This window comes from Eptatretus burgeri, chromosome 3 (genome assembly GCF_056783735.1).
Source record: "Eptatretus burgeri isolate ZD-2024b chromosome 3, Ebu_testis_v1, whole genome shotgun sequence".
Classification (NCBI taxonomy): Eukaryota; Metazoa; Chordata; class Myxini; order Myxiniformes; family Myxinidae; genus Eptatretus; species Eptatretus burgeri.
In genome coordinates, this window is record NC_140963.1 from 47,556,615 (window position 1) to 47,628,703 (window position 72,089).

General features: G+C 42.6%; 1 protein-coding gene across 1 annotated transcript; it reads right to left on the reverse strand.

The window, feature by feature from the left end:
• Positions 1-26,044: 26,044 nt before the first annotated feature.
• Positions 26,045-29,258, reverse strand: LOC147029811 (neurexophilin-1-like). The gene is made up of 2 exons (XM_085873158.1): positions 28,975-29,258; positions 26,045-28,220 (listed from the first exon to the last, which is right to left on the reverse strand). Exons 1-2 carry the CDS (start codon positions 29,020-29,022, stop codon positions 27,510-27,512), a joined length of 759 nt encoding a protein of 252 aa, XP_085729284.1. The 5' UTR covers positions 29,023-29,258; the 3' UTR covers positions 26,045-27,509.
• Positions 29,259-72,089: the final 42,831 nt, after the last annotated feature.

Here is a 72,089-nt window from a genome sequence, read left to right on the forward strand (position 1 = left end):
TTAGATAAATATGTTTTCTCTAATTCCGTTTAATTTTAAAGTATAAAATTGTTGTGAAACATCATTGCAAAAGATTCGTTTATCTCGTTGACTGACTTTTTAAATATTACTGATCTTCCCACGTGTAAAAATGCAATTTTTATTTCTCTTTAAAGAACTTTTAAACCCCTTGATTCAGAACCGTTCATACTTTTTCTTCCTCTGCTTTCATCGGAGACATCAGCGGATACACACTTTCATCTGTTCCCTCTCCGTGATTAACTCGGTAATGATGCGATGCTTGAACTTTTCTTCAAAATGAGATTTCTCTTCCGTCTTTATCAGCATTTATTCTGCTTTGACTCACGTGACCTGTAGCACTCTGCCCTTTTGCTTGGTGTTTGTGAATTTGACTTTTTGAGATCTTTCGTTTTGTTTGAAGCCGGTTCTGTTTGGTTCATTTTCCATTCGAGTATTTAATCACTTCGTAGTTCTTAATCATATGCAACTTGAGGCTGGTGAATTAATGTCCTTTTATCTATAATTATTATGTCTTCGCTTGTCTTTATACATCCCTTCTGTAATTGTCTTTTTATATCTGTCTCTCTATACAAAAGCATTTTTGTTTGCCTAGTTCTTAATATTTCAGTGCTTCCCAGGAGAAGCACTGGATCGATTTGCATTAATCATCGTCGTTACCCTTTTTTTTGGTCCACTTCAGGAGGAAGTTGTCCCTCAAGTTACTCGATACTTGGCACGTTTGGTAAGTACCGTTTTGCCGAGAGACTTGGAGCAGGAATTTGTAATTTGTTCAGGATGCTGCCGATAACACCTACTCTACACAAAAGATACTCCACGATCTTCAACATCCACCAAGTGCTGGCAGATGGGTCCTTCGGCTTAACGTCCACCCGAGAGGGTGGCACATATATACATACATTGATACCACTCCCTACATGTGAAACACCAGGGTGAGAGTTTATAGCTGGTTCGATAATCAAACCCATGCTGGACGGGTCAAAGGGAAGTGCACATACCTAAAAACTATCCTGTCAGCCCATTGATTGGCATTAATCTTCTAAGTCGTCATTGTATTAACCAAAATTAGGCACGCAACACTCGTGTTCCTATAAGATCCTCGCGCACTTCTTTTTGTACTGGTAGTTCTTCCCACCATGACCTTTGAAAAATAATGCTATACTTTATATTCTGCTGCTGTTTTCCAACAGGAGATTTTACAACTTGCTTCACAACTCTCTTGCTCAAAATATGCGAAGTCAGAAACATGTGAACAAGACTGATGCTTAAAATTCTGAGCTTTCCTAACTCTCCATATTGATAACAAAAGATAGTGGATTTTTTTTTCTTTTTTCATAATCTCTTGCAAGTAAATGTGATGTGTAATTTTATCTATTATCTTGATGTTCAGAAACTCAAATGGTAGCTCTGGTCGTTGGTAGATGTTAAATATCCAACTGTCTTTCACCAAAAGTTGGCGAGTTATCGCGAGAACACGGAACGAGCCAGAGAAGAAAAGTTACTTATCACTTTTAATTTGTACGAAGTTAGCTCAGGCGTTGCATCACTGGGTGCCACCATTTTATCGGAATCTCAATGTTCCCCGCTCTGAGAGCATGAGCGGCAAATTTGATTGGTCAAGACGACGTAAATTTTTGACAAACTACTGTTAAGATGAAGGTTTTTGGAAGTACAAACAAGAGAATGTGGGTTCTACAGTGTTCAAAATATATAATTCAATTGAAATAAAAGATAAGTTTTAAAGGCTGGAAAAAAAAAAGTGTTCAATCGGAAGTTTACCGTCGTTGATGCATTTGCGACACACCGTCTTTTACACCACCGTATTTAACACCTTAAATGAGTTATTCATGCCTGTTGTTTGTGTCCTTTATAAGGTCCCTAAAAACAGGAAGTTTCCTGTTTGGAATAATTTTCTGTTTTTTTTTGACTGCCAGACATACAGACAGATTAAAACAATTACTTTACCCTGCTGTGCACATGCACTCACGGGATGAGACGCTGTTCCAATTTTGCCAAATTCAGAGCCAAAGTACTGCTAAACTACAGGTTTTTGGAAGGGCAAATAAGCCGCTTCATCTTGGACAGTGTTCAAAATATGAAAATCAATTGCAAAAATGAAGCAGTTCCTTGAGGATCATACACTGACAGACACACAGAAAGAGTGAACTAAATGCTTTCCCCTGCTTTGAACTATTCGTGTAGGGCAGTTACAAGTTCTTCCCACCTTAAATCAAACGTCAGGCCTGCCAGGCAGTTCATGCACGACTTAGGCCAAAAACGTTCCCAGCTGACCCCACAACAAAGTAGGAATAATTGCGGCCACTAAAGAAGTTGCGATAGTAGCTGTATATCTTCATGTTCATAAAGTGTGCTGGTTAGTCTCGTGGAAAAATTATATAATATGATATATGGAAATATTTCTCCTTTGAAAACACACACACAAACACACAAAAAAACCTTTATTGGATGGGAGCTTTGCCCCCCAGATCTCCACCAGGATTATCTCCCTGGATTCCACTGCTGCTCTCAATATCTACAGGAATATTTAATCATGACCCCATTGAGTTGGTAATACCAAATCATCTCGTATCACGGAGCACTGAATGGGTGGCATATAGCCACACCCCAACAATGATGATGCAGCTTTCAGATTCTCTGCATGCAAATGACTGATTCAACCCATTACTGGTTTGTTAAATTCAGTGGATACCTTGGTATCATTGACTGATTATACTTTTGTGGAGCAAAACAAGATTTTTAAAAAATCTCTTGACGGGGAATAAAAATATAAGCACACCCGGCTCTAACAGAAATTATAGACCAATAAAATTCCTGATGAAGCAACGTTATATGAACTGAACAATTGGAAAAAAAAATCAGGAAATTTTGAATTTGGCCAAATTATACAAGATAGATCATTTTGTCAATGGCTATTGTGCTGACTACCTCTGTAATTCGAAGGGTGATACTAATTTTGAGAGACCAGACTCGGTAAGGCAATGGTTAGAATGTCCGCTCTGAGTATCGGAGGTCAGGGGTTCAAACCCCAGCCGCGTCATACAAAAGACTTTAAAGATGGTATGTGCTGCTTCCTTGCTTGATGCTCAGCATTTAAACAGGATAGAAAATGGGCAAACAATGCTGGGAAGGCATTGGCAAACCACCCAGTACAACCCTTGCCAAGAAACTGTTTTGGCAGTGTCAACACGATGTAAAGATTATGGTACATCAGAAACTAATTATTTGCTGGAGAGATGCACCACACGTCAGCGTTCATTTTGTGTTCATCTGGAAACGTATGTGAATAGCAGGAGCAATTGATAGGAGAAACTGCTTTAAGGTTTTGTTCAGGAAACACTGGCAGTTGCTGTGAATTCCTTTCTTTCATGACCTCTTGCATATATACATTTTGAGCTGAGATCCAATTACGAATTTGTCCCTCTGGTTCATTATGGCACAGCCATGCTGATGATTTTGGGCCCTTGCACATTTGCAATTTGTCTACTTGGAAATGCACGATATTGGAATTTGTCTTGGGCACCAGCACAGACGATGCTATGCCCAGGATGCCGGATTACTCTTCAAAAAAAAGGCACCAAGGGATGTTTAACATCTACAGCTGAGTACGAGCAGAAGGGACACCCGGTTTAACATCCGCCCAAAGGCACATCATTGATGCAACACCCTTCTGCGAACGAAGCAACGGTATGACCGGTTCTAGTTGTGTAGGGAATTGAATCAAACATAAACAGCTGAAATGTGGGGTTGTCAGGGTGGCCTAGAGGTCTGTACACTCATCTCTAAGCTGTCGAGCCTGGGTTCGAATCTCGTCCTGGCTATAAACTGTCATCCCAGTGTTTCCCAGGCAGGGTAATTCATTAATGTGTGTGCCGTCGCTCATGTTAAAATGGATGTTAAAATGGGCATCCCATCTGCCAGCATTAGTTGGGGGATGTTAAAGAACCCACGGCATCCTTTGTGAAGAGTAGACAAGATATCGCCAGCACCCTGAACAAATCTAAACATTCTTGCCCTAAAGTACAGAGGGCATTGCATCAGTACAGTGGCTCAGCCAATGATACAACTCACAGTCTTGTGCTGCATATGAAAGAAGAAGCCAAAATGTGTGTCACTTCTGAGTTCTTCTGCCAGCCCCTCCTCTTTAACAAAGGTGTATGCTCATGAAAAGTGCTTTTTGGGGGCTTATTTACTGAGAAACAGATTTTAAACGTTTTAAACTACATGTGATAGTTGTACTTTGGTTTATTATAGAATGTTTTACTTGTATTTCAAGAATCCTCATCTCTGTTTTTTTCTGCCTTCTTGGGCAATCTTTATTTTGTATACATATTTATGTATTTTACATACATAAAGTGCTGGAATTTGAACTATGACCGCATACCTTCTCTACTTCTCAGAGATTCTTATTTCTCCTCCCTTTCACTCTTTACGAATCCCTTTCTCTCTTTCGTCATCACTTTCTGCTTTCTCCTCCTTCCCACCTCTCCTACTTTGTCCTCCATTCATGGTTTACCTCATTATGACAATATGGTTTTCATGGATTTCACGTAATGGTATGTTATTGCCAGATCAGATCTCTGACTTGCTACAGGTAGCATGTAAAACTGTACAAACCTGTTTCAGGGTCGGGTTGTCGGTGACTAAACAATCTCCCTCACCAGGTTTCCTGATGAGGAGAGTGTATGGATATGGACACCGAGGAGGAGTAAAAACAAAACCTGTCAAAGGGCGGAAGAGCGCTACGTGAGCCAATGCCCATCAAATCTGGTGTCCAACTGTGTCCGCTGACATCCTCCTGCAGTTGGGTTACCCATTTCTAGAGGGTTGGTTGCGGGATTTGCACTCCGGCCACCGTAAAAACACTTCATTCTGCAACATACACAAAAAACAAATGGAACAAAGAGAAACCTGCTCCATGGGACTACTGAATGTGTAGCTGCCCTTCGCATGGCAACTCAATGGATGATGGGAATGGGGCAAAGCCTTCACGACCCCCATTTTTTGATGATAGGAAGGACACCACTGGGCAAACCTGCTGGGTCGGGTTGTGGTGGTGTGTGTCGGGGTGGTGCTGAGGTGTTGTCCACCTGATGGCGGTCTCCTCGGGTTATCCTGAGGCGGTTACTTTGGGTGGGTGCCTGGAAAGTCCTCACTCTAAATGAGGATGATCACCTGTCTCTGCTATCATCTGAGCTCCAGCATCTGAACATCATTATTGCAGCACTCTGAGGTTTGGAGACTGGTTAGTTGTGAGATCATGGTGGTTGGCTACAGCTACGACTGGTCTGGTCACTGTGAAAGTTACCATTCCCAACGACTTGCTGCAGCTGTGTCCAATAAGCTGACTCCCATGATAATTGAGGTAACACCGGTCAATGAGCGTGTTATGAGACTGAGGATTTGCTACTCTCTGTATATGCTCCGACTGAGTGAGTGATCTCACTGTGAAGGAGGCCTTTGATGCCGCACTCGAGTCTGTAGTTGATCAGTGCCCCAGGTGAGATACTCTTCTCGTCTTGGGGGATTTCAATGCATCAACTGGCACTGATAGGGATGGTTATGAGACATGTATTCATCCCCATGGTTCTGGAACTGTGAACCAGCATAGCACTAAGTTCCTTGACTTTGCAAGAAGTCATGGACCTATGGTGGCTGGTTCATAATTTCAGTGTCCACAGGCTCATTGCTGGACTTAGTATTCCAACTCTGGTTGTGTGGCAAAGGAGATTGACCATGTGCTTGTTGATGGTTGCTGGAGGATGATTCAGAACTGCAGGATCTCCCGGAATGCTCAGTTCCACATTAACGACCACCGGCTTGTGGTAGCAACTCTGAAGTTGCAGCTTATATCTGGGAGAATGGTACCATCCCAGCCGAGGCTGAATGTTGGCAAGCTCAAGCATGAGAGGGTAGCTGAGGAGTTTGTGAACAGGCTGAGTGGGGATTTGGAGGGTCTTGGTGTTTGGTGGGATCCTGAAGAGTTGTGGGGTGCCTTCAAGACTACCATCCTTGATGTTGCTGGTGGTTTTTTGAAACCCACCATCATGTGAAGAAGAACTTTGGCTCGCAAGAGACACTGGGAACCATTGACCTGAGTCACAGGACCAGGTTTAATGGCAGAGCTGAGTTGTTCAGGGAGCTGAGGCATAAAACTGTATGCTTGCTGAGGGTGGACACGGAAGCCTATGCGCAAGAAATCTGTGAAGGGGTAGAGCATCACCTATGGTCAAGTTATTCTTGTTCTGCTTACAGAGGAATTTGTGCATTGCGTTCCTCAAGCCCGTCTCTCAGTGTACTGCAGTTAGAGTGAAGGGTAGTGAGCTCTTGACAGAGGAGTCTGAAATGAATTCCCGCTGGGCCGGTTACTTTGAGCCGCTTTACCATACTGACCCACCAGCTGTTGAGTTGGATTGCAAGGGTGGTACTATCCCTATTGCTGATCCTCCAATCAACTGTGAACTACCTTCATTTGTGAAAACACAGGCTGCGGTGAACCGGTTGAAAGGGGTAAATCTGGGAACTGTGGCATCCATGTTGAACTTCTAAAGGCTGATGGAAATGCTGTACTCATGTCGTTGCATGCAGCTCTGTGCTCTGTTTGGAGCAGAGGCATCATCCCAACTTACTGGACGAGGAGCCTTGTTATCCCTCTCCGGACAGGGAATGAGGGAATGGTGATCGCCAGGAATGCAACAACTACCGAGAGATGATGCTGCTCTCAATGTTGGGAAAGGTCTTTTCTCGGATAATTCTAGATGATGTTCGGCACCATCTGCTTGAGCACCACCATCCATAGCAGTTGGGCTTTACACCAAAGAGCTCAACCATTGACCGTATCCTTGCTCATCGGGTCCTCACCAAATGCAGGGGGAGAGTTGCAACAGGTGCTGCTTGCAGCCTTTGTTTATCTCGGCAAAGCATTCAATCTAGTGAACCGCGATGCCCTCTGGAGGATTCTTGATCTTCGTGGGGTGCCACCAAAACTGATCAATCTGATTTCTGAAATATATTCTGGTATGGAGAGTGCTGTAAGGTGTCAAGGTTCCATCTCTGACTTATTTCCAGTTGTTGCTGGAGTTTGTCAGTGGTGTGTACTCGCTCCCTCACTTTTCAGCCCTTGTATCAACTGGATCATGGAGGTTATGTCAGAGAGATCAAGCAGCGGTGCATGGTTTTGCAATGTCAGTAACTCTGACCTTGATTTTGCAGATGATGCAGTTACCTTTCCAAAGACGCTGGATATCATTCCGGGGGCCCTCCTGGCGCTGAATTAGGAGTCAGAGCCACTGGCATGATGGATTTCCTGGGTCAACATGAACATCTCGACTTTCAATGACATATTGGATGCTGCTATCTTGTACGTTCCTGTTTATGATGAGGATGTTGGGACCACAGAGAGATTCTTTTACCTTTGCAGTGATATTCATGTCTCCACATGTAGTGAGCCAGAGGTCGATAGATGTCTGGGTCAGGCCTGGGAACTCATGGATTCACTGGATCATGGGGTGTGGTGCTGTCAGTACCTATACAGGAGGACAAAATTCCGAGTTTTTAAGTCCTTGGTGCTTCCAGTCTTGCTCTACGGATGTGAGACTTGGACTGTGACCAAGGGTCTGAGATGGAGGCTTAACTGCTTTGGTACCAGGTCTCTTCGGAGAATATTTGCCTATCACTGGTCAGAAATTGTGTCGAACGAGCATTTGCTGAGAGAGACTCAGATGAGATTTGTTGACAGTATCATCCGTGAACATCAGTTGCCCCTGTATGGATATGTGGCTCATTTTCCTGATGCTGATTCTGCTCACCAGATTCTCTCAGCAAGTGAGCCTCGTGGGTGGGAGAGGCCAATAGACCGAACATGTGCCACGTGGTTGCAGGAGGTTGATCGGCATTTAAAGGAGATCGGGATGGGCCAGGCACGGAGGTCCCTGGAGTTCCGCAGCAACACGCTGCTCCAGCACATCATTCCAAACCTCACCCGATTAGGTTTTGATCTGGATTCGAAAATCACTTTTTAGCTTTTGGCAACTAAATCAATGGGTGATCATCGCATGATTAGTGATCCCACCTGTGTCTAACTCTTAAATGCCTTTCGTAAATCCAGCCTGAAATGTTCCTTCTAATTTTTTTGCAGCCTTGTTGTTCGCTTGATAACACTATTTGCTTTAATATAACACTCACATACGAATGGGGAACATCCGAAGCAAAAGCCGAAAGAAATAAAAGTGAAAAATGCGAAACCAACTAAGATACCGTGCCTATCGAATGGCTACACCCCCTTTCAAAATGTTCACCTTTTGTTACCTTATAGCCTGGAATTAAATTGCATTAAATCAGACTTTTTCCTCCTTTATTTACACATCGTAACTCATAACTTCCAAGTGAAAGACAAATTCTACAAATTTCAGAAAATTAATTAAAAATACAAAACCAGAATATCTTGGTTGGATAAGTGTCCACTCCTCCCCCCCCCCCCCCGCGAGTTAATACTTGGTGGAAGCATGGGGTAGGTCTCCACCAACTTTGCACACCTTGATTGTGCAATATTTGCCCATTCTTCTGAACAAAATTGTTCAAGTTCAGTCAAGTTATGTGGGGAGCATTGATGGACAGCAATCTTCAAGTCATGTCACAGATTTTTGCTAGGATTTAGTTCGGAGCTCTGACTGGGCCACCAAAAGGACATTTCTCTTTTTGTTCCTTAGCCACTCCAGTGTAGCTTTGGCTGTGGGCTTCAGGTCGTTGTCATGCTGAAAAGTGAACTTCCATCCCAATGTCAGCTTTCTTGCAGAGGGCGTCAGGTTTTCGTCTCGGATTTTTCAGCATTTTGCTCCATTCATTTTCCCTTCTATCATGACAAGTGCCCCAGTCCCTGTTGATGAGAAACATCCCCATAACATGATGCTGCCAGCACCATGCTTCACAGGAGGGATGGTGTTCTTTGGGTTGTGTGCTGTCTTGGGTTTGCGCCAAATGTAACGTTTTGCATTTCAGCCAAAAAGTTCTATCTTGGTTTTGTCAGACAACAAAACTGTGTGCCACATGGCTTCAGAATCCCCAGATTGTTTTTGTGCATACCTCAAACGGGACTCCAGGTGGGCTTTTTTGAGTAACGGCTTCCTTCCTTCTTGCCACCCTACTGTACAGGCCAAACTTGTGGAATGCTTGGGATATTGTTGTCACATGCACACCGTGACCAGTCTTTGTCATAAAGGCATGTAGCTCTTGTAAAGTTGCCACTGGTATCTTGGTATCCTCTCCAATCGGTCTCCTCCTTGCTTGGTCACCCAGTTTGGAGGGACGGCCTGATCTAGGCAGGGTCTTGGTGGTGCCATACACCTTCCACTTCTTAATGATTGTCTTGACTGTGCTCCAAGGGAAATTCAAGGCCTTTGAAATATTTTTATACCCAGCCCCTGACCTGTGCATATCCTCAACTTTATCCCAGAGGTGTTTTGAAAGCTCCTTGGTTCTCATAGTTGAGTGTTTGCTGTGAAATGCACTGCCCTGCAGAGGAAACCGACACGAACAGCTGATTTTATTCTGACATAATCAGAATCAGTACAATTTAACACAGGTGGAGGCCAATTAACTTGGTGTGTGATTTGAAGGTGATTGGTTTCACCTGAGCTAATTTACAATTGCTATTATAATGGGGGTGGACACTTATCCAACCAAGATATTCTAGTTTTGTATTTTTAATTAATTTTCTGAAATTTGTAGAATTTGTTTTGCACTTGGAAGTTGTGGGTTACAATGTGTAAATAAAGATGGAAAAGTCTGATTAAATACAATTTAATTCTCGGCTACAAGGCAACAAAAGGTGAAAATTTTGAAAGGGGGTGTGGACTTCCCATAGGTAACTGTATGGTCTTCCAAGGAAAACTCAAATTATGATGGATATACTGTAAGTCCTGAAAGAGCCTGTTCTTACTCTAAACATCCAACTTTTGAGATTACCAGCAACGATGGAAGGAGTATAATGGCATGTAATGACAAAATGGTTTAAGTGGTGCAAAGAACATCTTTCAGTCGGCAGATAAATTGTCCATTGGAAGAAACCTTGGGATGGTGCGGCGTTAGAATAGGACAAGGATGAGGCAGAGATGTCTCGTCAAGGTTTGATTCCCGACCCAACTATAAACTGTCTGGTTCATGCTTCACATAACATATGGTGTTCCATCATAAGGTAGCGCACTTACCTTTCAGATGTTGAGTCGAGGTTCTAGTCCCGGCCCGATGATAAACTGTCGGCTTGGTGCTTCACATGATGTGGGGCATTCCATCACAAGGCAGCGCACTTACCTTTTAGATGTCTAGTCGAGGTTCGATTCCCCACCCGAGTCTAAACTGTCGGCTTTGTGTTTCACATGACGTATGGCGTTCCATCACAAAGTGCGCCGTCCATTTGATGGACATAAAGTTTGGTGTCCCTTCTGCTAGCAACAGCCATTATCTGATGGACGATAAATATCTCACGGTGTCTTTAATGACGAGTGGGTGAATTATCACCAGCACCATAAACAAATTACAAATACCTGCACAAATCTGCTCCAGTCGGCTGTCAGGTCCTGCCAGTCAGTCCATGAAATACCTGGACCAAACTATATTTTACGGTCGACCCCACACAAAGGTGGAATTAATTGTGGCCCATAAAGAAGTAGTAGTAGTAGATGATGACCCACTCATTCATTCAGCGAAAGTTCAAACACCTGAATCGCCCGGATAAGAAGGGAATATTTGGAGAAGAAGTGTCAAACATTAACTATTTCTTGGAAAAACCATTCACGTTCAAGGTCAAAACAGATGTCTGTTTATGAGCAATCCAAACCAACGAAACCGTCGATAAGGAGGTCGTCATGATCCTTAGGTATGGCTCTGACCCTTTAAACCTGTGGTTCAACAAAATGGATGAGGTTGCTACAAAGGAAATAATTATGTGTATAGTACCTGTTCCAGGTGAATTATGTGTCCAAGCTGAAATGCCCGTCTCTGACGCATCCTCGTAAATACCAAAAATATTCTCTTTCAGCTCATATAACCATGGTTTGTGATAGTTGCATTATTTAATTAGTTTCAAATTAATTTATTTTGTGTGTGCCTTTATCTTTACAATTAAATTCCAGCTTAAGTTTCCTCAAAAAAAGTCATGTAGTCGCTTTAATTCATGGGAATTGCAATCCCTGGAGTTTTGGATACATACATACATACATACGCTATAGCTCCATCACAGTTATGATAGCTGTACCTGTTTCAGGTGGATTATGTGTATAGTCGGCCTGATGTTGACTTAACGATAAAGGCGGCTGGCTTAAGATCCTCGAGTCTTGAGTTCAAACCCCTGTGAGGTCGTTAAAGTAACATCAGGCGAGTTAATTCGGCCTGTCATCCTTCCAAGGTTGGAAAAATGAGTACCAGCTTGCTGGTAACAGGGGGCATTGCATCAGCGGCACAGCTGTGCCCCCAGAAAATGATGCAGCCAAGCAGCCATAGGCTGCATGCGCAGAAATAAGTAAAATGTGAATAGCATCTGTTCCGCGTGGATTAGGTGTTTAGTGCATGTTCCAGGTGCAGTGAGACAGTGCCTTATATACACCTTTCTACACCAGTCATTGCAGCTCAGGTATCTACCAACATATTACGATCTTAAAACTAATCTGCAAAGGGACACACGACATGTCTTGACACAAAACAAGCCCAGAAGTCGTTACAGTGATGTGGCCTACCATGGGCAGGATATAAACTATCTTTTTCCTTCATACATCATGATTCATTCATCTCCCGGCCCTTGATTGTGCGTCCCACCGGGGAAGGCAGTGACGAACGATTACCTGCATGGTATACCAATCCCCCTTGACTGATTACCCTCACACTGGAGCTTGACTGCATAAACCGCCCTTGACTGGACAATTTTAAACGAAGGACGATGCCGCTCCCTCCATGTTCTCATACATTCAATCCAATAATCCTCTCGTGATTACCTATTTGGAAACACGTTCAGGTGCGTGTCCTTTCCGATCGCAAATCAAGGTGTTACTGTATTGATCTAAGACCATATATGTCAAATATAAACGGCCATTTTGATTGTTTTTTTTTTAACCATTTCTTTGATTTGTTCATGCTCTTTGATGAGGTGAAAGAAACTCTTTTGAGATGGGGGAGATGGAGATGGTGCAATGGGGGAAGCAAATAGTTTTCACCACTTTCGTTGGGGTCAATGACTCTTTGTCTTCATCCATATCTACCAACGGAAGACTTTCCTTTGTTGGTTGATTTTTCACGCATTATCCCTCGCAATATAGCATAAAGGGTGGTTAAGCAATTGGTTCACTCTGTCTCACCATCAGTCTATTTCTCTGATCGAGGAACCACTCGATTTCAGTTGAATTATATATTTTGAACATCGGAGAACACGGATAGAATCATGACTCAAAACACGAACCTGCAGTTTAGCAGTACTTTGGCTGTGAATTTGGCAAGTTGTACGGCGTCTCGTCCTGAATGCGCACGGTAAAGCAATTACTTCAATGTGTCTGTCTGATAGTCAAACAAAATTGAAAACCATTCCAAACAGGAAAAGTACTGTTTTTAGGGATGTCATAAAGGACACAAACAACAGGCATGAAAAACTAATTTAAAGTATTAAATAAGGTGGTGTAAAAATGGTTGCATCAGCATTGATAAACTTACAATTCAATGCTTTGTTTGTTTGTTTTTCTACAATCTTGAAAACTTATTTACGTCAGGTTTAATTATGTATTTGAACACTGTAGAACCCAAGTCGCCTTGTTTTGCACTTCCAAAAACCTCCAGTTTAGCAGTACTTGGGCAAAATTATACGCCATCTCGACCAATCAACTTTGCCGCACGCTCTGAGGGCGGAGTCACAACGAGATTCAGCCAAAATGGTGGTGCCTATCGATGCAACGACAGAGCTAACTTCATCCAAAAGATCTGTTTGTTTAGTGCATCTTTTTCTCAAAGATTTTTGTTTAGTGTATCTTTTTACCAAAATCGTCAGTTTCTCCAAGAAGAGTTGGCAGCAGGTTCAGCCCTTGACAGTTCCATTAGACCAGTCAGCTTTGTATGGTTGCCATCACACCTGTTATTCAAAGTTTATGAACAAAGTTCATTGAGATCGTGCTATGAAATGCAAAGCAAGAATTGAAAAGACCCTTTCCATGTCCCTTTTCTCAAGACGGCATGGGGTACGTTGTTGTATGAACTCTCTAGTTTTGTTGTTGTTAAGTTGAATCAATTACGTTAAAATATGACACATCTTCTGAAAAACACCTACTGTTTAAAAATATATACATATGTTTTGTCTGGATTTCTTTATTACTTTTGGAGTTGACGTCGTCCCATACTTAAACTTCATAAACTTATTGGAACGATATACAGGGTGTCCTCCACAAATCACCATTTCAAATTCAAACTGCAAAATAAAAATAATTTAATGGGATACAACGATGTGGTTTATGTTTCGTGTTGGCTTAATGGTTCGGGTGGTAGGCTTGGGATCCTAGGATCCTGAGTTCAAATCCTGCTTGGCTGTTGAATTAACACCAGGTGGGGTTGACTCTGCCTGTCATCCTTCCAAGGTTGGCAAAATGAGTACCAGCTTGCTGGTATCCTGCGTTGGAGTGGTGACCTGTCCAGGATTGTGCCCAATTGCTTAGGAGACTGCTTTGGCAACACCAATGCTCTGCACAGAGTACGGTCCCGATGGATGGATGGAATGATGCGGTTTGCCGCATCTGATAGAACATTTCTCAAAGTTTTATTGTAAAGATTTCAACATCATCCGAATTTGAATGGACTTGTGGGGACTGCGCTCGAACAACTCAAAAATGTGTTCAACATTCTCAACACTTGTGCTTGGCCAGCCTGCCTCCATTCTCAGCAGGCTGCTACCAGTCTCGATAAACTTTTTGTGACACTCACATATCGTTTTTCTCGATGGTGGCTGCCTTCCCAAGGTTGTCCTGAAGCTTGGTTGAACCTGTATAGCTTATTTGAGCTCTATAAACCAGGCAACACGCTGTGCCTTTTCTTGTTGGGATGCCATTCACGATAAGTGTGATGTCTCGTTTCACAGGAGACTCCTGGAAATGAAAAAAAAGTAAATAAACTTTGAGAAATATTATTTCACATGTTGGAAAATGCGTCGTTGTATCCCATTTCATTATTTTTTTAAATTAAAGTTGAAGTTAGAAACGGTAATTTGTGGACACGCTGTACTTGAACATTCGTTCGGTGGGGAACGGAACGCCTGGATTTACATCCATTGTAAATGACATCATGCTCCATGATGCAGCAAATCAACCTGTGTGCCACAAGGATGGCAATTACTGTTCATTTGTATGGAATTTCGGTGTGCCAATAATATTCTTGCATTTATTTTTAACAACAGTTTTGGATGCAGATTTCAAATCGAATTGATGCCACTCTGTAACCCTTGAGCAATGTAAGATACTTGCCCTTAAAGTGGTGGCCATCTTGGATTGATGTTAAAATTCATAACTTGGCACTCCCTTGATGAAATGGGTCAAACTTATTTTTTGAATGCACTGTATTAATTTTTAATGACAAAGCTGTTGGTTCATGTCTAAAAACGGTAAAGTTATTTTTATCATGGATTCTGGTGACCATCTTGAATTTATGTTAGAATTGATAACTCGGCACTCGGTTAATGAAACTTAAGAAACTTTTTTTTTGTATTGCTTTTTATGACAAATAAGTTGGTTTGTTTTTGAAAGCTGGACAGTATCTTCATTTGCACCTCATCAGATTATATTGATAAATAAAAACAACAATCGTGATACAAGCAAGGAAAACTCCTAATAATGCATTTGCATTAATTTTAATTGATATACCTTACAACAAGCAATTAAATCAAGAAACTCTGCCTAAACCATTAAAAGCAAATAAAATACATTCCATAACTAACAATAACAATTTCCTCAACATCACCTTTCAATCGATCCCATACATTAGAAATTCAAGAAAGTTACATGTGAAGCTGTAACAACATGTTGTCCTGAGCAGGTATTCAATGCTGAACATCCAATGATGAAAGTTTATTGTGACTATTCAGTTTAACCACTTGTATTATTTCTGCTTTAGGTACCATCTTCATCCTCTCCATCTTTATCTTCATCGTTATCATCAGATAATGATAAAATCTCCTGTGTGTGCCGACTGTAGCATGCATCGAGTTTCCCTTGGCAGTTACAAATCAGGGTACATGCTAATTTTATTTCTGAACAGCTATGTAACACATGGTTGATCTGATCAACAAGAACACTTGATCATTTCCAAAATTTTACGTGGAGCAGCTGAAACGTTGGATCGTACTCCCACAGGAATCAATGATTTCGTTTTCTCATCACTCAACCTTTTTACCAATTAATTGGCATCTATGTATTCCAAAGTGGACTCATTTTCCTGAGTTATAATCAAAGCTATGCTGTTTGTTTGTTTGTTTGTTTGTGTGAGACTATTGGGAAATGAGATATTGGCATCCAAATTGTCACCAACAGCCTGCACAAGTTTTCCCCCAGACACCAGACATTTTCGTTTTCCACTCTTGGTGGCATCAGCAGCATCAGCAGCATCAGAAGTCTTCAATTTCCCTAACTCCTCATATGTAGCTGTACTGTAATACCAAAATGATGCAGTTCTGTCATTAACTTTTTGCGCTGCAGAAAGTTACTAATTGCGAGCTGTGTTGGTGACTTGCTCATGAAACTAGTTACAATGCTGGTTACTAAAGTGAATGGTAAATCTGGAAATTTCTTGTTCTTCAAGGAGCTCCAGTAGCGTTGAACCAACTCCATCTTGTAAATATTTTCAAGTATTTATTAATGTGTTTGTTTGTGCTTTTGGGCATGATTCTTTCACGGCCAAACCGTAGCAACTAGAGGCCCCAAATTTTAGTTGTAGATACTTCAGAATCATGGTAAAGTTCTAAGCTACCTCCCATTGGCCTTGACATCCGTTATGAGGCCACCAAAGGCCGCTATAAAGTGTATATTGGGATGTGGGTTAGGCAGTGCTGCTGCTGGCCAAAAAGCCCACACCATGAGACCAATAACTCCATAATAACTCGATTGCTTTTGAATGTCCAACACGTCCTGAAACCACTGCCGGTAAAAGATCTGCACACAGCCGATCAGCGCTGGGTAGTCCCTGAGAGTTGTTGATGTTTTCTTTATTGAGTCTCACATTCTACACAAAATAGAGTAAGAATTGGACAAACAATGGTGTAGAGTGTAATGAGGTGGACAGGATGGATATAGAAAGAAACTTCGTCCTACCCCCCCCCTCTAATCCTCCCTATCACCCTCCTCTCCCCCCTCTCTCTCCCTTCCTCTTTCCCCTCCTGTCTCTCCCTCCCCTCTCTGCCCTCCTTCTCCACTCCCCCATTCTATCTCTTTCCCACTTCCCTGTCCACCCCACCCCTTCTCCTTCTCTCTTCCAGATCGGAAAAAATCACAGAACGATCGGACAACATTAATAAAAAATATACAAAAAATATATATTATTAGATTTTTTTAATGGAGGTGAGCGACCCGAGACGTGTGTGTGTGTGTGTGTGTGTGTGTGTGTGTGTGTGTGTGTGTGTGTGTGTGTGTGTGTGTGTGTGTGTGTGTGTGTGTGTGTGTGTGTGTTTCCTCCATAACTCACTCCAAAACTAAAACCTAGCAGCCTGAAACTTTGCTTGCATACTAAAAAAAACTCCAAGGAAGTGCAACAGTGAAAATTGGGTGTTTGGGTTAATTAAAACACCCCTTCAAAGATAATTAACGGCATTATTTAATTGTGTCCTTCATCAGGCGATCTTCAGCCACCTCACTGTCTGGGGTCTTAAAGCATTTCCTGGGTAACCTCCCTGGGGGTCTGAAGCCGCCATGTTGTTTGGCCTGCTCAACCATGCTTTGATTTGGAACAGCCCGTAACGATTTCTTCACGATGAAGTTTTTTTTCACTTTCCTCACTCATATCGAATACCCGTTCATCATAGCTACGAAACACTGGGTATATTGCAGTGCTTATAAACACCTGGAGACACCAGCGTTCGTGGCTTTATTTCACTTGTACACGTGAATAACCAAGAGAATCTCTTAAACTAACCAGAATTACAAATTGTAAGCTCCAGATATGAAAGTATCAGCAGTTTTGACTCCCCCAAACAGTGTCGATTTGTTCAATTCAGACGTTGCACGGGCGTTTCCTGGTGCATAGTTGTATCGAAGGTAATTGGTAATCGGTTGCCAGGCCAGGCGTTCCGTTTGAGTTGAGTGCTTAAGCCACTTACTGAGCTGCACAGTCAACAGTTACTTCAAGGTCAAGGTACGTTTACAACACTCATGGACGTGGCACATATGGGTAGATTTTGATCTGGACAGACTCTCCGTGGGTGTGTAGACATGCCATGCCTGTTAAGGGCGCCATGATGGCAAAGTTTCATCCCGTATCTTATGGAGGTTCGTTCAGGTTTTCCTTTGTCCTCCCGCCTTTTTCTAAAGCATTTTGTTATTGGATTTGCTTTACAAAGGTTGCATGGTTTCTCTTTGTGGGTTTCAAAGCAAAATATATTTGATAACGCCCAATTTCTGAGCCGTTTGCCGTATTAACGTATTTTCTAAATTACCGAGCCAATTTTTTTTTCCACCTTTCACACGCAGCTGTTTATATAGAATAATGTTTGTGAACATCTCCCTGAAACGTCTGTATAAATGTAACATTGTTCTTCGGTGAAAGCTACTCAAGGTTTTTGGGTTGTATACAGTACGTACTATAGTCAGTAATCACACTGACTCCAACCTGTCGATTCCTGAAAAATTGCCGATATCGGCCAAGTGTGTTGTGTGGTGTGGTGTGGTGTGTGTGTGGGTGTTGTGTGTGTGTGTGTGTTAAATATTGCAAGGCCCAAACATTTACTCCGCGGTAGCTGCAGCAGCATAACCATTTGCCTCTGCAGCTCCTAACAATAACGACTTCATCTCTAACCATCGCAGAGAACATCATGGCCGACCTGATCGATGGCTATTGCCGTCTTGCACATGATACCATCACCTCCTCCACACACACACACACACACACACACACACACACACACACACACACACACACACACACACACACACACACACACACACACACACACACACACACACACTATGTGTGTATGTTGTTGATTGGTATCTACATATGTGGGTTTCAGAATGTGGAATGGAGTCCTCTCAGGGTGGGCTCAAAGCATCCACCTTCATTTCAGTAAGGGGTCCCGATTCATGGACCAAGCTGTGAAGTTTTCTGTTCTCAAAGTGCCGAGGGCTCTCTTCAGGATCGTCGCTGAGCCCCGAACAGCTTCCAACTGTAGTTTGCTTGTTGTAATATTCCCAGGGATGGTTTGTAGCTCACCTGTAAAGTAGTAACGGGGAGCTTATGGGATGGTGTGTCGTCCGTCCGTCCACAAATACTTGCAACTTCTTCTCAGAAACTAAACATACGATTTCAAAGAAATTCGACCACAATTTTCATCACCCGTGATGTCATGAAAAAAGGGGTCTGAAGGGGTCCACAGAGGGAGTTTATGGGGAGGGGGATTGGGTTGCTTCCCCAAATAAGTATTTGATTTCTTCTCAAATGGTAAACACAATTCCGATGAAACTTCAGGACAACCTTCATCACCCATGACATACCAAAGTTTGTTCATGACATTAGAAAAACCTGGCTCTAATGGGGGTTTCCCCCCAAAATATATATTTGCTTTCTTCTCGAAAACTACATGTACAATTCCGATGAAACTTGACCACCACCTTCACCACCTGCATTGTACCAAAGTTAGTTCATGACATGAAAAATAATTGGGGTCTAAGGGGTCCTATTGGGGGTGGTTTGCCCCCCCAAAATATGTATTTGCTTTCTTTTCTGAAACCACACACACAATTTCGATGAAACTTGACCACAACCTTTATCACCCATCATATATCAAGGTTTGTTCATGGCATTAAAAAAAATCCATAGGTATTTACTTTCTTCTCAATTATATATTTTGTGGGTCATCCAAGCTTTCCAGTGGTTGCCAGGTTATCTTATCCAGCCACTACCAGGTGAGCACCCAGGGGTACTGCCCTTATGTTTAACATCTCTGTGAGGTTCTTTGTCATCATTCCTGTAGGTCCAGGTATCACTGGTACAACTTTGGCATTCTTCAGCTTCCAGGATCTTCTCACTTCATTCTTGAGGTCTTGGTGTTTAGTCATTTTCTTGATTTCTCCATCGTTTAGTCCAAAATCACTGGTTTAACACCTCAATAAGCAATGCCTTTTTGTACCTCAGTATGATATCTGGTCACAACACTTTGTTTTTCGATGTTCATGCTTGATGGGATCATTAGGTCGTACGTGAGCGGTTCCCCCTTCCAAAGCTCCCCGGAACTTCCATGTTTTCAGTGATTACTTTTGGTTCATGTTCCCACAAATTTTCTGGAACTGGGACATCAAAGTTTTGCAAATGTGCCAGTGGATTACATTATAAACTCTGTTGTGTTGTTGTGTGTACAGCGGTTCTGCCATGAGTTTGTTGTGTGTGTGTGTGTGTGTGTGTGTGTGTGTGTGTGTGTGTGTGTGTGTGTGTGTGTGTGTGTGTGTGTGTGTGTGTGTGTGTGTGTGTGTTTTCGGTCATGAAGCATAACATATGATTCTCTTTACTAACCCCACCTCCACCCCTCACCTTTCTCTCTTCTCTTTTTTTTTTCATACCTCTCTCTCTCTGTCTCTGTCTCTGTCTCTGTGTCTCTGTCTCTCACCCCCTCATCGCATCCCTCCCTCCCGCAGTACAGCAACGTTTGGTGAGGCATAGCTAGATTCACCTCCACCCCCACCCCCACTTCTCTTCCTAGCTTCCCCTCCCTCCTGCCTCCTCTCTCTCCCTCTCCTACCTGCTCTTTCAACCCCCCTGCTTCATACCCCCGTCAGTGAAGCGGCGGTGTGTGTGTGTGTGTGTGTGTGTGTGTGTGTGTGTGTGTGTGTGTGTGTGTGTGTGTGTGTGTGTGTGTGTGTGTGTGTGTGTGTGTGTGTGTGTGTGTGTGTGTGTGTGCGCGTGCATATATCTTTGGCAGAGGACTGTGAAATTTGTATCGAATGACGACTGCTCTTGTTTGTCTATTTGTGGGTCTTCCCCACATAGCTGACTTACAGATATTATTGACTGTACACAATCAGGGCCTACAGTTGCCACATTGTCGTCTCACCCACAGTTGTAGATGCAATGCCGAACCACTTTCCCACTCACATTGAAGTTTAAAGTACCCAGGCATCATGCAGTGTCATTTTGGAATGATACCTACAACAGAAATCTTGTGCTACTTTTAACAAATCACCATGTTATACACTTGGGGACTTCAATGTTACAAATCACACACTCACGCTCCTTTACAGACCCATATCTCACACACACACACACACACACACACACACACACACACACACACACACACACACACACACACACACACACACACACACACACACACACACACGAAATATATTTTGATTTTGCATCATCAATGGAAGTTATTTTCAAAATCCATTCATCATTATTGACCCATATTTCACATATAATTATAGATGATGCAAGTGTATGAGTTACTTACTATATATGTATAAACACACAATTTATATTTTTTAATTCAATAGATATTATATTTGCAAGGAATTAAGGCAAAGGAGGAGGCCATTCGGCCCATCATGCCTGTGTTACACCAATACCACATTTAATCAATCTGTTGATACCCCTTCCCTTCATGTGCAGCCTTTTTGGCTGTACACTGGTACTCATTTTTGCCGACCTCGGAAGGATGTCAGGCTGAGTCAACCTCCTGGTGTATATTAGTTCAGCGGCCAACAGAGCCTGAATTCAGGACCCTAGGATCCCAAGCCACCACCCTAACCACTAAGCCAACACCAGGTTTTAAAAAAATAACTTCACCGTTTTTAGACATGAACCAGACAGCTTTGTCATTAAAAATATTGAAACTCTTTCTTATTCAACATCCCTTCTTCATGAAGATAACTCGAAATGAGTTGATTCTCTGTTCAGCATGCAATTCCATAAATGTTTTGCTAAAGTTTCATTTTCTTGTAGGCCTACTGCAAATGATGCTCTGTACATGTACATGGATCCTGACATCATGTGCTCAATCAGTAACAGAGAATCTGAGTGGAAATCCCCCATGGTTGTAGAAATATAACCAGAGATTAAGAGACTGCTGATTAGTAAGGATTAGGAATTTTAACATTTGCAGCCTTCAAAACATGCATGGAAATATGTGAAAAGCCTTCAAAAATTGGGTTGTATAAATTTATGTATATATCCAATAGTTGACACAAAATAACTAAAAATGGTCACCATGCCCGAAGCAAAAACCATTTTACAGTATGTTTGTATCCCGAAGCGGCTTTGTCATCGAAAAGCAATACATTAAAAAAAAATCTTGTTTCATCGACTAACATCAAGTTATCAATTCTCACGTAAATTCTAAATGGCCGCCATGAAAAATTCAAGATGGCTACCAGAATCCATGATAAAAAATAACTTCACAGTTTTTAGACATGAACCAGACAGCTTTGTCATTAAAAATCAATACATTAATTTTTTATTTTTTATCCCATTCCATCAATGGAGTGCCGAGCTATGGATATTTTTTTAGCGTCAATCTACGATGGCCCCCACTTTGGGGCCAAATATCTTACAATGTCCAAGGGTTCCAGAGTGGCATCAATTACATTTGAAATCTACATCCAAAACTATGATGAAAATGCAGTAACATGCTTTGCACACTGAAATTCCAGGTAGCTTAGAAAACTTCAATATTTCTCCAGACTATGTTTGAAATTGTCATTAATGTCCAAAATTATTTGACACCTCAACTTTAACCTTTATGATCGGTCCTGATAGTCAACATAAGTATGGTTGAGGATGGGGGGAAAGTTGAGGATGGGGTTGAGGATGGTTGAGGAAAGGGTTATAAGTGATAACCCTTTCCACACCATCTATATCCAATGAAAGTTGATATTAATGTTGATCATGTTCTATGAAGTTTGTAGTCAGCTTCACATGTTCTCCCATAGATGGGAGTCTCATGATGCCACAGGAACAGAAGTCATGTTTGTCTCTGAAATTATTTTCAAGGAGAAAACATTATGACTCCATGTTATATTACACAGGTAATTACTTCTGTGTGTAAAAAAAAAGTAATTCTACATGAGAATTAAGATGGTATTCAAAGCACCTGGTGGATCCTGCTCTATATAATTACAGCAATATCTATCCACTACACTTGCCCATATCAGACAATAATTATACTTGTACAGACGAGATATCAGTTTAACCCCCACTGCCCTCTTAACAGTATATAATTATTATAGTTATATCCACAAGACTTTCCAGCTTCCCACTTCAAAGTACAGGTAGTGGACAAAAATGGAAACACCTGGGTAAATGAGGGACACCAATAAACGGCTTCCGCATTGGTGGAGCCCATGTGTTAATTAAACAAACTAGCAAGGCACTCGGTCCAGCGAATACTTCTGCCCACATCCGGATTCGGATCTTCACCAGAATCGAATCAATTCTTCCTTGTCACACACCCAACCTGTCCACCAAGTTTCATCTGAATCCGTCCAAAACTTTTTGAGATATCGTGCTAAATATCGTTTTTGGCCCTATTTCTCAATGGTGAAGAATCGCATCAAAAATTCTAGTATCCGGGTTTGTATCTGGCTCTTCACTAAAATCTAATCAGTTTGTTCTTGTCACAAACCAAACATGCCCACCAAATTTCATCCAAATACCATCATCCCAAGCTTTTTAAAATTCCTGCACACAAACAAACAAACAAACAGACAGACAGACAGACACATGAAAACTTTGCATAAGGTAATAACATCCCAGCATGCTTAGGGTCATGTATAAAAATGCTGCACAGACCTTGTTGAATATAATTATGGCAAGGATGGCTGCAAGAGGAGACCCCCAATGCCCCCATCCACAGAACACGTGTTGTCGCCCAATGGTTTGATGAGTATGACACTGATGTTATCCATATGTCATGGCCTTCTCAGTCACCAGATCTGAACCCAATCGAGCATTTATGGGATATTGTGGAACGACGCCTGATGCAACGTTTTGCACCTCCATCAAACAGGGGTGAGTTGATTGACTTTCTTGTGGAAGAATGGTGCCACTTCCCTCCTGCAGAATTCCAGATGCTGGTGGACTCTATGCCACGATGCAGACAGGCTGTACTGACCGCACGTGGTGGCCCGACGCCCTATTAAGTAACTTTACATTGGTGTTTCCATTTTTTGGCCAATATATATATATATATATATATATATATATATATATATATATATATATATATATATATATATATATATATACATGCATCACAGGGTGTCTATAAAGTCGTTGTACAACTTTGAACTTTGATTTAACTTTTGATGTGCACTTCATAGAAATATACTACAAATGGTGTATGAAATAATAATTCATAAAGTCTTTACTCAATATAGTGGAAAAATTTTCATCTTCAACATAACCACCATCTTTGGTAATACTTGTACATCGCTCAATCCGATTTTTAAACCTGTTGAAAACATTATCTACTTGTTGCTAAGTAATTTCATGAATTGCATTTGTAATGGTAGCCCAAGGTTCATCCAAATAATGTGGTTTCAATGAGTGAGCAACAGTTTTACATAGCCCCATAAAACGTAGTCCAATGGGGGCCAAGTCAGGCGAACAAGGTGGCCAGGAAATCGGTCCACGTCTTCCGATACACTTATCGGGGAAGACATCATTCAATAACTGTCACACATTCAAAGTATAATGGCAGGAAGCCGAGTATTGCTGTTGCAAGGTGATATGTGAGATTTAATCATAATAATTCTAGAACAAATTAATTCTACAATATTGCAAAGAATGTTGCTTCTTCCAAAAATTTTTTTATTTTTTAATGGACCAATGATGCATGACTCCCTAAGAGAACACGACATTGATGTTGTTGTTGTTGTTGAGCCCCTTTAATATTGCCAGACTTACTGAGGTTTTTCTTTCCCCCAAATGCGGTAATTGTAGTGGTTGACTTTGCCATTGATGGAGAAGTTGCCTTGCCAAAAAATGTCAACTCATAAAGAAACACAGGGGAATTATGCATTTAACAACAGCGAAAACAAAATCATTAACACAACATTACCAAAACTTCATTAATTATACTTTCGTATGCCACTTAGTTTGTTTCTATCATGTGTACAATGATCAAAAGTTCTAAAAGTTCAAAGTGGCTTCAGGACTTTGTGAACACAATGTACACACCAGACCACACCCAATCAGTGTATTATAGATATACTCACCATATATCACCCCCTCATCAGTGCATAATTATAGCTAAATATACCACCAGCCAGTGCATAAATCGGGGAAGACACAAAATACTGTAATGTCCACTTCCTGTACTTTGAAGTGGGAAGCTGGAAAGTCTTGTGGATATAACTATAATAATTATATACATACATATATATATATATATATATATATATATATATATATATATATATATATATATATATATATATATATATATATAATTATATTCTTTCTTATATATAATATTTTTTTATATATATAATATAATATATAATTTTCTTGTATATAATATACTTATATATTTATATATAATTTTCTTATATATAATATACTTACTGTATATATTTTCATTGAAAATGAAAATTGAAATTATATCAATGTACAATTATAAGTATAGCCTCCACCTCTATGTCCTGAGACAGCTGTTTGCAGGTCCTGGAAGAAACAACAGCACATACCCACAACAAAGCGCACTGATGGGGAAACACCGAGGCATCGAGGGACAAAGAAGCACACGAATGGACATGGACACACGAAGGTACGTCGATGAGACACGGGCCACTGCGCCATACCGCAACGAACAGACAAGACGTGGCTCATTTATGATCACAGTCACTGTCATGTCCCTAAATACCGGTTCAATATTAAACACGAGTGTTATAACACCTCGTTTGAACGTGTTCTTACAGCATCCACCTGGGGTTTAACAAAGTTCGTTTTCCCCTTTAAAGATGGTAAACAGTGGATGGGGCACCGCATGTTCCTGCTGATAAATATTTAACATTATTTTTCACAATTATTTTCAAGCACCCATCACCGGCTCTGTCTGTTTCATTCGACTCGGGTACTTGGTCACTTCAAACACAATTAATTCCTTGAAAAGCTCTAGCATTGAGAGCAGTAGATCTGTTGGTGTTCAAAATGTTCTCAGAACAAGATGTAATAATCTATATGATGAATTTTAAAAAACACATAAACAAAACAAGGAGGTGTATATAATATGTATAAATGAAAATAGCATTTATATATTTCACTAATTCATTCTGATGTATCAGACCCTGTTACAGAGCGCCGGTGCTGCCGGAGCAGTTTCTTGGCAAGAGTTATATTGGGTGGTTTGATATTGGCTTCCCAGCAGTAGCCAGGGCAAGAATTTGTAATTTGTTCATGGTGATGGTGCTAACTCCCCTTCTCTCTCTGAAGGACTCCTTGGAATCTTTAACGTCCACCAACTAATGCTGGAGACGGCCACCCAGTTTAACATCCATCCAAGGGATAGCACACACACACTGATGAATCACCTCGCCTGTGAAACACACACACACACACTGAGTGGAGAGCGGAGTATAATACCTGGTATCACGACCTGAAGTCGATTGCATTGTGCCGCTGTGACCTTGTGAAGCCAAGCGCATACCCTGCTCCACCTTTGCTGCTCAGGTCACGCTGGTTTCATGCTCTTGGCGAAAGAGAGTCCCTGCCATACATTACAAAACGTTGACCTTGGTGTTTCATTAATCCTAAAGTCGCATAAGAGGAAGGAAGCACTCTGCGAGTAGGTGTTGCACAGCCAGAATAGTTTTATTCGAAAATATAGAAGTTCTCTTCCTTCCGATATTTGCACATATTGTCTCCGATGCAAACAATTGATTGATGCGGAACATGAACACACGCACTTTGCATGGGTTTAGCTCCGAAATGTCCTCCTTTATTAGTGTCCCCACTTCCACCCCCGCTCCCCCAACGATGTTTACCCTTAAACTTTTCCCTCCACAGTTACCCCAACCTCAAAACTTTTGCTCCTCAGGTGTGTGTGTGTGTGTGTGTGTGTGTGTGTACCTGGCTTGTGAGAATATCGAACCCAGAGTGTGTGAATGAAGGAAACATGAGAAAAATTTATCCCCTCTGACCCTCCCTCCACTCCCAGCCTTCCCAACTCCATACCCATCACCCCATTCCCATGAGCAGCATATTAAGGACTAAAGAACAGACTTCTGAGCGCACATGTCAAGCGCGGACGAAAGTCACAAGATTCGCTCGTACAAGTTCACAAGACGATATCGTATCGGATATAATGAACCTCAGCGTGGGTTCCATGGACCGTGGTCGTTTTCTCGCGGGGACACCAAAGAGTTACAACACCCCGGACAATGGGTTGGGGGAAGAAGCGCGGGGTCGGATTGTTCGTATTACACGTTTAAAGGTCAGGGATTTCGTCCGGCTGATGATGACGTGTTCCTCAAAGACTCCCCGACCCTTCCTCCTCAAGCTGCTCCTCTGATGTCATTTTCAGCCAAGTTTACGTTCGTTATCGTGAGGGACCCTTTCGGGTCTCACAGTGGGGGACAATTAGGTACTGGATTACATTCGCTCTATATAATCTCATACAACACAATGAACACTCCATGGCATCCACATTTGTCACATCGTCATCTGTCTGCAGGACAGGAGAAATACTAAACCTAAGAGAAGTCAATAAACCAAAAATCTTTGTATACTGACTGTTCTTTCGAAACCAAGTGTGAAAACACAACTACCTATTTACCATCGCCAACGTCCCCGCATTCTTGCGTGATCGGCCAGGGCACGAACCTGCCAGCCAGGTGTGACATTCAACCGGAGAAGTTGATTTGGGCAGGAACTTATAATCGGTTCAGGATGCCGGAGATAACTCAGGTGTTTTCCACGAAAAGCAACGTGGGATCTTTAACGTCCACCTGGATTATGACACCTGGATTAATGTCCACTCAAGACGAAGGATGGCACACTTTGCCGTGCAACACCTTGCCTGCGAAGCACCAATCCAACGGTTTCTAATCGGGGTCGGAACTCAAACCCAGACGAGACCGCTCAAAGGCGGCGTGTGCGCTACCTCCGCAGCATCCGTTCAGGAACTACTGAAAACGCATGGAAATTGAAAGCAACAAATGATATAAATGATATATTATATGCTTCGCCAAAAGGATAAAGTGCACGAGAAGTGGCAGAAAATGTACGACACTATGGGGATTAAGGGGAACACTTGACTGTTAGCCCGATGGGTAGTAGGGAGAGTCGCTGTGGTAGTTGTAGTCTGGACAGACTTTCTGTACAAGCCGATAGTCCGTGCTGTAGAAGGCGATGTAGATACAAATGACGCTGAAGGGCTTCGAGCAAAGCCAGGACACATGACTTTGCGTCTGGTCCTGGAAGCAGTGCCGTGATGGGTCGTAGTTACACAACACAGTCTTGGTAGCCTTTTCCGTCTTCTCGTACTCCACGCGGCAGTTGAATGTTTTTGACTCTTTAGGGTCCACGAGCACTGACTGAACGGGGAACGGCTCAAAGTCCACGGGCTTGGACGGTGGTACGAGGCTCAGGGACACGTTCCCCTGGCCTGTGGAGTTGTGTCGGAAGTACACGCTGAACGTCCCATTTCCGTGGTCCACGATCTTTCCTGTGATCAGCAGGTTCAATTTGACCGTCTTGATGTTCGTATGAAAGTCACCCCAACCGAACATCTTCTTAAATTTCCCCGACTTCACAATGGGGCGCCTTTTACTCCGCAACAGGAGGTCTCCGCCGCCGACCTCCATGGTCCCCATCGGCAATCGTTTCTCCTTGGGCGGCCGTCGAGGGACGATGCTCCAGTTGCCGTGATGTGTGCCGTGCAGATAGCGAAAGGGAGATGCGACCGCAGTCTCTGCTCGCCACCACTGAGGCTCCGAGACCTCCATAGTTGCACGTGCCTGTACCAGGGCCTGAAGAAATGGTGCAGAATCGTAAAGCATCACCCATCTTTCTCGGTGAGCCACGAGGTTAAAAGACAAACAAAGCTTCAGACATTCTAACAGTACATCTAAAAAAGCCTTTAAAAGACGCTCAGGAGCTACACTCACGTGGTCGATCAGAGGGTCACATTAAATTGGTGCTCAATGTAAACTCCGAACGGTGTACAGACTGAACCGTGTGCTCGGTGTTCGAAAACCACTGCAATGTTCCCTTCATGCATCCTTTCTACCCCCAACCTTCTCCCTCCCCGAGCCTCCCAACTATGCCAAGGCCATTCATTAAACTGGCGGAAAGCACGAAAAAATAATCCCCACCAAAAAAAAAAATAAAAAGCGCTTCAAACATGAACAAACAACCTCAATTTTCGCTATTTGAGCCGTTAAAAGCAAATGGTGCATTTTGGCAGCCAATTGTCACCGAATAAAGTTAGCGCTTTGCGCTCCTGCGAAGGAGGCGCGGCAGATGGGCCATGATTGTGGCACATAGGGCATTGCGAGCCGGATACCGATCACCCCTTGGGGAGACTGTTCTCCGATACGAAACACGAGGACCCGACTCTCGCTTCTCCTGGTCAGACCCATGGGGGAAGACGCGGTTCCACGAGCGGTTTTAAAGATGTTAACACATGCAACAAACCCAAGATCAGAAACACTGCTGTGACTGTGAAACTGGGAGGTGGGGTTGGGGGGGGGACTAAAAAATGGTGAGACATTATATCCTTACCGAAAGAAGACTTCCATGTAGGAAGAGCAGTGCGGGAATGCGGGGCATGTTGGCCGCAGAGATCCCCTTTGTAGTTAGACATGCGGCCACGCCAGCGCGCTGCGCGACTTCAACTGCTCGCCCCGTCACCGATCCTCTTATAGACCCGCCGGCGCGATCTTGAAATATAGTGAATGCGATGCAGCCCGATAAACCGGTGCATTACTCAACGTCCGGAAAGATTCAATTCAGTTTCGGGCGTGACCACATCCGCGCTCCATCACTGAGAAGTGGTGCGAACGCGTCATGACACCGCCTGCACGGGGAAGGGGGAGAGGGAGTTTTGGGGTAGGCTGAGGGGGGTAGGGGGTGACAGAAGGCGGACTTGTGTGCTTGGTATGAGAGAAGAAGGTGGAGGGTGACGGGACATATTGAAGTTCTTGGCATTGCGGAACTTCGGCAATTACCTACGGGGGTCTTCCTACAGGAGAATTGGCAGCGCCACCCTATTATTCCGATTACCACCTTTGTATGAAGAGCACAAGCTTTCCACTCTTGCTTTCACTTCGAGCCACTCTCTGGGGTTAACGATGGAAAATTGGTGGGGTGCAGTTGTGTGATGTGTGTGCTCCAATGGGTATGGTTTACACACCCACCCAGATGATCACCCTCAATGTACATCTTCTTTTAGACAAAAACCGGTACACGGCGAACCCGCTTTACACGCGTAATGGGTCAGCAGGCTCGTGGTACTCAAGGTTTGAAATAGAACAAAGCGGTTGAATCTGTGATTTATTTTTATGATTGCGACTGTAATGAAAGTCCATGCATTCGATGATCACGCACATGCGTGTGTTTTTGTATGTATGTCTGTATGTACAATGTGTTCGTAGATATACCTATATATTGCAGATGTTTGTGTGTTGATATATGGTGATAATGAATTGTACTGCACACTCTACAGACCATTGGTGATGCCAAAGCAGTCTCTTGGCAAGGGTTCTGCTGGGTGGCTTGTCATTGCCTCTCCAGTTCAGCACAGGAATTGGGAATTTGTTCATGGCATCAGCTGTAGCTTACCTACTCTTCATGATTCTTCATATTCTTTGACAACCACAAACTCATGCTGGCAGACGAGATACCCAATTTACGTCCATCTGAGGGAATCTTTCCATTTGGGAAGGGAATCAATCTACGACATGTATCTAGTGTCTCGCTAGCCTCTTATTAAGCCACCTTTTTCCTTAATAAAAAAGGTTAAAAAACAATCAATTTTGTGACAAAGCCAACTATGTGCATCTCAACCTCACAACTAAAGTACGCAAGCCAAAAAAAGCTTCCAAAAATCAAAATGTGTGTATATGTGGCTCTTCTGGCTAAGCAGTTGCAGAAACTCAGCCTATTAAGCATGAGCTTAGCAGAGCTACAGCCCCTGTTTTTTTTCCATGGGATTGTAGTGCAGCCAATACCACGAAGAGAATGTAATTCTCAATTTTATAGATCAGAGCAGTGCAACTGTTAAGCCAGAAGAACCTTTTTTTTTAAATTCAAGTTGTTCCTGGCTGCTCCCAGAACTGTTTTGTGTTCCACAGACAGGTTAATGCATGGCAAGCATTTCCTGTTGGTCAGAATGCATGCAGCACTGGCTTCATAGTACCCACTACAGCGACAGGGTCTGATGAACGTGTGTGTGTGTGTGTGTGTGTGTGTGTATGTGTGTGTATGTATATATATGTGTGTGTATGTGTATATATATATACACACACATACGTATTTATATGTATGTAGTGGACCACCATATCATAGTACGATTTAACTCAAACATCAAAGAATTTTCGATTTTCCACAATTATGCTGAGTTAGTGCATCCTGGGTGGTTATATAGTAATACCAACTGAGATGGCTTCATGCTACACCAATGGCCGAAAGACCCTAAGTAAGTTTTCCAGAAATTGGACAAGGTTTGTCCGAAATACATGTGTGGATTTTGTCTCCAAAATGTTTCCTTTTGTGCTTAGAACATGTTGCAGAGCACTGTTATGAAACAACAGAGATGGCTCGATCTTGTGGTTACACTCCACGATAGAGAGAGGATGCAATACCCACGATTAAGCAGAAGAAACAGCTGTCGCCTAAAACTGTAATACCATCTTTACCCAGCTACCAGCAGATGTACACAGGAGATTTGAGCGGTGAATCAAACACCTGTTGCCATTGCCCAACAATTACTACAAGAGCACCTGAAAATAATTATCGAGTATCAACACAAATTTCTGCAAATCAAATGAACCATCATGTATTGTATTTATAGTGGACAGAAAGTATGTATGTATCATCTTCTCCGCGAGGATTTTACCCAGGATACCAAAACTTTCAGGGTTCCCCCCCCATCCCCCTTCACTACTCCCCCCATAATTCCCCATCAACCATCACCCCCACAATACCCACCATCATCCACCATTCCACTGTTCCCCCACAATAATTACCCACCACCATCCCAGACCCCCACCTCCACCATCCCCCCACAATTATAACCCCCACAATACCCACCATCATCCCATCGACACCTCACAGACATGATGGTGGGACACGGTACGGACACAAATGGCATCCGGGAAAAGTATGAAACAAGGGAATCTTGTAACATACAAGACTCCTGGTCAGCCTGTGATAGTGGGACAAATCATTTGTCACCTATTTTGGCTGTGGTGTCCGAGTCTGCCTGGGTGGTGGGGTGGGGTGCAGTTGTGGGGTGCGCTGCACGACACATCTTAAAGTGTCCAAGACACAAATTGCTCATATGAAAAGCAATGGTTTTAGTCCATGCTGTTGGCTGATGACGGGTATTTTTGCTCAAGTAACATATAAGTTGATTTCTCAATTAATACAAAATCCTTCCCTTGTAAACCATCAATTAAATAAAAAATCAAACCGAGCTGAAGTGATCATGTCGCCAGTGTTTTCATCTTCAATAACACTTCCACCTTCTTCCTCTGAATCGTTCACACAAGGCTCAAAACGATTTGGCTCAACACTTCCCCGAAAAGTGTTTCCAATTGCTAATTTTGTCTCCAATAGTTTGTTTTAAATCCCAATGATCATTTTCAACATTCTGAGAACCTTCGGTGTCTGAATCCGAGCTCGACATGCACTGTTTCTCTGTGTAAAGCCACCAATCAGATTTATATACTGTATATAAAATACATCATGAAATTGAAAAAAATAATTATTTTTGCTATCCATATTATATTATCAAGTGCTCGTGATATCCACTTCCCACAAAGAAAGTATATGGGAAGCAATCTGTGGATTTTTGTACAGTCATTGAATTACATACATAAGAAATCATTGAAGTAATTTCAAAACCAGTTACATAAATGCAAATCACAAGAAACCACAATAAAAGTTGCAAATTAATGAATATGTGAAATTCGTTTTCATCAGCTAGCTTGTTTCCTTGTTTGAAAGTCTGAGTGGGTTCAGAATGGCACCAATGAAGCGTCTTCAACAGAATAGCATGTGACAATCTAAACTCTGTGAGAAGAAGGGCACACTATGAAGAAAATAGCAGAAAAGCTGAAACTCTCTTACAATGGTGTGAGATACAAGACAAGAAATGGACAGGAATACCCAGAAGAATCTCCCCAAGGCAAAACAAGCACTCAAAGTGAAGTTGCTCAGCTTATGCGATGGAAGAAAATCAAGTCAGCAGCTGACAAATGAAATGAGAACAAGCCTAAACATGTTGTCCAGCACTGCACAGATGACTGTTCACAGCAGGTCTCAATCACAGAGTTGCAGCAAAGAAACTATTGCTGAAACTCCAGCAATAAGGTGAAAAGCCTGAAATTTGCAAGGCATCACCAAGATTGGGGACTGAAGAATGAAATTGTATACTGTGGTCTGATGATTCAAAGTTTTTAATTTTTGGATCGAAGAGGCACCATTTTCGATGCTGAAGACCTGATGAACGTTATGATATACAATGCTTTCAGGTGACTGTTAAATATGGGGAAGGCTCTGTGACTATTTGGGGTTGTATCTCATATTTTGGTGTCGAGAAGCAGGTCATAATCAATGGGACGCGAACAAAAGAGAATTACAAGCAGATACTGCAGCACCATGCAGTTCCCAGTGGAAATTGTTGAATTGGAAGGAGATTAATTTTCCAACAAGATACCGATCCAAAACACACTTCCAATGTAGGGAAACGGTATTTGGAGAACATGGTCAGAGCTGGTGTGCTCCAAGTGTTTGGCCACCCCAGAGTCCAGACACAAGTCCAATTGAGGCCACATGGGATTACCTGGAAACATAAGAGCAAGAGGAACCCAACTAACCTTACAGAACTATGGAACATACTCCAGGATATTTGGCACAATTTTCCTGAAAGTTATTTAGTCGTATGCAGGAAGCATGGGTAAAAGAGCGATGGCATTCAAGAAGGCAAAGGGCGTCCACACAAATTATTGATTGATACTATAAAATGACACTGTTCTTATTATTTACTTAAGCCATTTGTTTCACACGCATTTATAAAGGCTAATCATTTACAATAATAAGCATGTTATTATCATTGTTATTATTGTTAATGCTATTATGATAATATTATTTTGTAATAATGTGCCATTTTCATTGTCATTATGCCATTTTTATCAGATGGAATAGATTAATTTGTGGTTCCAATAAATTTTGCTTCCGGTAGGTGGGTTGACTTGCGACTCTTAGGCTATATACCACCTATGTATAAATATACATGTATACGTCCAATTTTCTCCATATTTCCCTCAGGCGAGTATTAAACAATGCGAGCGACCATTAGGAATGTGATTATGCATCAAATAAAGGTCACAATTGGACTGTAAGGGTGTCGGGGCAATATCACATGTTACACTTTGAAGCCACGGCCAGGAAAAATCACATGTGAGGCCCCAAGATACTAGTTATAAACAATCAATGTACAGTCCACACATATTCTGATGGCTAGAAAATATCAGACAGGCAATGAGATACATCATTCATGTGTGAAGACTCGTTTAAGCATCTTTATTAGCTACAGATCATTACGGCTGATCTGGAGACCTCGCAAGTCAAGACAGCTCGGTCCGTTAGTCTCTGGAGGAAGTGATACGCATAGAATGCCTCATGAATGTCGGGTTTACTCCAAATGTATTTTAGTTTAGTCATAAACAACAGTAGCTACTGGTTAAAAAAGGTAATCCTATGTTGGATAGAATTGACTGAATAGTTTGTGGTTATAATAATTTTAATTCCGGTAGGTGTGCCTCACAAAATGCCACGATAAGTTATTTATGAAATTTGCAAGGCAACCTTAACACCTCAACATGGAGTTCATCCAAAGTGGAAAATGCCCTTGGGCAGAGGGAAATGAAATTCCTACAACCTCCTCCATGTGGCACTTTGTTCCACTGGCAACTGTTGTTGGGATTGGTTAAGCAACAGATGATTGTGTCATGGTCAGACAGATACCAAATTACGTATTTTAGTATGATTTATCCGAAAGTATGAATATCATTGGAATAACTCAAACTTTTGCATCGAACTCTATATATGTGTATTTGTATATATATATATATATATATATATATATATATATATATATATATATATATATATATATATATATATATATATACACACACACACAAGTTGTCTCCCATTGTGTGCCGTGCTCTTTTTTTTTTGATTGTTTGTTACTTAATTCCATACCCTTGGGCATTTCCCCTAAAAAATTTTGCATACACATTATTGTGAAACTCGGTAGGTCAGCGTCGCATTAAAAAAAATTGCAGTTCTGAATCAAATTGATGTTAAAGAAGAAATAACGCCGCTCTGGGCCATTGAGCATCTTACGTTCGTGCGTTGGAAGGATGGAGTGTGGCTTTTGCCTTGGGCATTCCATGTTGTGTTTGGAGGTGAATTATTTGTTGGGAATCGGACCAATTGCATTGAAGTACAATATTTATATTCTGTATGAAGAATGGAAATGAATATACACAGGGATTACAGTCGTCCCGGGACATCAAGAAGATTGATACTTTAGTACACCACCAAGAAGATGATATTTGGTGCCCCCCTGTGTCAATTTTCGATACAGCTTATAATATCAATCTTTTTGATTTACTAAAGTCTAAATAATCAGATCTTGATTGGGTGACCATGTGTGTGTGTGTGTCTGTGTGTGTGTGATCCTTGTCAAATGCAGGGGTGAGGTTCCTGGAAAACGGCACTTTCGGCACAACTGTGTTGCACAAGCTTAAGACCTTATGGGATAAATGGGGATAGTGGGACTTCCGACAAAAATTTGAAACATTTCTTTGTTTTTTTGTGTTGATTAAAAAACCTCAGAGGGAAAAACATATACATATACTATATATAAATTTGTAGGATGGAGTTAATTGTTTGAAACGAGGGGATCATCCCCGTTGGTGGACGCGTTGCGGAAAGAAAGGTTTGCCTTTAAAGTCACCGGATGCATTTCCACAAAAAAGAACAAATGGTGCGTATTTTGGACTCGTTCACATGATACTCATGGCCGACAGATGCTACACTCACTCATCCCACCATACAACTTGTCTGAAATCACGATTTTCTCTGCGAATGTCATAAATCTATGGGATTTCTTCACTCTCCGACCACTTGGAGAGGCTTGATGTTTTGTGCCATGTTGTATTTAAGGGTACGGTATGCTGCTAAATAACGTTAAGTTAAATAAATCTCTAGGGCAATGGCTCACTCCACCACAGCGCAATGCTTACTGACAACGGCGCGTTTGGTAGAAGATGGCGGGAGACGTCACCTCTGCGCATGACGTCGTCACAATGCCACATTCAAAACCATATATAATCAAGTTTTATATGTGTTCGGGAAATAAGCATCACATTTATGAACTGTGTTAGACGAGGGTTTACTGCATATGTATATATAATATAATACAATCACATGAATCCATCTTGAGTTCTCTCACCTTTACTTGAATAAAGAATGACTCAATGTTTCCATCAGCAACATGTAGTGCAATGTGCCTCTGCCAAATTTTCTCAACAGAGAAAAAAAAATCATTTTAAATCCTCTTTTATCAACCCTGGAGTTGCTGCTCCTGCTTTCCCAACAATGGATGGAGGTACTCAATGCCAGGCATGAGATCAGACCCGTCTCCCTAGACATGTCGTGTGCTTTCGATACAGTCTGGCACCCTGCCCTGCTCACCAAACTCTCTTCCTATGGTATCCAAGGACATCTCCACTCATGGCTCACAGACTTCCTCTCCTGTCACAGCCAATTTGTGGCTCTTAATGGAGTTCTTTCATCCCCTCTTCATGTCCATGCTGGAGTTCCTCAAGGCAGTGTTCTGGGCCTAGTGCTTTTTCTGGTTTTCATCAATGATCTCTCCGACTCTCTGGAAAATCCTCTATATCTCTTTGTTGATGACTCCACCCTCTGCCGTAGCATCTCTCATCCCTCTGATTGGCAGGCAGCAGCCTCTTCATTCTCTGCAGATCTGGATAAAATTACAAGTTAGTCCAACACTTGGAACATGTCTTGCAATCCCGACATATCCCACACTCTCACGATATCTCTCCGAAAGGACCGTCTTGAACCTCCCCCCCCCCCACCCCCATCTTCATTCTCAACAATTCTCTTGAAGAAGTCCTTTCATTCAAACTTCTGGGTCTCACTTTCTGCCATGATCTTTCCTGGGAAAGTCACATTTCCAAGCTGGCCTCCAAAGCCAGTCACCAATTGGGTATCCTCTGTCATGCAAAGTCCTTTCTCGGCACACTGAAGGTCCTGACCAAATACAAAGCTTTCATCCATAGTTTGATGGAGTACTGCTCTCCCCTCTGGGTTGGTGCTCCTGCCTCTCACCTTTCTTGGCTTCATGCTATGGAAACCAAGGCGTTTAGGATCATTGGTATCTCCTGCGATGAGGCCGAGTCTTTTGGTCTCTCACTCTCTTACCGCAGGCAGGTCGGTGGTCTTTCTGTCTTCTCCAGTCTCCTCTCCGACCCCACCCCCCTCCTTTCCCTATCTGCTATCTGTCCCATCAATATTTGTGCAGGGCGCTCAAGGTCCGCCAGCAACCCCCTTCTGGTCAAAATACCAAAATCAAGAATCACTACTCACCTTCATTCTTCATTCCCCTTTATTTTCCACCTTTGGAACAAACTCCCACACACTCTTCAATCTCACTCCTCCCTCCAGGTCTTCAAAACAGCTGCTCACCACCATCTCTTATTTTCCCCCATCCAAAGCCATGATCTTTCCTCCCCTCATTAATCCACCCCAAACCGACCTCCTTCATATTCCCTGCTTTCCTTCCTGAAAGTCCCTGTCGTGTCCAGATTGTTTATTCTGTGCACCCCACCCCATCCCGCTCCCTTCCACAGATCTTATGTGTCTATTCCCCACTGTTTTGTGCTTCCCTCTCCCATCCCTCTTGTCTCCTGCTCCCCTTATTATATGTTCTGTGTGTTAGCACTTATACGAGCCTTGACATTGAATATTAAAAAAAACAAACCCAGAGGGAGGTAGGCCAAGCCAGACAAACCAATCAAAGCTGTGTCTCAGAGATTGAAACCTGTGACTTTCTACTGTCAGCAGATTAAATTGAACAGCCTGGCAGCACATGTTGCCGGTGGGGGAGAGTGGGGGGGGTGGCGGAAAGATGGGGAGGAGAAGAGGCTGGAGCACATGCTTCAAGTAATCGTTTGTGATATTCAAGTTAAATCAATGTAATGCAAACAATCATGATTCATTACAGCTTGAACCAATGCAACAAGTGTGTCAAAGTGTTGGAGAGAGGGTGAAGGTGGAAAGGTGGAATCCATCCATCCATTGGGACCATACTCTGTGCAGACCGTTGGTGCTGCCGAAGCAGTGTCCTTAGCTTTTTGAGCACAATCCTGGACGAGTCGCCACTCCGACACAGGATACCAGCAAGCTGGCACTCATTTTTGCCAACCTCGGAAGGATGCCAGGTCAAAGAGTCAACGCCACTTGGTATTATTTCAACAGCTGATGGCGATTTGAACTCAGGATCCAAGGATCCCAAGTCTACCAACCTAACCATTAGGCCAACATCAGGCATAAAAAGGGGGAATGAGAGCCTCTTTTCACCCTCTTTCTGGCAGTTTGGGGTTCTCCCTGAGGCCATTGCAAAGTAAACTTCTTGGCTGGCTCGTCCGGCTAATATTCTCAGGCAGATTCGCAATGGTCGTGTGTTTTAAAATGCTGATTCGTGTAAAGTTAATGCAGAGGATGTGGGAACCTTTTCAACCCTGATTCTCCGGCGGCGGATTATATATATATATGTATACATATATATATATATATATATATATATATATATATATATATATATATATATATGGTGTCCCAAAAAAATATACAACTTTTAAAATGCTTCGTTTGATCCTAAAAAAGCAGTAATTTTGTCACTAATGCTTCATTTCTTGTTGCAGAGACCCTGAAGTTTATTTTGATACCAAGCAAGCGCCAGAAAAATGCCAAGACTGACCGTACAACAATGGATGAAAATTATTGAACTTTGGCACCAGACGAAAAATGTCATACAGGTGCAACGTCTTTACTCGAGACATTTCGGTATCCACTTGCGCCATGCACCAAACTTTCGGACAATAAAGTGCACCATCGCAAAGTTTACCAATGTGGGAACCATCTGTGACCTTCACAAGGGTCACAGTGGTCGGAAGATGACAGGTCGTAGTGAAGAAAATGTGGAAATGGTGAGACAGGCGGTCGTTCAGAGTACAAAAAAATCGATTCGACGACTTTCTGCCGAGACCAAGCTGTTAGGGTTACGAGACCAAGAAACGACTAGACTTTGCAAATTAGTTCTCCGGAAAGTTGGAGGAAGATGCAGACTTCCTCAAAAAACTTCACATGACGGACGAATGCCATGCTCGCTTGTCCGGGGAGGTAAACAAGCAAAACTTTCAGTACTGGGGAACTGAAAATCCTGGTAATGCATCAACTGAACTGGTGCCTCGATCTGTTCTCAAAGTCACCATGTGGGTGGAGGTTGGTTGGTATGGGATAATTGGTCCATACTTCTTTGAAGATGACCATGGACGCACTTGCACGGTAAACCAGAGGAACTATCGCGAAATGATTCAGGAATTCTATCTGCCTGAGCTACGTACTCAGGCCCGTCGGAGAAACAACCTGATCCAGATGAGAACCCAGTGGTTCAAGCAGGATGGGGCACCGCCCTATACAGCCAGGGAAACAAGGCGTTTTCTCAACCAACATTTTGAGGGCCCCTTTATCTCCCTCTATGAATACTTTGAGTGGCCACCGTATTCGCCTGACCTTACTCCTCCAGACTTCTTCTTGTGGACAACGTGGAGCCTACGTCGAACATGTGGTCTAAAAGAAAACGACGATTCTATACCAAAATTTAAATTTTGGTGGCAATTTTGACATTGGTACAATAAACTTCAACCTTTCAGCTTTCTATCCAGCCATATATCTTTTTTAAAAATATTTGTTGACCATCCTCTTTGCAGATGAAAAGTTGTATTTTTTTTTGGACACCCTGTACATATATATATATATATATATATATATATATATATATATATTCATATTTTAGGATAGATGCATGAAATTGTCAGTCATAACAGTCATGTGTATATTATTGTAAATGTTCAGCATTTATCAATGTGCATGAAACAAACTGATTAAGTAAATAACAAGAACAGTGTGATTTTAATAGTGTCAGTCAATACTTTGCGTGTCCACCCTTTGCCTTCTTGAATGCCATCACTCTTTTACCCATGCTTCCAACTTACGACTAAATCATTCTTCCAGGATTATTGTGCCACATATCCTGTAGTACATTCCACAGTTCTGTAAGGTTAATTGGGTTCCTCTTGTTCATCTCTTTTTCCAGGTAATCTCATGTGGCCTCAATTGGACTGATGTCCGGACTTTGGGGGTGGCCATTCTAACACGAGGAGCACCTGTGATATTCAAGGTAACGGTGATATTAAATTGACTTTCGCAGAAATTTGAATTATGATCCACTTATATTTTACCCTTCTAACTTCCCACAAATGTTTAATGGGGAATAGCACCATAAAGTGAAAGTAACCAAACTTTTGCATTTATATATATATATATATATATATATATATATATATATATATATATATATATATATATATATATATATATTTCAAACACACGTTGCCACAAAGGTGCTTCACTGATTGGGTCTTCAGTTAAAATTCTCAATATCATCTCATTTCAGCCATTCAACCTCGACATGGTCCACCAAGGTGGGCTATGTGTGTGTTATCTCCATATGTGGGGTTTCAGAAGGTGGAGCAGAGCCCTCCCAGGTCTCAAAGTATCCACATTGATGTGTGTGGATGGGAATATAAATATATATGTGTGTGGTTTTTTTTTTTTTTAAATGTATCTGGCTTGTGAGCATATCAAACCCCAAAATGATGGCTCGGACCGAAATGTTTTCCCCTTACGGGCTCTTCACGCAAGGAATCCTCTGCATGAAGTCAAAGCTCATCGCACATCTCACTCTTTCGTGACCCGACTAATCGTGCTTTCGCATGATTGGAATGGCTGTGTAATCTGTGCATAATTAATTACGTCACGTTACACCAATTAAGTCAATGGCCTTTGGGACGGGCTATCTCTTACGGCAGATGGCTGTGTTTTCTTTTGATAATTCTTCAGAATTTGGTCCCATTATTAAATGAAGCTCTTGTGTTCAGATGCACGAAGCATTTGCTGTGCTCCGAAATGCGTGAGAGCTTTTGAAACGCTCGTTTTGACATTGATAAAGTGAAGCGTAGATTTCTGCATGGTATCGCAAATATACTCTTGTAACTGCCAGTCTATGTATATCGGTCTTACTCACAAGTCGTTTGTAGGTGGTAGTTTCATTCATGGCTTCCATGATGAGGAAGTGTCTGTGCTTAATTTGAAGAGGATGTGGTTGTAGCGTCCTCATGTGGCCACAGTCGAAAATGTCCACAAATCACTTGGGGAACCCCCAAACTGCCAGCAGCAAAAATGTTTATTTTGGATTGAATTAGTTACAAGTGAGTTCTATAAAACACCGACAGATATAATTGATTTTCCTTCATCTGAAGTTATCAAAAAAGTTATTTTTTAACACATTAGAAAAGACACTCTCATCTCTCTAACTGTTCTATCTCGCCTTTTGTGTCCAGATGCTTTTTTGGGTTGCTTTCCTGACTAAAGAATTGGCATTGTGTAGTTAGGAGCCATCGACGGTACATATCATGCACATAGATGGTGACTTCTTCCCTCTGAGTATACATAATGTTCAGACAAGTGCTGATGCTACTCTCCTCCCCACATCATCCTACCGTGTCCCTCCCCACTCCCCACATTGTAACTTTGTTTCCAACATTTTATACCACAATGCCAGAGCAGGTCTTGTGATTCTCAAAGTTTCTGATAACCAGAAAGCATTTGTTTCCAATTATGGAGCAGAGTACTCAGTAAGTTGGGAATTCTATTTTAATTATTAAAACTTAAATAAAAATACTATTATTGAAACAAAACCTTTTATTCATAAATATATCATCAATAAAACCCAAGCGTATGCTCAGTAAATGTTAGAAGTAGTGGAATATTGAAAGTTCTACAACCCCCAACCCCCCCCCCCCCGTCTATTTCAATTAGTATTTGGTTTTAAGCTCCACAAGTTGCTTCGCTTAACCATAAAATATCCCCCAAACCGTCATTATTATACTACTCTTATTCTATTCTGCCCGACTCGTAGTTCCAACTTATTTTATAAAATTTTCATTTTAACTCTCAAATTAATAATCCTCACAATCATCCTCCACCATACTCAATCCACCTCCCTCTTCTGTATTCTTCATTATCACAAAATATCTTAATTCAATAATCTCCTCGCATTGCTCGGTTCAAATTTATTTTTTCTTAATTCATTAATCCCCTCACTCACCTCAAACAAAATTATTACAAAATTACATAAACTCATCATTTTAAGACCTAAATGTACTTAAACAAAATACCTAAAATCTATTTAAACAAAAGAATCTACCGATATAAAACACAGTGTGTCTGTGTATTTGTTTGTTCCCTTTCATAAGGACGATTTGAGTCGGGTCTTAAAGGGCAATCTTTCGATATGACTGTTATGTGTTCACTACGGTCTATTTTTTCAAGTTAAAAAACTCGAAAAACTTTTTTCATAAAAGAGTAATTACGTCTCTCCTATTGGAATTGTAGACGGTGACTTGCAACCAGGCCTCAAGGGTGGTGTACAGAAGAGTTTAAAAAAAGAAAGAATAAATACAAAACTCAGGGAGGTAAAATTGACTGCTCATGATGTGCAACATGTGCAGAGTAAAAGGAGTCTTTATTCATGTCCATCGGATGTCTACTAAATAAAGAAGATATAAGCACACCCTGACACTCGGCTGAGGCTTCAGACTGGCATGCTCACGAGGCTGTACTGCAGCAACTTCATGTAGAAACGGAAAATCTTGGAAGATAAGGAAAATACGGTCACATTTGTACATGTCGTGATTTAAAATAACGCTTTTTCTTGCTTTGAAACATTACATCTTCCAGTTTCCTTGAATATTTTCAATAAAATAATTCCATCCCATCATTTTTGACAGTCTTTTATACTTGTCGATATATTACTAAAATTGTCATCATGTCTATATATATATATATATATATATATATATATATATATATATATATATATATATATATATATGAATGTATGTTCCTGAAATACAGCCAAAACGGTACAAGATAGCGCAAAAATTTTAGGGCCACCTTACTCACCATTCTCCTGCGGTGTGCAGTATCAAGTTTCGTTGAAATCGGGCAATGAAAAGAATTATTAAAAAATAATTTCCCGATTCAGTCAAGTACTCTTCCGGATTACTTGATCAATGCAAACAACCTCAGCAGTATAATTCACTAGAGCTATCTTTGCTTTTTTTCTTGAAATGATTTTTTTCATCAACCGCTGCACAACGGGAACCCGACGGGTTCACAGGTCATCCAGTGTTTAATAAAACTCGAATATTTGTCCATATAAAATGGGAAAACAAATCTTTTGTGCAAGAGGGTGGATCCATAGCTAGATTATGTTAAGAATAGTGTGTTGTGGACCGTGTGTTCATGTCGGTGAGATTTACCCTTGTATTAGATATCTCACAAGCCTGGCATTGGCTTAGCGGCTAGAGTGGCTGGCTTGGGATTCTAGGGTCCTGAGTTTGAGCCGCTCATCCTCCCGAGGTCGGTGAAATGACCAGTGTACTGGTAACAGGGGCACTGCATTAATGGCAGAGCTGTGTCCCTAACCGATGATGCAACCAGCAGCCACAAAGGCTGCACACAAGTGTGAGTGTGTTGATATCTGGCAGCGGTAATTTGTTTCGAAAACGTGCACCGAGTAGTTTGTGATTGTAAACCATAGAGGAGAATAGGGTAAGATTGTATGGTGTAAAATCTCCTGTAGAGGTGAGACCAGGTGGAATACTTGGGCACAAAAGCACATGGGAAAGTGCTACGTGCTTTTAATGGAACACCATTGTTAACTGTTTGACCAGCTGACCACAAGCCATGGTGGTAAAGTAAGCTGTGGAGCCCTGGAGAGAGGCAGAACACTTTTACAAGGGGCCGCCCTGCAGGGCAGGACAGCCTGAAATATGGCACCGCCAATGAGAGGCACCCGCCATGCATGAGGCGGTCTCGGAAGTGAAAAGACCATGTTTATGCATGAGCGTGGCAGTTGGACCTCTCTTCCTCTCTCTCTTTTTGTTGCTTCGCACAACAAGGCCATTTTGGAGAGTCATGGAGACATCGCTTCTCATCACCATCCCCTCATCTGCTGGCCTTCTCATCGCCATTCTTTCATCCCAAGCTGCACTTTGCCTTATGCCATGCAAACCTGCATGACACCAGCTGAAGACCAGCTTAAGCCTGCCTAAAGTCCTCACCTGCTCCCTTTGGTATGTGAACATGGTGTTTGTGGCACCATGACAGGGGGAATAAAGTTGTCATCTGTAATAATAAGTGTGTGTGTGTGTGTGTGTGTGTGTGTGTGTGTGTGTGTGTGTGTGTGTGTGTGTGTGTGTGTGTGTGTGTGTGTGTGTGTATTTCCTCCATAACTCCAAAACCATGAAACCTAGTGGCCTGAAACTTTTCATGCACACTTAGGGAACGCCAAGGGAGTGCAGGAATTAATATTGAGTGTTTGGGTTAATTAAAACACCCCTTTTGAAGATAATTGACAGCCTTGTTTAATTTTCCTTTATCACGGCGTCATCCTCCGTCACCTTGCTCTCGCTTGCAGGGGAGTCTTTATCCACCAATTTTTTTGGCGTGACAACAATGCCTTGACTTGGAACAGGCCACAATGATTTCTTAATGATGGTGGGGATTTTTTTCCCCAATTTCCTCACTCATATCGAATGGCTGGTCATCATACAGTCTACGAATCTCTGGATACGTTGCAATGCTTATAAACGACCGGAGATGCCAGCGCTTTATTATTTCATTTTCAGCTTGGAGATTTTCTGATAATTGTCACCCTGCATTCCTCCTTGGAGTCATAAATGAATTGGATGCAATAGCTGCCATGGGAAACAAGAAGTTTGTTATTTTCCTTGCCAACAATCATGCCATAGCAAATTTCCTTTCATTCACGAAGGAGGAATCCCACCAACTGACTGGTGAATCGCCAAGAACCCTGCAGCACCAAAACGCGTCAAGTAGTAATGGACACTTGAAGGAAAAAGCACGAAGTGATGTCATTAACGGAAAATATAGTTTAAGACAAAATTTGAATTGATGAAAGTGGTGTGTCAGGATGCAAGCTGAATGTTATTGACGAGTTGACCATGTGGTACATCAAAGGAAGCCAGGATAAAATACAGGTGAAGTAAGCGCTGCTGCACCTTTAAAAGCGAAAGTGTAATTTGTTCACAGACATGATGACCCTGTTTTTGAGAGAATGGAAGGAAAAACTTTAAAATGGATGAATGGAGGATCAGGCTCAGAAAAATGCTCCTCCTAATGGACTGGTCATTTGCCAAAAGTCTGATCTTGGGCAAATCTCAGTGGAGCTCACTTCTATTTATGAGCATCTGCCGGGATAATGCCGACCCCGAAAATGTCTGCCAATTGTCACAGACTCGTAGCATATTCAGAGGACCTCGATGCTTCATTCTGAGCCGCATTCATTGGCTCAGAATGCTTGTTGGATCTGGAGCCTTTGTTGGGAGTGGTCATCAGGGGCTCCTTTAAGACCATCTGTCATGGTGATATCCACCCCTTCAAAATGTCTGTTAATGGCCATCGTGCCTTTTTAGGGAGCTGCTTTTGATGAACTGGGGGCTAAAGCCACCCACTATATCCTGGCAGATGTCCATTTTTGAAGCTTAAAGGGAGGTTTCTAACATCCTGTGGGGTACATTCTTGGGACCTCATTTGTTGGAGCTTGATGTTCTGGGCTGCCAGTCTGGTAGACCACACATGGACGTGGTACAAATGGCCACATTGTGGTTTGTAAAGGGACTCTCCGTGTGGGTGTGTGCATGCCTGCATGCTTGGTTACTTGTGTGCGGTGCGTGGGTTTTGTGAGTGCGCAAGCCAAACTCATACCCAGGCTCATGGTGGAGGTTATGCGGCAGTCTCGCAAGACGTGCTTTGGCATGTGGGGAGTGGATGTGCTATGGTGCCAAAGCCATACGGGATGTGCCATGCAGTGCGGATGTGGGGAAAGTTGACTGTGGCATTGAGAATCCGTGCATGTGTGTGAGTGAAAGGATGAGTATATCGCCGGTGTGTGTGCATGGTGAGCATGGACCATGAGGTGGTTGCAAGAATACGTATGGGGTTGTTAAGGACTGATGGTTTCATTTTGAATTTAAAACAGCTTCCCCAGAGTGTAGCATGTATGACTCCAAGTAAGACTGAGCCCCCCCCCCCCCGCCCCGCAATGGACATCTCCAGGCAATCTCCGTGTGCTTTATTAATGCTCTGTTTTAACGTACGCCATTTTGTTCAATCCTATACTGCCTTCCTGCCTTCTCCACAAGTCCCACTACCAAATGAAAGTCAAGAACTCTCCCCCCTTTCCCCCTCAAGTCCCCCTATGAAGCACAAGTCCAGAACCCCCTCCCCTCATGCTTCCCTCTTCCCAAACCCCTCCCTCCCCACCACTTTCCATCCTCATATCTCCCCCATTCCCTCTCGCCTTCCTCCTCACTTCTCTCTCCTCACTTCCCACCCTCCTTGCTCTCCTCCCCTCCTTCCTCTCTCTCCCCTCCTTCCTTTCTCCCCTCCTTCCTCTCTCTCTCACCTCCTTCCTCGCTCTCCCCTCCTTCCTATCTCCCCCATCCCTAATCTCTCTCTCACTCCTCCCTCCTCTCTCTCACCCCTCCCTCCTCTCTCTCACCCCTCCCTCCTCTCTCTCACCCCTCCCTCCTCTCTCTCACCCCTCCCTCCTCTCTCTCTCTCTCACCCCCATCCTCCTCTCTCTTACCACTCCCTCCTCTCTCTCACCCATCCCTCCTCTCTCTCACCCCTCCCTCCTCTCTCTCACCCCTCCCTCCTCTCTCTCACCCCTCCCTCCTCTCTCTCCATCCCTCTTTCTCCCCTCCCTCCCCCCCTCCTTCCCCACAATATTCCTGTCAGCGAAGCGACAGGTTGTATTTGCAGGTCTACACTATAAAAATTAATTTATATACTGTAAGCCATCAAATATCTTGGGGGTTATGGTCCTGGAAAATGCTGTGAAAGTTAAACCCACGATCGTGGAAACCAATGGCCAATAGAAAAAGGGGGTTTTGGTTCCTGAGCTTCGAGAAAATATAGAGGAAGACAAATAGCAGCCAGAAATAAACACATTACAATTGAAACAAACACGTAAAATATATATAAAGCATGTTAACATTGAAATGTACATGCAAGGCCAAATACATTTAAAAAAATACCAGTTGATTGTCTGGAATTTTTTTTAAAAAGGAAGGAGGATGGGGCCCTTTTTATTTGTTATTATTATTATTTTTTCAAAATTGCCACTGGCTTTTAGTACCCGACAAATCATGTATCTGACATGCCAGTTTTTCACCTCCCCAACCCCCCCCCCCCCAAAAAAATTAAAAATTACATGAGTCATGAATCAGATATGTCAGTTTTCTATCCCCAAATATGACATGGGTCATTTACCTGACACCTCACGTACACACTCACTCGGCCGAAAAAAATACAATCCACAGTTCCAAACAAATATATAATATATGTATGGGGAAATACAAAACATGACATACTTTGTGCATTTTAAAATGATTGGCGATGCCATCTCTCTATATAGATCTAAAGTAAACATTTAGTACACAGAGTTACATCTGTGGGATGTGGACTCACCCGAGCTCACGTTTCAACTCGGTAGAAGCTCGGAAGAAGTTTAAAAACTCAGAGGAAAGTTCGACAAAGGGGAAAGTTCAAAGAATGGTGTAAGAGTCGTACACGGAGATGTCGATATTAAGTGGTACAAACTGCTTCAATATACTTCCATCCTCATCACTCCCCACCCCTACTCAATCCCCCTACCTCCTCTCTCCCTCCCCTCCCTCCCCTCCCTTCCCTTCAAAGGATATTGATATATGGTGTTGGATATATATATATATATATATATATATATATATATATATATATATATATATATATATATATATGGTATATCTCTTCAAAAGGATATATACATGTATGTATGGTATTGGCTTAATTGTTAGGGTGGTGGGCTTGGGATCCTGATCCTATCAGTAGGGATCCTGATTTCAAATTCCACTCAGCTGTTGAATTAATACCAGGTGGGGTTGACTCTGCATGTCATCCTTCTGAGGTTGGCAAAATGAGTGCCAGTTTGCTGGTATCCTGTGTCGTAGTGGCGACCCGTCCAGGATTGTGCCCAATTAGCCAAGGAGATTGCTAAAGCAGCACCAATGCTCTGCGCAGAGTATGGTCCCAAAAGATGGATACTGTATAGTGTATATCCTTCTTTCTATCCATCTGTCAAAATGAAGAAGACGAACCTTTCCAACCCACTGTGATTTATTACTTACGAAATCTAAAGATTTCGTAAGTATATTGATGACTTTCGTTTGTTTGTTTGTTTGTTTGTTTGTAGGCACGATAACTCGAGAACTGAAGAAGCTACCAATGTCAAATTACACCACGTGATTCAGGAGGGTGATGGCTAGTGCTGATTAGATTTTGGTCAAAATCGGTCAACGGTCAAGGTCACAGTGAGGTCAAACATTCGATTTTTGATGGTTTGGAACAGAATCATCGTAGAAACTTCTGGTTTGCGTCGCTACTTTCTCTAGAGACAGCTTTTATTAGAGAAGGTCAGAGGTCAAGTTGACGATTTCCTAAGTACCAGTCTATGACTGCTTGTTTGTTTGTTTGTAGGCACGATAACTCGAGAACGGAAGAAGCTACCAATGTCAAATCACACCACGTGATTCAGGAGGGTGATGGCTAGCGCTGATTAGATTTTGGTAAAAATCGGTCAAAGGTCAAGGTCACAGTGAGGTCAAATATTCGATTTTTGATGGTTTGGTACAGATAACTCGAGAAGGGAAGAAGCTACCAATGTCAAATTTCACCACGTGATTCAGGAGGGTGATGGCTAGTGCTGCTTAGATTTTGCTCAAAATCGGTCAAAGGTCAAGGTCACAGTGAGGTCAAACATAATTCCGTAAATTCACGTGGAGAAATGGAGTATTTTTGCTTCGCTCGACGTTACAAGTTCGTTTTAACTTCGATTTTAATTTTGTCTTCGGTTTTTGCGATCGCTTAGGACGCTTAAAACTCGGTTGTCGAAATTCTGGTAAAAATCGGATGTTTTGGAGACGTTTTAAGATTGCATAAAAAATATTTCACTTGATGTGTCACGGGTCGTCCCATGATGCAGTGCGCTCGAGCAGACGCGTCGTTGAGTTACGTTAAGGTATAATTGCGTGGAGAAATGGAGATTTTTGCTTCGACGTTACGATTTTTGATGGTTTGATACAGAATCATCGTAGAAACTTCTCGTTTGCGTCGCTACCTTCTGTAGAAACAGGTTTTATTAGACAAGGTCAGAGGTCAAGTTGATGATTTTGTAAGTACCAGTCTATGACTGCTTGTTTGTTTGTTTGTTTGTTTGTAGGCACGATAACTCGAACGGAAGAAGCTACCAATGTCAAATTACACCACGTGATTCAGGAGGTTGATGGTTAGTGCTGATTAGATTGTTGTCAAAATCGGTCAAAGGTCAAGGTCACAGTGAGGTCAAACATGATTCCGTAAATTCACGTGGAGAAATGGAGTATTTTTGCTTCAATCGACGTTACGAGTTCGTTTTAACTTCGATTTTAATTTTGTCTACGGTTTTTGCGATCGCTTAGGACGCTGAAAACTCTGTTGTCGAAATTCTGGTAAAAATCGGATGTTTTGGAGACGTTTTAAGATTGTATTAAAAATATTTCACTCACGCGTCACGGGTCATCGCATGATGCAGTGCGCCCGAGCAGACGCGTCGTTGAGTTATGTTAAGGTTTTCCGTGTGCGCGCTGACGGTGTTTTCGATAAAGATGGTGTTTAAAAGTAATTTTTTTTATCCCAATAAAGGTTATCGTCGCATGCCTGACTCGCTAAGCCGTCGGATTATGTAAAGATTGTTGGTGGATGGCTGAATATTACGGTTTTGTGACTTTGATAAAATAATATAAAATAATTGCGTGGAGAATGGAGATTTTTGCTTCGGTCGACGTTACGATTTTTGATGGTTTGGTACAGAATCATCGTAGAAACTTCTGGTTTGCGTCGCTATCTTCTCTCGAGACAGCTTTTATTAGACAAGGTCAGAGGTCAAGTTGACGATTTCGTAAGTACCAGTCTATGACTGCTTGTTTGTTTGTCGTTTGTTGTTTCGTTTTTTTTTGTGTTATTGTTGAGTTTGGGGTTTATTGTTCAGCCTGCTCGGGAAGTAACCGTCAGTACCCCCACAGGACTACTTTTTAACGGTGCAGCCGCTTCACTGCAGCGCTTCTTTCAGTCATAAGTGTGATATATGTTTTTGGGGGGATGTTTGAGAAAATAACAAATAATAATTTAAAAAAACAGGAGGCGGGTTCAAAAATGGAAGCGAGTGGGGACGATCAACTAGTATTTTTTTTAATTTGGCCTAAATACAATAAATACAGTGTTGATTAAACAAAAACACAAAAGCTTTAACTTTTAAATATATTACAAAACAGCGAGATGGGTGAGGGTAAGAATATTACGTACTCTCAATCTCAATGTACTCTACTGTAAATAGAAAACACAAGACTTAGCTTGGGATGAGGCTGTCAGAGGGGGAAGGGTGGATTGAGGGAAGGGTGAGTGCGGAGCAGGGAAGGGGAAAGGGTGAGCGGGAAAGATGATTCAATGATCTGAATAGCAGCATTAGCTTTACGATGAAGTCGCCTGCAGCATTGCCACAATGGAGAAGGGTAACACGATCCTTTAACCACCTTACCTTGAACTCCAATCTTCCCTGCTTGGAGAGGAATGTACGAGGTACGGTATCCTCTTCCAAAATAATCCCATCTTATCGGTGTTAAAAACCTGCTCCGGCATGATTTCCCTTCACCTCGTTTTGTTTCATGAGCTGCAGTTGAAAATGTCTGTTTGAAAATGAAAAATGGGGGTTTGAGGATCGGTGTCAGAAAATAAGGGTTTGGGAATGAGGTTTGAGTATGGAGTTGTAAAATGAAACTTTGGGAATGAAGTCTGAAGGATATTGAAAGTTTGGGAATCAGGTTTGAAGGAAAATGAAGGTTTGAGAAAGAGGAAGAGTACAATGGGGAAGGTTCTATGTACAATCATTGAACCCGTAATGGCGGCCCACAGAAGCTGCATTTTTACCTCGAGCCAACCGATCTAACAACTCGATGTTTTCGCACAATGTCATAACTCATAACCTTTCTCTGCCTTTTGGCAAAACTAACTTTGTCCATCACTTTATGATTGGGTGCCATTAAAAGCGCTGCACGAGAAACAACACTATGCTCGTAATGGGAGATAATCATACACACACGGCCACAAATGATGACTCATCTCGGCTCAAAAACCACAATTTGGTGAAATTAAATTTCGTGATAATGAAACCACAACACAACAGGTTGCCCGCAATTGGTCGAAATGGGTGATGTTAGAAGCTGCGATATTTCAGGGTTTACTGTATTTGTTTATTTGTTACCTCTGCCACCAAAGGGAGACGGAGGTTATGTTTTCACCACTGTCTGTCTGTCTATTGGGTCGCCAAAATAGGTGATCCTTATTGTCTGTAATTGGGTCGCCAAAATAGGTGACCCTTATTGTCTGTAATTGGGTCGCCAAAATAGGTGACCCTTATTTTCAGTAATTCTGTGTTTGTTTGGATGTTTGTTCGTTTGTCATCAGCATAATTGGTAGCAAACATGGGTGGATTTTTACCAAACTCGGGTGGTAGGTACACCTTATGACCTAGTGCTTTGGAAATTGTGATGGTCGCTCGGGACGCTTTGGTTCCCTAGCAACAACCGAAAAACCTTCAAAATCGGTACCGTTCACGCGAAATCAATTCCGAAAGCCATTATCCCACGTAGGGTTATGAAATTTGGCACGAATGATCTGCAGGTGATGCTCTTGCAAATATATTCCGGTTTTGTGATATATGGAATACTTTACCTGCAGCGCCCCCTACAATTAGGGTATGCGCGAAAATTGGCAAAAATTGAAGGCCCCCTAGCGACCAGATGAGTGCATCAATACGAATGAAACTTTGCAGGTTCATAGTACTCAATGAGTACTACAACTTTGCCTCAAGACATATTGACCGATTTGGCTTAGGTCAGGGGTCAAAGGTCAATTAGTGCAAAAATCGATAATATGCGAGAGCTGGAGGTGCCTTCGCGCCAAATGCTACCCCTCCTAGGGTTATGGCCGGATGGTCATGAAAATTCACACTAATCGTCTGGAATACATTGTGCACAAACGATCGCGCCGGATTTTCGATTTAGATCTTTGTTCACCCACAACACCCCCTCGAACTTTGGGGATTTCCGATTTCAAACCACATTTTCGGTACTTTTCATTCAAATTGATACCGAGTAGTTATCACGAGATGGAACTGGATGAGATTTGATATGCATAATCTTAAGGTGATTCCCTATCCGCTATATGACATCCATTTTGCTCTATATCTTATAGTTTCCATGCTCGGCGACCCATCACCGCCTACCGGCTTGTTAGATTGTTTGCTTAACTGTCTGTCTGTGAACAGGATATCTGAAAAAGTTGTGGACTGATTCGGTCGAAATTTTGTGTACAGTTTGGGTGTGTGACAAAGACAAACTGATTCGATTTTTCTGGAGTTACAGAGCAGAATAGAGTAAGCACGTTGCCATGTAAAACCTATTGTCTGCAGGCGAGGCCATTTGGAGGGCACAAAGGCATGCAAAGCACTGGATGCACAGCCATGGAATGTCCCATGAGCCATAAAAGACAGATTTGCATGTCCCGTTAAAGAGGACTCCATGTGGTGGCTGATAGAAAGGTACTGTGCTATGGAAAAACCCTGAGTGGGCGGGCAAAAGAGGTACCTCCCGGGATGGCAAGCACCCAATAAGAGGGACCAGCTGCATGCTGAAAAGGTGGTCCCTGTGAGGAGGAAAGACTATTTTTATGCATTGATGTCCAAGTAATCAGTTGGAGTTGAGCTTTGGTGATAGAGAGAACAACATCTATCTCCTCTCTCTCTCTCTCTCTCTCTCTCTCTCTCTCTCTCTCTCTCTCTCTCTCTCTCTCTCTCTCTCTCTCTCTCTCTCTGTTTTCATCGCCCGCACAAGGAGCTTTTGAGAGACTGAGGAGGACGCCATCTCCCCGGCATCACAGCTCATTGTCTTCCTCTTACCTCTGTCCGTCCTGCCGTCCCTGCATGCCACCACCTCGTGCCTTGCTCAAGTCCTCGTCTGTGATCCCCTTTGTTCTCGTATCAGTCTGGTATTTTGGTGGCTTCTTTAGATCTAATTGTATATAAGATTGCATGTGCCATCTTCCCCTATCTGTGTCTGTCGACCACCAAATCTGTGTCGTACATTTATAGTGTCCTGTCTTTCCTTATCCCTGGTGTTCTATTTAATAAATCACATTTTAATTATAAGAAACCTTTTCCCACCTTTTTCATCCCCAGCCTTTCAGAGCCCGGTTTGCCTTTTATTGGAACGATCATTGGGGAATCACAGTAGTCGTCAGAATGCAGTGACAATTAACAGATTCTTCGGAATCCACATACGTCTGAGACCTCTGGCTCAGAGCCTTCCTCGTTAACAGACCCCATCTGACGTAACAAAAATGTTACATTTGGCTTCATAGCTTTATATTAAACATTGAAAGCAATAATATATTTAACGACTGAGAAGATAATACTGAAAATTATGATGCGAGTGAATATTCCAAAGCCAATTTCTTATATTCCACAAAGATCAAAAAAGTTATTGGTAAATTCAAAAGTAAGCTGCCGCCAGGCATGACATAATAGTAAGCAAAGTAAGCAATCAATTTATCAATATTTTGCATACAGAATAGATGTGCTCCTTTCTCAATAACTCTCATCTTTCCACATACCTGTCTTTTATTTCTGGGGTGTTCCAAGTGAATGCTGATTTCATGAATGTATCCACGATCGCTGAAGTTATAAAAAGTTGATCAACAAAAGTCTTCTCTAATACATCCTTCGTAGAGAGAAAATAGCAGGCATTGACACAGACTTCGGAAAACTAGAACTTTTATATCGCACATTTACACACTTGGCACCCACTGCACATAGCATCTTCAGTACCGGTGGACTCTTCTCTCCCACCTCCCAATTGTGTAACTCTGATGGAATTGACCTCTGTGCTCTTCTTTTTTTTTTCTTACCCAACAAACAAACATTCAAAATTCCTCTTGGAAGCTCCGTTAAATGCTTTCTTTGTCTCAACCTAACATACCGAACCACTAAATATTGGCTGACTTGCAAAACATTTCCCTGGACACAGAGGTAATGAGTAATTATGCCCCTTCCAACAATGCAGTTTTGCAAGTGATCAGGAATACAAAATTTTTGATATTCACCCATAAAATTAATTGTAGAAAAAGGAACATACAAGATTGGACTCAGGCTTTTGCATAAGACAGTGTTTCATACAACTGCATACACCCTTTGCCTTATTTGGGGTCCATTTATGTTCTTCGGGAGCTCTCAAATAAGTGTAAATGCAATCACAACCTTGAAGTAAACTCTGTGTCAATTCGACAAGCTTTCTTCCAAAGGTTCCATGTCTATCCTTGGTATTGCAGCCATGACATTTTTAGATACTGTATCAGAAAAAGAAAACTTTACATAACTTTGCATTATCAGTTTGCTTCATTTTACCTTGTATTTCCTTTTATTATAAACGCTTTCCTTTTAAAATCTCTTTAATGACATGTGACGAAAACATGATATATATTGTTGCATCGGCCAATTGGCCGAGACGCACCGACCCTGATTGAGCGCCAAATTGCACCTTTGTCTATCTCAATTTGGTCCTTCCGAGGTCAATCTCTTCCCACTGAACCACTTAAAATAGCGACTGAGAGCGGTTTCATGGAGCTTTATGGGGTGGAGGGGGTTTAGTCTCAAATGCCAAATGTCCTGCCAAATATGGCCTTCATAGGACTTACAAACCGAATTGTTTAATGACTGTGGTGATTCAAGAAATTCAAAGCAGACCCAGTTCACTCATGTATGTAAAAAGCAAATGGGGAGGGAGAACAAGGTACACAAAAATATTTTACTTGCAACTTCGAAATACACACCCTGGGTTTCGTATGGATGGAAGATCCTTTCAGAAATAAACCTTCATGGGCCCACAGGTACACCACAGGAGAAAGACAATAAGAAGCGACAAGACTAAAAAATACCTGTTATGGCCCACTCGGGTGACGTAAAATCCTGTTCAGAGACAACAGCTCCATAGCCCAGCTAGGTGGGGTCCAGCGCACACCCATTTCCATGCACGCTAGAGGCAATACAACAATGCAACCTCTCCCAGACCCGGGCAACCAGACAGGCGACACCTCTCCCAGACTCTTGAAACTGGATTGGTGACGCCTTATCCGGACTCTGGCAACTGGGGAACTGGGACAACTGGGAACCTGGAACTGGGACAACTGGGAACCTGGAACTGGGACAACTGGGAATCTGGAACTGGGACAACCGGACTGGGCACTGGGACAACCGGACTGGGCAGTGGGACAACTGGACTGGGTATTGGGACAACCAGACTGGGCACTGGGACAACCAGACTGGGTATTGGGACAACCAGACTGGGTATTGGGACAACCAGACTGGGCACTGGGACAACTAGACTGGGTATTGGGACAACCAGAATGGGCACTGGGACAACCAGACTGGGCACTGGGACAACCAGACTGGGTATTGGGACAACCAGAATGGGCACTGGGACAACCAAAATGGGCACTGGGACAACCAGACTGGGTATTGGGACAACCAGACTGGGCACTGGGACAACCAGACTGGGTATTGGGACAACCAGAATGGGCACTGGGACAACCAGAATGGGTATTGGGACAACCAGAATGGGCACTGGGACAACCAGACTGGGCACTGGGACAACCAGAATGGGCACTGGGACAACCAGAATGGGCACTGGGACAACCAGACTGGGCACTGGGACAACCAGACTGGGCACTGGGACAACCAGACTGGGCACTGGGACAACCAGACTGGGCACTGGGACAACCAGACTGGGCACTGGGACAACCAGACTGGGTATTGGGACAACCAGACTGGGCGCCCCACTGTGCAGGCCCAGGCCTTCTATTGGCACCCAGGATGCTCTGTCTTGTGATGTGGCCACGACCAATCTTCCCCACACTGATTGGTGGTTCCACCGCCACTCAAGACAAAATTCCCACCCCTGAGGTTCTTATCCCTTTCCAGAATGTTTTAGGCTCAGAACAGGCAGGGAAAAACTTGCGCCTTGGTCGGCCAGCAGGACCGCTATTCCTCAAAAATACATGGAAGACATATTACAAAGGAAAGAACATTAAAAAGGGATTTAAAGGAGAAGCAGTTTCAGACACAAACATGAGGGAGAGATAGTTGACAGCTTTATTTACAAATATACGCATAATCCTTTATCACAATTAAATTACAGTATCTCCCTCTTTTGCCAATAGATGCACGAAGGGAATAACTATTTCAAAGCGATACAATCTCAATCCCGAGAAGCCATTTCTGCGACAATATTATAATTGGGGTGTTTTTTTTAGCATTCACAATGTAAAATATTACAACTGAAATCATAGAGGCAAATTGAAACATCAAAATAATGAGAATATAAGCTGCGATATTATGAAGCATAAATGGAGGGAATAGCAAAGGGAATTAAAAGGAATGTAAAGCAAAAAAAAAAAAAATTGAGACAGTTACACACCTTGAGGAGTGTATGTGGGAGTTGGTGAAAAGCAAAAACACGTGATAATGATGGAAAAATTGGCTAGTATGTAACTACCAGATGGTTCCTGCAAGGTCAAAGAAAGTTCCAAACAACAGAAAACTCCACCAGCAGAGAAAGCCAACAGCAATAGCCACCGCAAAGACACTAAAGCTGCAAGGAGATAAGCTATCGAGAATTGCTCAACAGCATGGAAAGTGCAATCACGATTCAGTGGAAGTGAAGTTGAAATAATTTTGAATCATTTCATATCAATGAATGTATAATATAGCTTGCTATGCTAAATACTTCATAATAAAATGCAGAAAGACACAAAAGTTAATGAGAAAGCGGACAGAAGATTTGTGCAATAGCAGTAGAGTAAGGTAAGCTAAGATGCTCCACCCACCACCAGACACTGCTGTCCCATATACGTATATTGTCTCCACTTCAGTCTTTTTGTCCAATATACTAAGCATTTCCAGTTAAAATTTCTCTTGATACTATCAGCCTGTCATCCCTCTCATACAGACATTCAGGACAATGGAATATAACCAACATGAGGAATTGTGTGTGTGTGTGTGTGTGTGTGTGTGTGTGTGTGTGTGTGTGTGTGTGTGTGTGTGTGTGTGTGTGTGTGTGTGTGTGTGTGTGTGTGTTGTGGGGAGGGGGGGTGCAATCTTGCCCAAACTGTCCTTCCAAAGACATCTTCCCCCACCTTACTCTGATCCCTTGCAACCAGCTTATGACATGGACATCATGAGCACACTTATGCATTAATCAGAAAAATCGTTGCTTTACCAGCACAAAACACACTTCAATGGATGCAAAAATGGTAGCTCATCTACTTTTTGAGAAACATGTGCTGTAATTTCCTCTGGAAGCAGGATATGTGCAGAATTTGCACTCCAGTCACGGTAAACCACTTCATTCCCCAACACACACACACACACACACACACACACACACACACACACACACACACACACACACACACACACACACACACACACACACACACACACACACACACACAAATAAAGCAAATAACACTCATGCTAATACATGTGCCATAAGTGCCAAATTACCCCTCTCAACCCTCCCTCTCAAAACAACTATCACACTCTTTTCCCTCTAAGCTTCCCCCTCACCTTTCTCCCTCAACTCTCCCCACTCACCCTTTTCCCACCATTCACCCCCCTCACTCACCCTTCTCAAAGTTTCCCCCCCCCTCAGATCTACAAAGCTGCCTCCTTCACCTTCCCTCTCACATCCATCTCATCACTCCACCTTCTCAAATCCTCAACTGCCTTCTGCCCCATATCTTACCCCCTCCCTCTCCCCCAGCACGACAGAGCCTTTTCTCCTCCTCATCCAGCCCCCTCCCCGAGCTATTCTGCAATCTCCCACACTCTTTCAACAACTCTTCTTACCTCTCCCCTCCTCCCTTGTCCTACCTTCCCCTCCCCTCCCATCCCCTGTATCCAAAGCCTCTTCCCCTTCCTCTTCATTAACAGTGTGGACCTCAAATATCCAGGGCTTTCGCTCAAACCTTACAGATCTTTCCATACAGGTTGCCACTGACAATCCAGACAAAATCTGCCCAACAGAAACTTTCCTCCCTCAAGACGTCTCTGACTACCAAGTATCTCGCGCTGGCTCCTCCGGAATGACAGAACTGAGCCTCGTCCTAGTTAAGGAGTTGCTCTCTTCATTAAAGACTCTATTCCTCACTCTCCATGCACTGCTCTCACTCCCCCACACCCCTAGGAATACCTCTGGCTACGGCTTCCCCATAACTCCAACCTCATGTTTATATGTGTACTGTACCGTCCACCAAGCAGTGATGACTTAATTTACACCTCACTGTCCGAAAACATGGACCAACTTCTATATTCTTATCCGAACTCTCTCTTTCTCATATGTGGTGACAAATTGTCATCACGCCAGTTGGCTTGGTGTGGGTACCTCTCTCACCTGCCATGGCACCTCAGCAAAAGATTTCTGCGACTCATTAGGACTGACTCAATCGATCAACTTCCCGACCCGGATCTCAACCAATGGTACTCCATCTCTTCTGGATCTGATTTTGACAAATTTCCCTGACAATATCTGCTGCTCTTCCTCCGCTCCAACCAGTTCTTCTGACCACGTCCTTGTCAAAGTGGACATCTGTTCTGGCTGTTTTCAGAGAACCACCTCACCGCCGTCGAGTCTAGAATTTCACTCAAGCCGACTGGCAGGGTCTCCAAGCAGCCATCAAACTTCGAGACTGGTCTCCTATCGCTACTTTCACCAACATCAAATCATCCTGGGAATTCTTTCAAAGAAACTTGCTCTCCCTCATGCACAGATTTATCCCCTCTCGTCTTCAGTTGTCCGACCCTTCCTCCCGCCCTTGGTTCACTGAAGCTTGTGGCGAGGCAGTTTTCTTGAAACAACTTGCCTTTGTCTCATGGAAAGCAAACTCAACTGAGGGTAATCTCAGTTCCTTCCATAAAGCTCGGAAAAAGTGTGTATCGACCCTCAGGATAGCCAGAAAACAATATCTTTCTAAGCTCAAGTTTGAACTCTCAGACCTGTCTCCCTCCTCCAAATCCAAGTGGTCTCCAATCAAATCTGTTTCTGGTGTATGTTCCCCCTCCATCCCCTCACTTACCTCAAATAGCCACACTGCTGATACCGCACATGAAAGGCTGAATGCCTAAACTCGGTGTTTGCATGGAAATCTTGTGTCAGAAACCCATCACTTTATCTACCCACCTTATCCAGTCGCACCCAAATGTCCGTGGACTCTGTGTCCTTTTCTCCTGACAAGGTGGAGAGCTTGCTGTCAAACCTCGACTCAGATTCTGCAACCGGTCCAGACAGCATCAGCTCACGTGTTCTAAAAACCTTCTTATCTCCTCTGCTCTTGCTCACCCTCGCTCTGTTCTATTCACCCTCTCATTTGCTCTAGTTCATCTGCCATCTGCTTGGAAATCAGCAAACATCACTGCACTGCATATAAAAGGTGCAAAAACAGATCCCTGCAACTACAGACGATTCAGCCTCTGCCAATCATCAGCAAGGTTATGGAATCCATCATTGCTTGAAATCCTTCCTCTTCTCCAATGGCTTGATTTCCGATCATCAATTTGGTTTCAGATCAGGTCACTCTACCCTGGATATGCTGCTTCTGCTCTCCCAACAATGGATGGAGGTCCCCAATGCCGGACATGAAATCAGAGCCATATCCCGAGACATATCGCGTGCTTGTGACATGGTCTGGCACCCTGCCCTGCTCACCAAACTCTCTTCCAATGGTATCCAAGGCCATCTCCTCTCATGGCATGCAGACTTCCTCTCCTGTCACAGTCAACTTGTGGCCCGAAATGGAGCTCTTTCATCCCCTCTTCCTGTCCAGGCTGGAGTTCCTCAAGGCAGCGTCCTGGGCCCTGTTCGTTTTCTGGTTTTCATCAACGATCTCTCCGACTCTCTGGAAAATCCTCTTTATCTCTTGCTGATGACTCCACCCTCTGTCGTACCATCTGCCATCCCTCAGATCAGCAAGCATCATCTTCTTCACTCACTGCAGATCTGGATAAAATTACAAACTGCTCTAACACATGGAACATGTCTTTCAATCTGGACAAATCTCACACTCTCACTATATCTTTCCGAAAGGACCGTTTGGAAAAACCCCATCTACTTTCTCAACAATCCTCTGGAAGAATTCCTTTCTTTCAAGCTTCTGGGTCTCACTATCTGCCATGATCTTTCCTGGGAAAGACACATTTCCAACCTGGCCTTCAAAGCCAGTCGCTGACTGGGAATCCTCCATCATGCAAAGTCCTTCCTCAGCCCACCTGAGCTCCTGACCACTTACAAAGCTTTCGTCTGCAGCCTGATGGAGTACGACTCTCCCCTCTGGGCTGGTGCTCCTGCCTCCCACCTTTCTTGGCTTCATGCTGTGGAAACCAAGGCATTTTGGATCATTGGCATCTCCCGCGATGAGGCTGAGTCTTTGGGCCTCTGACTCTCTCACTACAGGCAGGTTGGTTGTCTTTCTATCTTCTACCATCTCCTTTCCGATCTTGCCCCCCCCCCTGCTCTGTCTGCGATTTGTCCCCACCATATTTCCGCATGGCTCTCAAGGTCCGCCAACAACCCCCTTCTGGTAAAACTACCAAAATCACGAATCACTGCTCACCTTCACTGTTTCATTCCTCTTTTTCCCGCCTTTGGAATAAACTCCCTCACTCTATTCATTCCCATTCTTTCCCCCAGGCCTTCAAATCTGCTGTTCACCACCACCTCTTATCATCCCCCATTCAAATCCTCGATCTTTTCTACCCCCGATAATCCACCCAAGCCCACCTCCTTCAAATTTCCTGCTTTCCTTCCTGAAAGTCCCTGTAATGTCCATCTTCTATTCCCCATGTTCCCCGTCCGATCTCTCTCCCTTCCACACATCTCCCAATGTCTCTGTTCCCCACTGCTTTGTCCTTCCCACTCCCTCACCTCTTGTCTCATGCCCCCCCCCCCTTTGCTGTGCGTTGTGTGTTAGCTCTCACACGAGCCTCGACAAGGTATACAAATAAAAAAATACATTGAGCAAAGTGACTTACATGAACACGAGAACCAGGGTAGACACCTTGGCTCGAAACATTATCAAATTGTTGTTGAACATTCATGATGAAAAATGTTTAACATTTGTCAAAAATGAAACAAACTGACAACATAGTACATCATATACAGTCACTAAATTCATGGACCAGACTATGGCTAACGGATAGGGACATACGGTATTGGAAAATAACATGAGAATATGAAACTTACAATCAATACAAACAATGAAGGAATTCACTCTTCCCCCCGATGGGATCGGCAATACGCCCTCAGTTATGGGTCACATGTAGAGATGGGGCTTGCCATCCTTCATGGTTTGGATTCACACTTTTTTAGCCCGACTATTCTCGCTGGGCAAAGTTTCAATTACTCTTCCATAGGGCCAGTCGTTCCTGTGCGCATCGGCCTTCAGCAGAACAATATCACTCACACAAAGGTTGCATTTCTTGACTTTCCATCGCATATTCTTTGTGCCATCATGACCAGAATGTATTTGCCAAATGCTGCACATACCGCCACTGATAGCCAAAAATGTCTCTTGAACGACCGAAATCACCTGGTGGTACATGAAGAGTTGTTGTCTTTATGGTAAGTAGTGCCGCTGATGTCAAGATTTCTGGCACAACTGGATATGTAGACACCGGTACAAGTGGACGAGTATTGACGACAGCGCATACCTCTGCCGGGAAGGTAATAAGGAGCCCCTGGGTTTGAGAAACTTTTGTCTCCAACAGAATTGCATCTCAGATTCTACGACAGACACGACAGATCAGCTATGTCTGGCGGAAACCGAGCATAGCTCATCACCCATCTAACACCACCCCTACCATGAAGCATGGTGGTGGCAGCATCATGCTATGGGGATGTTTTTCAGTGGCAGGCACTGGGAGACTTCTAAGAATAGAGGGAACAATGAATGGAGCCAAAAACAGGCAAGTCCTTGACGAGAACCTGCTTCAGAGTGTGAAACACCTTCGACTGTGGCAAAGATTTACGTTCCAACAGGACAATGACCCCAAGCATACAGCCAAAGCATCATTGGAATGGCTTCATAACAAGAATGTGAAAGTCCTTGAGTGGCCTCGCCAAAGCCCTGACTTGAATCCCATTGAGAATCTGTGAAAAGCCTTGAAGGTTGCTGTTCACCGACGTTCCCCATCCAACTTGACAAGAGCTTGAACAAATTTGCAAGGAAGAATGGGAGAAAATCCCCAAATGCAGATGTGCAAAGCTGATACAGACATCCCCAAGAAGACTCCAACCTGTAATCGCTGTGAAAGGTGCTTCTACGAAGTATTGACTCAGAGGGCTGAATACGTACGTGTAAATTAGATATTTCCGTTTTTCATTTTCAATACATTTGTAAAAACTTCTAAAAACATGTTTTCACTTTGTCATTAAGGGGGTATTTTGTGTAGATCGGTGACAAAAAAATTAAACTTCATCTATTTCAAATTCAGGCTGGATCACAACAAAATGTGAAAAACTCAAGGGGTGTCAATACTTTCTGAAGCAACTGTATATGTATGTATATGTTTGTGTTTATTCAGATACATATATACACATGCATACGCACACATGCACACACAAGGTTTGTCACCAAATCAAGATCGAGTTAGACAAGATTGCTATTTGTAGTTGTAGCAAAAAAGTTAACTCAGGAGTGCCACAGGGAAATGCTGGGCCAAATGGCCTCCTCACTTGCTCATGTCAGGTCCTTGAGCAATTACATTCAACTGTCTCCAGTGGTGCCAAATGCAGCAGCACCATCTCATAAAGGGGACCTACTCCCTGCAAAGGAATGCCTCATTTAGTACTCCCTCCAAATATTTCTGTGGAATATTCTGAAGTGACTTTTCAAAACTTGAGTACTGTATACAAAACATAAGCCATACTCTTGCTCATGATCTCTTCTACCCCAAAATGACTCAGTTACTATGCACTCCCCCTTGCCAGGTTATTGTAATTTTATTGTTTCACCCTCTCCCTCACCTCTTTTCATTTGTTCATTGTCGGTTGGTTTGTTCCTTTTCTGTTTCATCCGCACTTTCCTCTCCCTCTTCTTGCTGTGCTTCATTCAGCTTGTGTGTCGCTTGTTCACCACTATGTGTCCTTCTACCCAGCCCCTTAATCACACTCTCACTTCTTCTCTGTTGTTAATTTTTTCCCCTTTCCATTTTGTTCCATTCTATTCTGCTGTAGCTCTTCCACGAACCTCGACCATGTGCAGTATCCAAAAAAAGAAAACATTTGGTTTTTGTTTGACAGGATGGTGCAGAAGCACACTTACCGTTGAGCTCTCTTGCTTTGTTTCTATGTTCGACCCGACAATAAAATGTCGAATTTGTGTGACGCACTCAGAGCATCACAAAGAGTGCCGTCCCTTGGTTGGACATTAAGCTGGGTGTTCCTTCTGAAAGGATTTGTTGGTGGACCATAAAGACCCCATGGTGTATTTGGCAAAGAATAAGTGACGTATTGCCAGCACCTTGAATATATTCTTGCCAGCTTCCGTCGTACATCAGGCCTTGCTCGCTCGTATCTGAAACACTTGGGTAAAAAACGTTACCGACAAGGTGCGAATAATTGGGCTGTCAGATATAAGTAGTTTTTTTTCTGGTACTTACCATACAATTTTAGCAGCCATAAAAATAAAGCATTAATACAAAATGAAATTAATCTCTTTTCAGTGTCCTTATCACATACAAAAGAATGAACATTTTGTAAAACTGCTATGCTGCATGAATTTCTTGCTGCTAACAAAGTGAATGTTTGTGGGATAATTTGGGGTAAACTCTGTTTGCACCCTTGGCAGAGACAATATAAAGCATTTCTTTTTGTTCTTTCAAAAATGCACAAAAAATATATCAGGTTACTGCCTTTTGCTTTGAGATTTGCACACATGAATAGCAATGTCAGACCCAGCTATTCATTGGAGTGAATATAAAAGAGAAGCTTTCCTTCAACAGCTTGCACAGTTTTTCTTGGACAATCAAGTATCTTGGTAAGTTGTGTTTTATTTTATTTTATTGTCATCAATTATATTCTTATAAATGTACCATAACATAGTCATCACATTGCAATAGCAGCTGTGCTGCTGAATTCATAAATAGGATAACTCTGAGTCTCACCAATGAATTAAGAAAAGTTCAAAATTGTCTTGATGGGATGAGAATCTTTAATTTCAACCAATGACTTAAGCTTCAAGTTCTAAAACTTCTGTGAAGTTAATGACAAACCAGTGCAATGTGTTGCTTGTTGTGAGATCAAGGATGGTACATTTGATGCATTAAATTTAAAGAACTTTTGAATTCTTACTATGGTTTACAAATCCAAAGTTATTGCTTTAAGGATATATTTTTCAATTATTTGGAAAGTTTACAACCCGTGTGAAGTTTGTGATAATTTTAATCATTACTTCCAGAGATTATTCATGTTGTAATTGTGCTTCTTTCAGTCTATGTGCTTACTTGTTTCCAAACACTCCTAAATACTTAAGGCAAAGTGAAAAGCATTAAAAATACGAGGATAAAATTACATACTGTGCATGGCATATGATATGCAATTTAATAATGAAAATTTTTTTCTGACCAGTTAAGTCAATGCCAAAGCTTTCTCATCCCACAATTTCAAACAGCAATTTTCCTGGGTATTGAAGATAATACATGACTTTCAAAATTACATAATCCACTCCAGAATACTCAGTGTGCATGCGCAGAAACCCCGAGTGACAAGGTTCATTTGGGGTAGCCAAACTTATATCATGCATGCCAGATGTCTGTCATGAAGTATGGTAGCACTCCATATGGGGGAAAAATGGCCACTCATTCAAATGTGCACACAATGAATACACTTATAAACTACTAAAGAGTGAAGTTATAAACATTTAAAAGCCATATCTTTTATTCTCGAGCGTTTTCTGAACCACCAAGACTTTATAAAGACACCAGAATACATCACTCAAGTACCACAACGAGAGATCACAAATTGGTACTTCTTATGATTCTTCCCCTCTCAAAACAATGTAAAACTGAAGCCCAACTGAACTCAATTACTGCTGAAGTGATTTTTTTGTGATTCCAACACGAGGAAGCTAGTGCACACAACCCAAAATTTAAAAATATATAACATGTTAATCGCTTTATTACTAAAAGAAATCTCACATAAATGTGGACTCAGCAAAACCAGCCCAGAATTGTGGGAGGGGGGAAGATGGACAGTGCCATTCCAAAAGTGATACGTTTCCAAACCATCCCCCAAATCAACCGAAACAAGTATTAAAATAATTTAATAACATGGATGGATTTAATCCATACCAAAATAACAAAATATACAAAACATTAAGCTTTTTTTTCTTTTTTCTTTATTTATGATAATCACATCAGTTTGCATTTGTGGTAATCCATGTAGTGGACTGAGCCAAAAGCCAGGATTGAGGGGGGAGGGGGAGAATGTACTTCAAGCCAAATTTAATTACATAGATTTAATCCATACCAAAATAACAAAATATATAAAACATAAAACATTTCATTACTTTAAAAAATTGCAGAAACAAGAAAAAGAACATTAAAAAAAAATAAAGAAAAACATAGAGGGATGAAATCTCAAAATAACAACTAAAACAAAGTAGGAATGACACCACATTACGATGCCACAATATGACATCACAATCCTGTTATGGATTAACATCACAAGTGATGAACTTGACCCGAAACGTTGGATTCCAGTCATGTTGAAGTTTGATCTCCTTGCACCCAATCGATGTCATTTGAAATGCAGTGTTGTATGCTCATATGTTGGTGAGAAAGTGTTTTGAATGTTTGACCTGGAAGCAGCTGGTGGAGAGGTTCTGGAGGTGCTTGAAGAAGTTAAACTTGGACTTTGCCATTTGAGCAACAGAGACCTGGTGTTTCATCCATCCACTTCAAGGCTGGTCAACTATCACATTCTTTGTCCATCTCACCCACAGAACTTGAGACTGGTAGGGTGTTTTTGTCATGTGTTATGGCTGCCATGTAGTTTTATTCTAGTCTCCTCCTTTGTCCTGCTCTTCCTCCTGTAATATTTGTCAGACGGCATCTCTCCTGGTAGAAGAAGTCTCTGCTGTTTCTGTAGCCCATGGCCTTGTCATGTACTGATGTTTAGATGAAAGTCGTTTTCAGTCTCTTCTTGTGTTTCTTGAAATTGAACCTAATTTATACATGTGGCGGTTGAGGTGCTGCGACTTGTATTAGTCTTCTTCCACTTTGGCATCTTGAAGGGGCCCAGTTAGTAGGGGTGACCCCGTCGGCTGAGTTTTCTGACGACAATGATTTCTTCATATATAGAAGGAGGTGGGCAGAGATAAACCCACCAACCAAAGCCGTGTCAAGGAACTCAAACACGTGACTTTCAATGGTTGGTAAATTCAAACAAACAGCCTGGCAAGACTAGCAGGTGAAGGTGTGTGTGCATGCGTGTGGGGGTGGGGGACACACATGCTTGAGATGATCTTTGCTAATGCAAACCAATTAAGCTAAATCGATGTAATACAAACAAACATTATTGTAACAACCTGAACCAATGAACAAATGTGGCAAAGTGTTGGAAAGAGGGTGAAGGGGTGGGGGTTGGGGGGGGTATGGGTTGGTGTGGGGATGCATCTGGTATAACAATGTAAATCAAAGGTAATGCAAGTTATTGCAGGTTATATTTGTTATATTGCAGAACCACTTTTTCACAATGGAGTTTCCCTAGTGTGTTTATGCATGAGTGAACTCAATGCTAATGGCAAGTCCACAGCCTCCTCCATGAGCGATGTAACCGTTTCCTCCACATACCATGCCTCCAAAATCCGTCTTCTGGCATTATTGGGAGTCGCACCCAAAATGCTGATGCTGTCCCAGAGGCATCTATGTGCAAGTAGTTTCTTTCATGAAGAGTAGACCAGTCAACGCTGATACCCTGAACAAATTCCAAATTCCCTCAATGGCTTTTGCAAGGAAGATGAACCCAAGAGTGGATGGTACAACTCGTAGTTAGTAATAAATCCATAATGCTAACCTAGATCCTCACAACTTTATCTTTACTCCCCTCCATAACTATTATTTTTCAAGATAAAGATCCATTCTTAAAGAAGTGGAAGATGAAACGAGTTCAACACCAAAATAACAGCAGTTGTATTGTGACAAATTTGACATAGAGTTTGTCAAGTCAAGGAAAATTGTGTAAAATGCTCAGAAAAGTAGATTTCACAAGTGGTTTGAGAAAGAGAAAGGATGCGGGGGCAGTGTGGAAGAGAAAATGGGGAGTTGGTAGTGGAATAAAAAGTGCAAGTTACTGTAGCCCAGAGAAATTTAAAGGTAAGGGTGCACAAAATGTAATTGTATTACCCAAATAACACCCTTGGCACATGAATGGTTACTGAGTTTATTGTCTTGATGATTTGTTCTGCAGGTTCGGTCATGGTGGAGCTTTTTGTGAAGGATGTGGGCAGCCAATGCAAGAGAGAGCAGGGCCCTGACCCGACGAGTGTTTGCGTGTCATGGAGTTGCTCTCTTGTGTGCTGGTTGCAAAGATCCACAAAGCCGCGTGTCACACAAATATTTCTCCAAAGTGTTAAATTTCACGAGGTAGATGTACTCATGAGAACCCAAACACCAACGCGATATAAACTGTGATTGAACATAATGAAACCAAGAATCAGATTACAAAATATCAGCCAGTATTGTTCAACAGCAAAGTCTTGTTTTCTTATTTATTTGTTGAATACCATTTCAAAAAACACCTGATTCTTCAAAATATTCTCAAACATTTTGGCCCTATCATCTAGATATGGATTGTTTTTCAAATTATGCAGTGTGTTTGGGAATTGTAATAATGCTGGGCTCTTGTTTATGTCTAAAAGACAAAGGTATTTCCTCAAAATGATGGTAATGCAAGTCCATTCACCACCTCCTTATGAATGAGCATTTCACCTTTTACTTTTTAACAATGGTCCAAGTGACGAAGGTTAACCCGGTATGCCGGTATTGAAACAATTTTTTTTGTTACTGTTATTACTGTTAATAATTGTCTACAAGATATGATCAAAATAGTTTAATTTAAAATTAATAATATTTGCCATGCTTTACCTTCCCCATCCATGTTTTACTGAGCAGGTTAATACACGCAGGATTCGGCTTTCAAACCTTTTGACCTCCAGGTACGATAATCACCAGCTGATGATGTTACAATGCCTTTCTGTTTTAATGGTATTTTTTATGTCCATTAATTCTCGTTTGCATGTGATGACAATGTACTAAAAAATATTTTAAAACCACCATTTACAACATTTAATATCTCTTCTGATCTATTGGCTATATTTCTTCTGATACGTATATTGAGGTGTCATCCACCAGATGGCGGTCTCCTTGGGTGAACCTGAGGCTGCCCCTTTGGATGGGTGCCTGGAATATCCTATCCCTAAAAGAGGATGATCACATGTCTCTGTTATCATCTGAGCTCAACCATTTAAACTTCGGTATTGCAGCACTCTGAGGTTCAGAGACCGGATAGTGGAGAGATCATGGCTGGTGGTTACACCTACTATTAGTCTGGTCGCTCTGATGGTTACCATTCCCAAGGAGTTGCTGTAACTGTCTCCAAGAAGCTGACTCTAGTGATAATTAAGGTAACACCAGACAACGAACATATTATGAGATAAAGGATTCCTCACTCTATAGGTGTAGTTTCCCTGGTCTCTGTATGTGCTCCAACTGAAGCGAGTGATCTCACCATGAAGGAAACATTCTATGCCACGCTCGAGTCTCTGGTTGATCAATGCCCCAGGCGAGATACTCTTCTCGTCTTGGGGGATGTCAATGCATCGACTGGAATTGATAGGGATGGTTATGAAACATGTGTTGGTCCCCATGGATCTGGAATTGTGAACCAGAATAGCACTAAGTTCCTTGACTTTGCAAGAAGTCATGGACTTAAGGTAGCTGCTTCATGGTTTCAGCGCCCACAGGCTCATCACTGGACTTGGTATTTCAATGCTGGTGGTGTGACAAAAGAGATTAACCATGTGCTTGTTAATGGTTGCTGGAAGATGAACCAGAGCTGCAGGGTCTACTGGATGCTCAGTTCCTCAATAACGACCACAGGCTGATTGCTGCAACTCAGTTGTTGCAGTTTAAATCTGCGAGAATGGTACCATCCCAGCCTGGGATGGATGTTGGCAAGCTCAACGATGAGAGGGTAGCAGAAGAGTTTGCGAACATGCTGAATAGGGATTTGGGGCGGTCTGGGTAATTTGGGGAATCCTGAAGAGTTGTGGAGTGCCTTCAAGACCACCGTCCTTGATGTTGCCGGTGGATGTCTTGGAACTCATCGTCAGATGAAGAAGAACTTTGTCTCTCAAAGGACATTGGATACCTTTGACCAGAGTCGCAGGGCCAGGCTTAATGGCAGAGCTGAGCTGTTCAGGGAGCTGACGGGTAAAAGTGTACCTGTGCTGAGTGTGGACGAGGAAGCTGTGGTGTGAGGAATCTGTGAAGGGGTAGAGCATCACCTGTGGTCAGGTGATTCTCATCCTGCTTACAGGGGAATTCACACAATGCGTTCCTCCAAGCCCATCCCTCAGTGTACTGCAGTTAGAGCGGAGGGTAGTGGGCTCTTTACAGAGGAGTCTGAAGTGAAGGCCCGCTGGGCCGGTTACTTTGAGCGGCTGTACCAGGCTGATCCACCAGCTGTTGAGTTGGATGTCAGTGGTGTTACTATCCATATTGCTGACCTTTCAATCAATGGTGATCCACCTTCGTTTGTAGAAACACAGACTGCGGTGAACTGGTTGAAATGGGGTAAAGCTGCTGGGATCTGTGGCATCCATGCTGAACTTCTCAAGGCTGGTGGAAATGCTGTACTCATGTCGTTTCATGTAGTTCTGTGCTCTGCATGGAGCACAGGCATCATTCCAACTGACTGGAAGAGGGGCCTTGTTTTCCCTCTCTGGAAAGGGAAGGGTGATCGCCAGAACTGCAACAACTACTGAGGGGTGACGCTGCTCTCAGTGCGGGCAAGGTGTTTGCTCGGATAATTCTTGAAAGGGTTCGCCACCATCTGCTTCAGCACCAGCACCCAGAGCAGTCAGGCTTTACACCAAAGAGGTCAACGATTGATCTTTCCTTGCCATTTGGGTCCTCACCGAACGCAGACGAGAGTTTCGGCAGGGCTGCTTGTGCCAATGTTGACGTCTTCAAAGTGCTTGATTCAGTGAATCGGGATGCCTTCTGGAGTTTTCTTAGTCTTTGTGGGGTGCCACCAAAACTGACCAATCTGATGTCTGAACTATACGCTGGGACCTGGAGTACTGTGCGATGTGGTGATACCATCTCTGACTTATTTCCAGTTGTTACTGGAGTTAGTCAGGGGTGTGTACTGGCCACACGTTTTTCAGTGCTTGTATGGACTGGATTCTGGGGATGATGTTGGAGAGAACCTGCTGTGGTGCATCGTTTGTGAATGTCAAGATCTCTGACGATGATGTCGCAGATGATGCAGTCATCTTTGCGGAGACTCCGGATATCCTTTTGGGGGCCTTTGAGGTGCTGATTGAAGAGTCAGAGCCGCTGGGATTATGGTTTTCCTGGGTCAAAACTAAGATCCAGGCTTTCATTGACATCTTGGATGCTGCTATCTTGTCTGTACCTCTTTGTGGTGAGGATGTTGAGGTTGTGAAGAGATTCACTTTCCTTGGCAGTGATATTCATGTCTCTGCTGGCTGTGAGCCAGAGGTCAATAGATGTTGTGGTTGGGCCTGGGGAGTCATGAATTCACTGGATCACGGGGTGTGGCGCTGTCGGTACCTGCGCAGGAGGATGAGAGTCTGAGTCTTCAGGTCCTTGGTGCTGCCAGTCTTATTCTATGGATGTGAGACGTGGACTCTGACCAAGGATCTGAGACAAAAACTCAATTCCTTTGGTTCCAGGTCTCTCCGGAGAATCCTTGGCTATTGCTGGTCGGACTTTGTGTCCAATGAGCGGTTGCTGAGAGAGACTCAAATGAGATTTGTTACCTGCATAGTCAGTCCATGAGCATCAGCTGCGGCCATATGGACATGTGTCTTATTTTCCTGACGCTGATCCTGCTCACCAGATTATATCAGTGAGGGACTCTCGTGAGTGGAGGAGGCCAATGGGCCAACAATGTGCCTCGTGGTTGCAGCTGGTTGATCGGCATCTCAAGGAGATCGGGATGGACCAGGCATTTGCCTGGAGGATGCCAAGATGGAGGCGTCTGGGTTGTGAATATCTTACCACATAAATCACAATGTGTTTGTGTAATTGTTTGTGTAATGTCTGTCCACCTTCAAAAGGACGATTTAATAAGGGCTTTAAAGGCCAATCTTTTAACACGAGTGTGTGTTCACTAAGTTCTATTTTTTTTTAGGATAAAAAAACCTCGAAAAACATTTTCCATTTCAGAGTAATTACATCTCCTCTTTTGGAAATGTAGACGGTGACTTTCAACCGGGCCTCAATGGCGGTGTACAGAAGCGTTAAAAAAAACAATAAATACAAGGCACAGGGAGGTGAAATTCGCTGCACGTGACGTGTAACACGTGCAGAGTAAAACGAGTGTTCATTTACATTTTACATACATGCGAAGTCTAATAAATAAAGAAGATGGAAGCACACCTGATGCTTGTCTGACGCTTCAGGCTTTGGCATGCTCGGGAGGCTGGATCCTCGAAATGAAAGGTCCCAGAAGATAAAGAAAATATGGTGACATTTGTACACGTGGTGTTTTAAAATAACACTTTTTCTTGCGTCAAAACATCATATCTTCCAGTCTGAATATTGTTACGAATCTGGAAGCCTTGTGCACGCACGCGCACGCACACACACACACACACCACACACCACACACCACACACCACACACCACACACCACACACCACACACCACA

Coding starts and splice junctions, on each gene's coding strand:
- LOC147029811 (XM_085873158.1), bottom strand. CDS start 29,022: ATGCCCCGCATTCCCGCACTGCTCTTCCTACATGGAAGTCTTCTTTCG. Junction 28,221..28,974: donor TACATGGAAGTCTTCTTTCG/GTAAGGATATAA, acceptor CCATTTCTTCAG/GCCCTGGTACAGGCACGTGC.